At 43.6% G+C, this 72,089-nt stretch overlaps 1 protein-coding gene and 1 long non-coding RNA gene across 2 annotated transcripts; one reads left to right on the top strand and one right to left on the bottom strand.

Moving 5' to 3' along the window:
* Positions 1-49,335: 49,335 nt before the first annotated feature.
* On the bottom strand, positions 49,336-50,373 carry LOC120939632. The gene is made up of 3 exons (XR_005749326.1): positions 50,309-50,373; positions 49,514-49,689; positions 49,336-49,419 (listed from the first exon to the last, which is right to left on the bottom strand). It is a non-coding gene; the product is annotated as an uncharacterized LOC120939632 (long non-coding RNA).
* Positions 50,374-64,612: 14,239 nt separating this feature from the next.
* LOC120940677 (mas-related G-protein coupled receptor member D-like) lies at positions 64,613-69,751 on the top strand. The gene is made up of 2 exons (XM_040353659.1): positions 64,613-64,741; positions 68,623-69,751. Exon 2 carries the CDS (start codon positions 68,672-68,674, stop codon positions 69,641-69,643), a length of 972 nt encoding a protein of 323 aa, XP_040209593.1. The 5' UTR covers positions 64,613-64,741; positions 68,623-68,671; the 3' UTR covers positions 69,644-69,751.
* The last annotated feature ends 2,338 nt before the right edge of the window (positions 69,752-72,089 follow it).

Here is a 72,089-nt window from a genome sequence, read left to right as displayed (position 1 = left end):
GGTGACGTGGCAGGTGACATGGCCAGTGGACAATCCACAACTTGTGGCAGGTGACGTGGCCAGGTGACGTGGCAGGTGATGTGGCCAGGTGACGTGGCAGGTGACGTGGCCAGGTGACATGGAAAGTGGACAATCCACCCATTTGTGGCAGGTGACGTGGCCAGGTGATTTGGCAAGTGCATAATCCACTTGTGGCAGGTGACGTGGCAATTGGACAATCCACAACTTGTGGCAGGTGTCGTGGTCAGGTGACGTGGCAAGTGGACAATCCACAACTTGTGGCAGGTGACGTGGCCAGTTGACGTGGCAGGTGACGTGGCCAGTGGACAATCCACAACTTGTGGCAGGTGATGTGGCCAGGTGACGTGGCAGGTGATGTGGCCAGGTGACGTGGCCAGGTGACATGGCAAGGACAATCCACAACTTGTGGCAGGTGACGTGGCCAGTTGACGTGGCAGGTGACGTGGCCAGTGGACAATCCACAACTTGTGGCAGGTGATGTGGCCAGGTGACGTGGCAGGTGATGTGGCCAGGTGACGTGGCCAGGTGACATGGCAAGTGGACAATGAACAACTTGTGGCAGGTGACGTGGCCAGGTGACATGGCAGGTGACGTGGCCAGTGGACAATCCACAACTTGTGGCAGGTGGCGCACTCGGCCAGCTCAGTGGCCTTTTTGCAGGACATTAGAGCAGCCCAGGGGGCAAATGCATTCTTGCAACCCAGCCCAGTCCGCCCCAAGGGCCTTGGTACACCTCTGGGTAGAAGTGACATGCGGGCCGCCGAGGGCCGCTGAGGGCCGTTCGCGGGCCGCGATCGGCCCGCGGGCCACCAAGGGCCATTCGTGGGCCGCTACCGGCCCGTGGGCCGCCGCGGCCCACCGGGCATGTGCCCGGTATGCCCTATGGCCAGTCCGGGCCTGCCGATGTAGCACTGCCCCTGAGGTAGCTGCTTGTTAATTGTCTCCTTCTGCTTCCAGAGGTAATCACTTATACAGACAGCACCTGAACTCACAAACCTACCTAGGATTTACAATGATTTTATTGGGAAAAGATGCCCCGAAAAGGTTTAGGCTGGGTTCACACTACTACACTACTTTGATCCTACTTTGCTCTGCTACATTGGTCCTACATTTATCCTACATTGGTCCTACATCCATCCTACTTTCATGAACAGGCTCCTACTTTGGTCCGACTTCAATGATATTCAATGGGCCTGAAGTAGGATCAATGTAGGACCAAAAGTAGTACAGGGAGCATTTTCAAAGTCGGACCGACTTGTGTAGGACCAATGTAGGACACTACAAGACGCTCTCATAGGGAAACATTGAACACCGAGCAAAGTAGGATGAAAGTAGTGTAGTAGTGTGAACCCAGCCTCAGGCTGGGTTCACACTACTACACTACTTTCATCCTACTTTGCTCTGCTACATTGGTCCTACATTTATCCTACATTGGTCCTACATCCATCCTACTTTCATGAACAGGATACTACTTTGGTCCGACTTCAATGATATTCAATGGGGCTGAAGTATGATCAATGTAGGACCAAAAGTAGTACAGGGAGCATTTTTAAAGTCGGACCGACTTGTGTAGGACGCTACAAGACGCTCTCATAGGGAAACATTGAACACAGAGCAAAGTAGGATGAAAGTAGTGTAGTAGTGTGAACCCAGCCTCAGACTAGGCAGACAATAATACACTGCAATAGGTTTACAATTTTGTTAAAAACAGAAATGTGATGGACACAGCTTAGAGAATCAACTGTACTGTAAATAAGCCCAACTGTTAAGAGAGTTTGCACTGCTGAAGGACTTAACTAATATCAAGAAGCCCATCTCTGAACCACTGGCCAGTGGATTCTGACACAGTTATATACAGAAGAAAGGTTGTTGTCCCGACTGAGAAACCAAGAGATGGTGACCCCTGGGACAACCGAGAGGCTACTAAGGCAGTGACGGACAGTCTGTGTAGTTAAAAATATATTTTGTTTAATAAATAGTAACAAGTTACATGGTATAATTAATACACCTGGGACAGTAGTACAAGTATAACACTATAGGAGCTAGAATAGCTTTAGTGACAACCTGTAATCATTGGCCGGCCAAAAAAAATGCACGTATGAAACTAGTTCATATAACGTGCAACAAACAGCACATAAAGGACACAGACAATGACAAACATGCAGGACAAAAATTACTATGGCAATCCGGGCGCCAGATGGATAACTTTTACTGTCAATTCTGGTCGGAAATCCGATGTAATATGTATGGCGGTTAGCCTAATATGAAGATGGAGAGAATTGGCAGCAAGAGTACCCCTGCAGTGGATAACTAAGGTTACCGGACCTGAGTTTAATAGGAGTCTTGGTCTTGCATATATGAACCTGATGGCAAGATCAAATATGGTTCATATATTTTGAGGCTTGGGCATATACTTTAAATGGATTGCAAAATGAAAAAAAGTTTTGAAAAAAATATAACTTGTGTGGGCTGCCCTGCCTGCAAGGAGGGTATGTAGTGCTGTTCCTATTTGGACTCCAGAGATTCCGGTGTGTGAAGCGGTTGGATGCAAGATTTGGTTAGAGAGTTTAATATGCTACCACCGAAGGTCTGTATTAAAGGCTTCCGTATTTTAGCAGAGCATATGGAAACAGGATAATGGAACGGTCTTACCAGTAAGGTTCATAAGTTCACAGAGATCCGGGATCCGTTGGCTACTGGCTGCCTCCTTGCTGTTGTGTAATCCAATCGCTGTAGTTGGCGTCTGTTGACTGTCAGATGCGCCAATATATATCAGCATACAGGGAGGATAATACAACCGTGCCGTCCGGTCATGTGATGCTGTTCCCAATGATCCGCTAAGCTGGCAGATCCAGCTATATGCTTCTGGAGGTAGTCTGTGTGTAACCTTGGTACGCACCGAGTGTTTAGTGCTCTCTAAAGTTCATCTGGAGCATCCCCTCGCTTCTTCTTACTCGCGTGTTCCCGCGAGTCACCGCTTCGGTTTCCCACTGCTATGGGGCATAGAGAGAGAGGCGTCCGGAGCCGTGATGACGTCAACGCGTTTCGTAGTGTTGATACGTAACTTCGTCTGGACGGTGGGAGAGAGGCGTGCGTCGCTCCTTTATATGCTATCGGCGCACGCCTGTCTCCCATTGATTTGAAAGATGAAAAAATACGGAGCTCTGCTTAATAGACTTGGGTGTCACTTTAGTGCTGAATGCCTCCATCCAATCTCACAAAACACATAAAGCCTGTCACATATAACAAGACATACATAAAAAAGCTATATAAGTATATAGGATGATATATAGGATGATAGAAAAATTTCTGCCCACGAGAAGGGGTGATTTTGACAGAATACTTCTCCAGAAGGAAAAGTGGTGGATCTTCACCCTTAAAACTCTCATGCCTCTTGGCATGAACACTGAATTAAGCATGCAACCCTTTCTGGACCAGTAGACTGTCAGCCTCCTTCTCCCGGTAAAATCTCTACTCTACTTTTATCTAATTTGGAGTATATTAATCCGGCCTTGTCCTTTGGCCTAACTTTATATTTGTCTTTTAAAGCAAGTATATACTGAGGCATACATACTGTGCGCCCCACGGGGCGGGGGCCCTGTCTCTGTCTTTACTCCTAGTGCTGCTGGGTGTGTGTGTGTGTTTATTCGCCACCCCTTTTTCCTTTTCTTTTTCTTTTTCTTTTTCCTTCCATGCACTCATATATTCATATAAGCTGAACCCAATTCTGTCTTTACATACTATATGTACACACATATTGGTACATGGGTTTTCGACTAATAGTATGAATATTAAGACTAATTCGCCTTGATACATGACATCATCAATATCTAGACCCGTTTATGTCTGTCCACCCGGGCTGACTTTTCGCATCAAGCAGGGGTAATCATAATATACTATTCCCCCTTTAAATTACACTATTGGGTTAAATCATACATATTTAGGGACCTTCGTTTGTAAGTCCTCTTGCCCAACTTTGATGCTCCTTGTGCACCCCGAGTAATTTAGTCGCCTATTTCTATTTATCATCCTATATACTTATATAGCTTTTTTATGTATGTCTTGTTATATGTGACAGGCTTTATGTGTTTTGTGAGATTGGATGGAGGCATTCAGCACTAAAGTGACACCCAAGTCTATTAAGCGGAGCTCCGTATTTTTTCATCTTTCAAATCAATGGGAGACAGGCGTGCGCCGATAGCATATAAAGGAGCGACGCACGCCTCTCTCCCACCGTCCAGACGAAGTTACGTATCAACACTACGAAACGCGTTGACGTCATCACGGCTCCGGACGCCTCTCTCTCTATGCCCCATAGCAGTGGGAAACCGAAGCGGTGACTCGCGGGAACACGCGAGTAAGAAGAAGCGAGGGGATGCTCCAGATGAACTTTAGAGAGCACTAAACACTCGGTGCGTACCAAGGTCACACACAGACTACCTCCAGAAGCATATAGCTGGATCTGCCAGCTTAGCGGATCATTGGGAACAGCATCACATGACCGGACGGCACGGTTGTATTATCCTCCCTGTATGCTGATATATATTGGCGCATCTGACAGTCAACAGACGCCAACTACAGCGATTGGATTACACAACAGCAAGGAGGCAGCCAGTAGCCAACGGATCCCGGATCTCTGTGAACTTATGAACCTTACTGGTAAGACCGTTCCATTATCCTGTTTCCATATGCTCTGCTAAAATACGGAAGCCTTTAATACAGACCTTCGGTGGTAGCATATTAAACTCTCTAACCAAATCTTGCATCCAACCGCTTCACACACCGGAATCTCTGGAGTCCAAATAGGAACAGCACTACATACCCTCCTTGCAGGCAGGGCAGCCCACACAAGTTATATTTTTTTCAAAACTTTTTTTCATTTTGCAATCCATTTAAAGTATATGCCCAAGCCTCAAAATATATGAACCATATTTGATCTTGCCATCAGGTTCATATATGCAAGACCAAGACTCCTATTAAACTCAGGTCCGGTAACCTTAGTTATCCACTGCAGGGGTACTCTTGCTGCCAATTCTCTCCATCTTCATATTAGGCTAACCGCCATACATATTACATCGGATTTCCGACCAGAATTGACAGTAAAAGTTATCCATCTGGCGCCCGGATTGCCATAGTAATTTTTGTCCTGCATGTTTGTCATTGTCTGTGTCCTTTATGTGCTGTTTGTTGCACGTTATATGAACTAGTTTCATATGTGCATTTTTTTTGGCCGGCCAATGATTACAGGTTGTCACTAAAGCTATTCTAGCTCCTATAGTGTTATACTTGTACTACTGTCCCAGGTGTATTAATTATACCATGTAACTTGTTACTATTTATTAAACAAAATATATTTTTAACTACACAGACTGTCCGTCACTGCCTTAGTAGCCTCTCGGTTGTCCCAGGGGTCACCACCTCTTGGTTTCTCAGTCGGGGCAACAACCTTTCTTCTGTATATGCCTGTTGTTGGCTACGGCGGTGTTCCCCTAATTAGAGGAAGGGATAACGTGTAAAAAACTGGGACACTTATAACCTTAACACAGTGTGGTAGAGGAGGCTTCGCTCATCCTTCTTTTTATATGCATTCTGACACAGTTAGCTGTCTTTGGGGACAGTGGATACTGAATCCGGTAACTGGCCTTGGGGACCTGTATTTTTTATTCACAAAGGGGTTATCAGTGTGTATCCCTTTTTTTTTTTAGGGGGGGGGGGTGTAATGAGAAACAGCCCTCCCCAAAACAGGGTATTATGCAAAACCTGTAGGTAAATAAAAGCACTAGAACCTTTGCTAAGTGCTAGAGTGGGTTTGATAATAATTGAGCAAAAGAGTCTGGTGGGCCGCACATCCGATAAAATCACCTTTATTTAGACAGAAAATTTACACTGTTATACAAACTGTACACTCACTACTTTACATTGTAGCAACGTGTAATTTCTTCAATGTTGTCACATTAAAAGATATAATAAGTCTCTCTTGTTAAAAAAAAAAAAAAAAGATATAATAACATTTTTACAAAAATGTGAGGGATATACTTTCCTTTGTCAGATACTGTATACAAAGACACAGATTTACTTTTTAATTCAATAGATTTTTATTGGTAGATTTTCATAGTTAACAAAAAGTACAAGAGAAGAGATATACACAGTAACCGATGTACATGTACAATTTCCATTAGTAGTGAAACATTAAAATCACAGGGTTCCTGAAAAAAGGAGTAAACTATCGATTGATCATAAAAGCTAAGGCCAAATAGACCAGCAGTAGTAAAATGCCTTACACTTTAAAGAATTAATAGCTATGAGACGTTCAAAGGTATAATTTCTATGAACCGCTACAATGATGCCAGAGATATTTGTGGCCTTATTGGATTTCCAATTGTGCAAAATCAGTAGGCGTGTCTCTAGAAGTATATGCATTATGACTGGCCTGAAGGTGTTTGGGTATTTGTCTATATGCAGGTGCAATAGCGCTAAGGCCGGGTCGGGGTGTACAATTATCCTTGTTAGGGAAGAAATCAGTTGGAAAACCTGATTCCAAAAACTTCGTTTGTTAGGGCAGTGCCAAAACATATGCAATAGTGCTATGTGCCCGCACCCCCTCAAGCATTTTGGTGACGTTCCTGGTAATTATGTGGCCAGTCGGAATGGAGTGTAGTGCCATCTGTTTGCCATTTTGATCATTAATTCCCAATGTTTAACACAGTGAGAGGATTTGTGTGTTTCTGTGAAGGCGCGTTGCCATTGTGTCTCCGAGAAAGTGGTACTTACATCTACCTCCCATTTTTGCATTGCTGTCGTTTTAGTGAACTTCATCCTGTCATGCAATGCATTGTAGAAAAAGGATATGCCTTTTGTATCTGTTGTTGCTGTGGAGTAGAATTGCCAAATTTTATTTGGTAAGACCACGGTTGGGGGAGTGTGATATTTTAGGAAGTGTGTGATCCTTAAACATTTGAAAATGTTAGTGTTTGAGAGATGGTATTGTACCATGATTTGCTCCGCAGTTTTGTGTTGTGGTCTCTCATAAAGATCTAAGATGTGGGAGATACCTTTGTTGGTCAGGTCTGTGACGTCCATCATTGGAATCTTGGACTCCAATAGGGTCAGGGGGAGTTTAAAGTCTATGGTCTGTAAGTCCTGGTGGGTTTGTCCTAGTAGGAATCTCCAGGCTCTCAATGAAGTCTGCATTGGGGGTGAAAGAGCGGTCATGTTCCAAGGGTCCCACCTGTCTCCTATGAGAAGTAGGGTGAGATCCTTTTGTTGGGGATATAGTTGTTTCTATATCTACCCAGAGAGGAGTGTTGGGCTTTTGAAACCAGAATTTGATATGGTCTAGGCACACCGCCCAGAGGTAGTCAAAGACGTCTACTAAGCCCACCCCCCCTGCCTTCCTGTGAGAAGTCAAGTTATTTCTTGAGCACCTAGCTTTCTTCCTGTTCCAGATGTATTTCCAGCTAAGATTTGTGATGCTTTTGAGATAATGATGAGGTATGTTTTTTGGCTAGGGTGCGGAACACATATAAGATTTGCGGTAAAATGAACATTTTGTACGCAGATATTTTACCTAACCAGGAAATTTCCTTCCTAGATATGTCCCTGAACTGGGTTTCCAGTCTGGCCACTAGCGGAGACATGTTGGCTTTAGCAAGAGCGGATGTTTTGCTAGTTAGTGAGATACCCAAGTAGGTAATGCTTCCCTTACTCCAGGTATAGGGTAAGTGTTCTTGTAGGTACTTTCTTTTTAATGTGGGGCTGTACTCCCAGGTCTAAGATTAAAGATTTTGTAAAATTAACCTTATAATATGAAACATCCCCAAATGCAGTGAGAATTGCATGTGCTTCTATTAAGGACTCAAGCGGGTTGGTTAAAAGCAGGATTACGTCATCCGCAAAGAGATTTATAGTGTGCATGTTATGGCCAAACTGAAAGCCTGAGATCGAGGGTTGCGTTCAGATTGCTTCGGCTAGGGGTTCTATCATTAGATTAAAAATGGTCGGAAACAGGGGGCAACCTTGTCTGGTCCCATTTGAGATATTAAAGGGCGTGGATAGGAAACCTGCAGAATTCACCTGGGCAGACGGGCATTAATAAAGAGACATAATAGCCTTCAGTATCGATCCATGGAATCCAAACTTCTCTAGAACCATTTCCATATAGGTCCAATGGACCCTGTTGAACGCCTTCTCTGCGTCAATAGAAAGCAGCAGAGAAGGCGTTCGAGTCTGTTCAGCATGATGTATCACATTTATTATTCTCCTGATAGTGTCAGAGGTCTCCCCTTCACAAAACCCATCTGGTCACGTTTAATGATTGATGGTATTATATTCGTTAGCCTTTTAGCAAGTAGTTTTGCATATATTTTGGTGTCTGTGTTAAGGAGGGATATGGGTCTAAAATTAGCCGGCGTATTGGGGTCCTTTCCTGGTTTTGGCAACGTAACTATGTGTACTTTCAACATCTCTTGCGGGAGTGACGCGGACTCTATGGTAAAGACTTTGGACATGTGGGGCAAAAGTGTGTGTTTAAATGTTTTAAAGTATTCATTGGAAAAGCTGTCGGGGCCAGTTGATTTCCCATTTAGCAAAGAGTGTATGATTTTTTCCACCTCTTGGGCTGTAATCAGGCCGTCTAATTCCTCCAGCTGCTCTTGGGATAGAGATTGGAGGTTTAGTTTGTGTAGGAACATTTGTATTTTTTCCGCCCTCGGTTGAGGGGTGTTGGAAAGCTTATGTAAGTTGTATAGCGAGCTATAGTATTCAGAAAATTGATTGGCTATATCTTGGGGGTTTGTAATTTTGTGTGGTGCAGAGGGGTGGTTTAAGTACTCTATTCTCATTTTGGTGCGCTCTGCCTTAAAACTGTTTGCCAGATAATTACCTGCTCTATTGGCATTAGCGTAGTGTGTTAGCTTTAGACGCCTAAGATGTTTATCAAATTGGTGTGTCAGGAGCGCTCTAATTTTTTCTCCAAGGGCATTTAATTTGTTAGTTAGGGGCGCTGATGGTGATTTCTTATTCTGAGATTCTAGAGCATGGGTCTTCAAACTATGGCCCTCCAGTTGTTCAGGAACTACAATTCCCATCATGCCTAGTCATGATTGTGAATGTCAGAGTTTTACAATGCCTCATGGTAAGTGTAGTTCTGCAACAGCTGGAGGGCCGTAGTTTGAGGATCCCTGTTCTAGAGTGTGTATTTCTGCGAGAATTGTGTTTAGTTTTTGGGCCTGTTTCCTTTTTTCTCTAGCACCAATTTGGATCAGAATACCTCTCATAAAGGTTTTATGTGCATTCCATATAACATATGGATCTGCAACAGATTCCACATTTTCTGAAAAATAGTTTGTTATGTGTTGGGTAAGAGAATTTTGGAGATGTGGTTCTTGTAGAATTTTGGTGTTACATCGCCAGACGGGAGTAGAAGAGGAGACACCCTTTTCCGCAATAGACATAGATATAGTCGCATGGTCTGACCATGTGATGTCATGTAAACTTGTTTTTTCTATGTTTTGTAATAGCCATTTGTCCGTTAAGAACATGTCTATGTGAGAATATGAGCTGTGCCTACTTGAGAAGAAGGTATAGGGGCTGATTTACAATGCCTTTGCGCCATGATTCATGGCGCATTACTAAAGAAATGCACCGACAATGCAGCACAATTCCTTATTTACTATAATGCCGAATGCGCCCAGGAGGGGCTCCCAGCTTCCGATAAGCCCCCCGCTCGCAGACCACGACAACCAATGGCCAGGGTTGTCGGGAAGAGTCCCTTGTCCCCATCGGGACAAAGCACCCACCCCCCCATGTTGAGGGCATGCGGCCTGGTACGGCTCGAGAGGGGGGGAGCGCTTGCTCGTCCCCACGCCCATTCCTGACCGGCCAGGCGGCGTGCTTGGATAAGGGTTTGGTATGGATTTTGGGGGAAAACCCACGCCGTTTTTTTGGCGTAGGTATTCCCCCTTACAATCTATACCAGACCTAAGAACCTGGTATGCTCCTGAAGAGGAACTCACAGAATTTTTTTTAATTTGGCGCAGAGTTCACCCTCATGATCAGCGTAACAAAAACCCATGCCGGTGTTTTATTTAACCACTTCCATACCACGCCTATTCTGGAACTTCTCTCCTTCATGTATAAATCAGCATTTTTTTACTAGAAAATTACTCAGAACCCCAAACATTATAACACCCTAGGGAATAAAGTGGCGGTCATTGCAACAATTTATCTCCAATGGTATTTGCGCAATAATTTTTCAAACGCAATAACTTTTCCGCCACTTGATCGTTCTTACAGGCGGCGGGGGGGATGTCCCCTCCCACCATCTGTAAGATCGATTAAGTGGCAGAACTGCATGATCGTTCTTATGGTGCGAAAAATCGCTGCCTGTAAAAAAGGATATCTGAATGATGCCTGTAGCTGCACCCATCATTCAGATATCCCCCACTGAAGTGCAGGACGTCATATGATATCCTACTGTACGGAATTGGTTAAAATTTGCCTTGGAGTTATGGCCAGGGCTACCAGTAAGCAGCCGCCTAGGGCACACTGGAGAGAGGCGGGGGCACTACCACCCAGGGTGCCCAGCCACCGGTGATCCTACTCCCTCTCAGCAACTAACTCAACAGGCAGCCGCTCCACTCTAGAGTCCCTCCGTACAGTGTTAGAGGCGCTGGCACAGCAGCGGTGGAGGAATGGAGGAAGGAAAGAAAACATCCCCTGTGCACCCCTGATCATCACAGTGCCACTGGCAGTGAGTGTGACCTGTCTGTGTACCTGCGGTCACATCGTTACCGTCCACCACCAGTCTGCCTCTGATGTACCGCTCCGCCTCCGCTATAGCCAGCCAGCTCTGCCTCTGAGCCTCTGCCTTTCTGCCCAGTGCTGCCTGTGCCCATACGTCGCATTCCCCCCCCCCCCACTCCATCATGGAGGCCGCTCTCTCTCTCTCCTGTGTTTTTCCTATTGCGGCAGCCAGCGCGAGATGTACAGTACCCTGTCGCCGAGAACCAGAGTGATGAGATCACGCTGAAAGTACAATAACGGCGGCAGGTACTGTATGTCCCTTAGGTGGGACCTGGGCCACCATACCCATTTTAGGGCCAAGAAGATAAGGCAGCCAAGTGGGGTCTAGCAAAATTAACAAGTCAATTACCATAGACTGCAATGGTATTTATGGTATAACTTTTGCCCATGTTAGGCTCTTTGTTTGCCCACCCAGACCAGGGGGTGTTTATCCCAACCTTAATTTTGTAGCATGCTGGATGATGTGATTCATTTTGGACAGGGCTTTGCCTTATTTTCTGCTAGCTGCATTTCTGTTGATCTAAGCATGCCCAAGGACTTAGATTTTTTGATGTTGCTTTTTGTGTGTGAACAGCACTTAAATGTTTCTGGTTATGCTCATAGAGCATGTTTTTTGGCTTAGTAATTTAAGGACATCCTTAACAGGTGTCCCCACTTTAAAGTTCAGTCTCTACATTGGGTGAACTTGCGTTTTGTGTGTTTCATGGGCTGTGCATGTGTTTTCAATTGCCCCATTAGCACACAAGCATATGTTATATAAAGCTTGCACATAGCAGTTGTTACCTTGCTCTGAAAAGAGGCAAGATTGTGTGTGTGTGTGGGGCCGGCCTGTAGCTGGCCAGCTAGAACCTGTCCTGGGTAGCTAATATAACCTACATGTATATACAGCTAAACCTGCTAATCACCTACATGTAATACACATGTTTATATGTGAGAGACAAAGCAAAGTTATTCACTGTGATTTTATGCTTGAATGTCATAAAATAGTTCTATGTTGTGTTCACAGAGGCAAAAGAAAAACAATGCCTTTAAGAATCCTTTATTTGTGTGACAGTGAAGGTGAGCTCAAATTACACAATAGATTTCATGCCAGAGAGCATAGAGTTAAGCTCTTGTGACTCATCAGTAGCCTTGGCCAATCACAGCTAATCTCACATTGAGCAGAGTCTTGACCTATCACAGACACCTTTGCATCCATTCTGTCTGGGAGGTTCCTAATACTGTAAATGTGCTGCATTCATTCCACATGGAGAAAGAGAGCAGACATACAGAGTTCAGTTTTATGGAAGCAAGAGGCCTAAAAAGGTAGCTTACACAGTTATATATATTCTTATTGTAAATAGTGTGATCAGAAACTGAGTACTGATCTAGTTGTGTGTTCACTTGTAGTTCCAGCGAACTAAGCCATCAAACAAAGTCATCTAACCGCCCTAACTGCATTCAGTCATTCGTTCCACCGAACTAAGTCACATACATCCATCCACTTTAACAAGCTAACCGAACTAAAGCAACCCTGCAAACCAAGTTGCAAACCACAATTATACCTTTCAGAGAAATCCAAGAATGCTTTGATAACTTACAGAGAGAGAGAGAGAGAGAGAGAGTATAAATACTGAAGAAAGAAATATATCCACCATTTTATGTTGAATGACAAGATTGAATATTTGAACCGCCATTTTGTGATACTTATTCAACACGTGTTTGTACGTGGACTGTCTGCTGCAAAGCAGCAGTGTTATCTATGAAGAAAAGTGAAGTTAATAAAGAAGTTATTTTAAGCATTTGGTGTGCTCTTTAAACCTACTGCTTCCATAGAACGGCACTGGAGGAATTTCAGAGTAATAGACAGTCTTGTTGGACTGAAAAGTCAGAGATATCACAATTCTTCTAATGCCACAGCGCATGAGGCACTTTATAGTGTTGTGCCTGCCACAGTGGAACTATTATTCCCTTTGAGGGAAAATCGCTAGCGCTCCTCAACTTGCACAGTAAAGAGCGCATTTGAGCAGCGGAGCGCCAGCTTATACCGCCGCGCAGCAACCGATCCCTGAGTGAGCAAGTAAAGACACCTCAGCAGAACTACCATAGAGGCCATAGAAGTGTGTTTACTCAAACTGCAATTGACTCTTAAAGTGTCAGAACGGCTAAGGCAAGATAGTCACGGAAAAAGCGCCAACCCTCCTGCGACCCCTAGAGAGAGAAAAAGACGCATGGTGGGAGACCAAAGTCCAGACCTAGAGTGCCTGCACCGCCACCCACGAAGAGGCCAAGTACTGCAGCCAGCTAGTTTTCCTGCCACTAGGCCCAAAGCCTGCAACAGAGCATCGCGACTCATCCCAGAGCATCGCAAGTCATCACAGAGCATCGCGACTCATCACAGAGCATCGCAAGACATCGCAAAGCATCGCAAGTCAGCGCAAGCTTTGCATCAAGAAAAGACAAGTCTCCTCTAAGACTGACATTTGTTCCAGCAACCTATAGATCACAGTATCCTGCTCTTCAGAATAAGGTCAGAGCTTTCCTTTTATTACTTATCATTGCACATAGGCTTTGGCATAAAGAGACATTTTCGTGTTCAGGAATAAAAGACTGTAAAGTAAAACAAAAGGACGGTTTGTAGTATACAGACTCTAAAGTATTTAAAGTGAAAGTCATTTATTGCCTGCATCTGTTGCCATTGCATTTAAAGTGAAAGTCATTTATTGCCTGCATCTATTGCCATTGCATTTAAAGTGAAAGTCATTTATTGCCTGCATCTATTGTTATAGCATTTACAGTAAAATGTCTAAACCTAGTATTACCATGCCACTGTTAGAGGATACAAAGATAGATAGGATAGAGGGTGAAGAGCAAGTGAACCTGTCTGAGGTAGAAGAGTCTGATGCAGCATTAGCCTTGCCCCAAACAAGTGAGCTAAGATGCTCAGAGCGTATAAGAAAACCAACCCAAAAAATGCAGGAAAATTTGGAGCAAGAAGCAGCATTAAAAGGAAAAAGGTTCACCAGAATGTATATTAAGTGGAAATTATACATTAAAGATGTTTGTAGAAAGCTAAAGCAAGATAGTATAAAAGAAAACTTGAGTGATCTGGTAGAGACGATAGAAGAATCTGAATCGGAGCTTATGGCAGTGTATGTCAATCTGCGGTCATCCACGACACCTTCCCAGGATATTGGGAGGAACATGGACACATGTACTGCAGTCACTAAAGATTTAGTAAAGCACATGAGTGAATTATCACCCGAAGCTAACTATGATGAAGTTAAGGCGAGGAAGAGAATGAACAAACTCTTCACGAGAGACTATGCTAGGTCCTTAGGGGGAACCACAATCTCAAGTGGGACTTCCTTCACTAGCAGAAGTGCCAGTTATACATCAGAGCCCTCAAGTACTCTAGCCAAAAGAAAGGAACTTGTTGAACAACTTGCTGTCAAGAAAGCAGAAATCGAGATGGAACCAGCCATTGAGGCGCAGCGCCATCAAATGGAGGCACAGCGCCATCAAATGGAAAGTCTGGAAAGGCTGAAAGAAGTTAAGATTATTGAAGCCAGACTAAGAGTGCACGATGAGGACATGAATGGTAGTCATAGGTCCAAATCTGTACTAAGTGATGAATCAGACTCCTACTTACCTTCATACATCCAGGAAAATGAAAGGAAACCTTCAGTACGTAGGGAAGAAAAAAGTCATTGCCATTCCATCCCTGCTCAGAAAGACGAAAAGAGAGACTCACTTAATTTAGAACTAAGTGAGAAAATAAAACAGGATAATTATACTCCTAGATGTCACTGCAATGATCAGGAGAAATTTGTGACTATTGTCCCAGCAGCACGACAGAGAACAGTCCCAGCAAGTCTTCCCATTCCAGAACCTTCTGTATTTTCAAGGGACATACTGAAGTTCATAGAGTGGAAGGCAAGTTTTGAAATGATCATTGAGCATCATTGTTCCAGATCAGTTGACAAGTTATTCTACCTTCAGAGATATGTTGGTGGAGAAGCAAAGAAAGCTATTGAAGGTAACTTCTATAGAACAGACGAAGAAGCCTACAAGTAAGCTTGGGAAAAGTTAAATGCGAGATATGGTCATCCTTTCTTAGTACTAAGAGCTTTTAGGGAGAAATTGAATAACTGGCCTAAAATAGGTCCCAAGGAACACTTCAAACTCCAAGAGTATGGTGATTTCCTGTAAGCATGCCATCCCACATGTACGAGGACTAGAAGTACTGAACGACTATCTAGAAAATCACAGGATTCTAGCTAAGCTACCTGAAGAAGTGGCTTCTAGATGGAATCGCTATGTGACTGAACAGTTAGATCTAAATAAGGACTTCCCAAGTTTTGAAAAGTTCTCTGAGTTCGTTAATAGGGAAGCACGAAAAGCAAGTAATCCAGTAACAGCATCTTACACCTTAAAATCCTTAGAAGAAAGGCCTGCAAGAGATACAAGATGTGCAAGAGCAACTAGCTTTGCAATCAACACAGCAGCTAAAGGTCTAGATACCCGCGAAAGCAAGTTTAAAGTCACTACTGGGTTGAGTAAAGAGACAGAACCGACAAATCCTCAGACTACCTTTAAGTGTATGTTCTGTAGAGAGAACCACTCCATACACAAGTGCCAACAATTGAAAGAGAAGTCCTCAAATGAAAAGGAGAAATTTGTACTTGATAACCAACTGTGTTTTGGATGCTTAAGAAAAGGCCATGTTACTAAGGAGTGTAAGAAAAAGGCTACATGCAGCGTCTGCAAAGGACACCATCCTACGCCACATGAAGAACGTCCAAAGAAGGATGAATCCTCAATACCTAAAGATTCTGAGGAAGAAAAGACGGTAACAGTATTCTCTTGCAGAGTAAGGGAAGGAGAAAGCAACGGCACATCAATGGTTGTACCAGTGTGCATTTCAAATCCTAAAAAGAGGAACAAGAAGGTATACGCCTATGCACTACTGGATGCCCAAAGCGACGTCACCTTCATTGATCAAGAAATCTGCAAGAAATTACAAGTGGCTACAGAACCAGTGAAGCTCAAGCTCACCACAATGACGGGGAGAGACACATTAGTGAACAGTCAAAAGGTTAAAGGACTGAGAGTTAGATGACTTCATTCAAACCTCACATTAAATCTGCCTCCATCTTATACGAAAGACGACATATCTCTAGATTGATATTGCATACCTACGTGTGAAACAGCCAATAAATGGGAGCACCTATCTATCATATCTCATGAGATGTCCCCGCTGAAGGAATTTGGTGTTTGACTGTTGATAGGCTACGATTGTCCCGAAGCTTTGGTACCACGAGAGGTAATCTCAGGAGGAAAGGGTGAACCCTACGCTGTTCAAACTGATCTAGGATGGGGTGTTGTTGGAGGAAAACAGCAGATTGCAAACTCAAGACAGGTGACAGGATTGTGTCATCGAATATCTGTCCAAGAGCTACCAACTGTAAGTTCAGCAAAGGTAATCAAGATCCTTGAATCTGACTTTGCAGACATAAGTTCTGAAGAAAAGAGTGTATCCCAGGAAGACATAAAGTGTGTACACACTCTAGAAAAGAGTATTCAGCAGAATCAACAAGGTTATCTCGAAATGCCCCCACGCTTCAGAGAACGACCTCGTCTGCCAAATAACAGAAATCTTGCCCTAGCAAGATTGAAATGCTTGAAGAAAAAGATGGGAAGAGATCTCAAATTCAAGCAGGATTATTTGAAATTCATGGAAGGCATCCTTAAAGAAGAAGGACATGCAGAGAAGGTGAGTAACCAACCTAAAGAAGGAGAAGTGTGGTACATCCCACATCAAGGTGTTTACCACCCAAAGAAACCGGATAAAATTAGAGTAGTATTTGATTGCTCAGCAAAATATGATGGTGTTGCATTAAATGATCATCTACTGAAAGGACCAGATCTTACAAACACTCTGCCTGGAGTACTCTGTAGATTCAGAAAGTATCCCATAGCGGTCATGTGTGACGTTGAAAAAATGTTCCACCAGTTCCATGTGAAGAATGAAGATAGAGACTTCCTGAGGTTCCTATGGTGGGAGGACAGAGATACAGATATAGAGCCAGCAGAATACAGAATGAAAGTACATTTATTTGGAGCAGCATCGTCTCCAGGTTGTGCCAATTATGGTATGAAGTACTTGGCTGATAAAAATGAAAAGGATTGTCCATCAGCAGCAAATTTTCTTAAGAAAAACTTCTATGTAGACGATGGTCTTATAAGTCTAGAGTCCACAGAATCTGCAATCAAATTAGTAAAGGAAAGCCAAGAATTATGCACAAGAGGAAACCTGCGCCTTCACAAATTCATCTCAAACAACAGAGAAGTACTGGAATCCATCAGTGACTCTGAACGTGCATCAACAATGAAGAATGTAGATCTCAATTATGATCATCTTCCAGTTCAGAATGTACTTGGCTGGGGATGGAATGTAGAGAATGACAAGTTCTTCTTTGAGATATCCTTTGAAGAGAAAGTTGCAACCAGACGTACCATTCTTTCCGCAGTGGCTTCTATATATGATCCACTGGGATTCTTGGCCCCAGTAATCCTCAAAGCAAAAGAATTACTGCAAGAATTATGCAGACGGAAGTTGGGATGGGATGAACCCATACCTGAAGATTTGAGGCCAAGGTGGGAGACTTGGATAAGAGACTTGCAAAATTTGAAAGAAGTTCGGATACCCAGATGTTTTGTACCTCATGACTTCGGAGAGTACAAGAGAATAGAACTTCATCACTTCTCAGACGCCAGTAGTTATGGCTATGGTCAGTGCTCCTACATCAGAGTGATAGGAGAAGGAAAAATACATTGTGCCCTGGTTATGGGAAAAACCAGAGTTGCACCTACCAGTATTCAGACAATACCAAGACTTGAACTGACAGCAGCTGTTGTTTCAGCATCAGTAAGAAAATTTCTAAGAGAAGAATTAGAGTTAAAAATAGATAAAGAATATTTCTGGACGACTCACGAGTTGTCCTAGGATACATAAACAACGAAGCTCCAAGATTCCATATCTTTGTCGCCAACAGAGTTCAGAAAATTTGGGAAATTACAAATCCGGAACATCGGCATCACGTTGATACAAAGCATAACTCGGCAGATCATGCTTCAAGAGGTCTGAATGTAACAGAATTAAAAAATTCAAATTGGTTCACCGGTCCAGAGTTCCTTTGGGAAAAGGAGATCATACCCAGTGAAGGTTACACAGAATTATCTATGGGTGATCCAGAAGTAAAGGTTGTACAAACATTGAGCACTGCTGCCAAGTGTCAAGATGACATACTTGAAAGACTAGCCAGATGTTCAAAATGGAATACAGTCATAAACGTAGTAGCTCGAATTCAACGTTTGGCAAAGGGAATCAGAAAGAAGGAATCATTGAATGTAGAGGAAAGAATGAAAGCTGAAGAAACAGTCATAAGACTCATTCAACAGAGATTCTATAGTGAAGAGTGCAAGAGACTTAGTCAAGAACCTAAAAGGATTCCCAACAACCACCCACTGTACAAGCTCAATCTTGTTCTACAGGATGGTATACTGAAGGTGGGAGGGAGACTGGAAAATGCATCGTTACCCAGTAGAGTGAAGCATCCAGCAATTCTACCCAAAAATTCTACTTTCACAAGATCGATTATTGATCACTACCACAACAAATCCTTGCATCAAGGAAGAAGCTTTACCCAGAACTGTTTGAGAGAAGGTGGTTACTGGATAGTGAAAGGAAGCAAAGTTATAGCGAAGTATATAAATACATGCCTAACCTGTAGAAAGGCACCTGCCAAAGAACAAAGAATGGCAGATTTACCAGTAGATCGTGTGAACCCATCATCACCATTTCTTTATAGTGGAATGGATTGCTTCGGCCCATTCATCACCAAGCAAAACCGCAAGGAATACAAGAGATGTAGGGCTAGATTCACGTACCTCTGCGCATCTTTACGCGGTCGTCGCGCATCGAAGATACACTACGCTTGCAAAACTTTGAGAGGCAAACAGCATATTCAGAAAGAAAATGCGCGCCGCGATGCGCCGGCGTAACTTAAATTAGACGGCGTAAGCTGACGTAATTCGAAGTGGGAAGGAAGTGGGCGTGATCCATTTAAATGAATCGTGACCCCATGCAAATGAAGGGCCGAACGAACGGCGCATGCGCCGTCACGTGATTGCAGGTCCCGCGTCCCACTGCGCATGCGCACAACTCCGCCTATCGTATCCCCCGAGATAAGCCGGCCCACCGTTTACGCCCCAGGGTATAAATACGCCCAGACATGCACCCGTCAAGCGCAAAAGTACACCAGCAGCTTTGTTTGGTTTGGTGTGGCTACTTTTGTCTTGTATTTATTTAAACATTTCTGTAGCAGCAGTGCCTAAGGAAAGGAGGCAAAAACACTTTACAAAAGAGGAGAAGGCAATAATCATTGATGGCATGTCAAGGTACAACAAGTACCTCCACGGATCGGAGAGTGGCACAACAAGCAAGGTCCGTAAAGAGGAGATCTTGGCAGAGATAGCAACACAGGTCAGTGCCCTTGGCCATGCGGAACAGACCCCAGACAAGATTGCCAAGAAAATAAATGACCTGCGGCGTCTCGTGAAGGAGAAGGTGGCCAAGATGAACAGGCACAGAAGGGGCACCGGAGGTGGACCAGCCCTGAACATCACCCTGACACCTGATGAGCAGGTCATAGCCAGGTGCTTGGAGAGGGAGCAGGTGGAGGGCCTGGAGGGATTTGAGTCTGTTGATCAGCCCTTGAGGACAGGTGAGTGTGTTTTATCTCTTATCTGGTGTGTAGCATGTGTCCCTATGGAGGTGGAGGTATGGGAGGGTCCTGGGATGGTGGTCTCGTCCCCCAGGTGAATTCCATCCTCAAGGTCCCCGTGCTCCTCCTCTACTTCCTCTAAAGGAGATGTGTGGACACTGTCCTCATGGGATGGGGTTGGTTGTGGCTTGATGAAACAAAATTAGAACGGTTTGGGCCCATGGATCAACGCTATGTTTGGAGGAGGAAGAACAAGGCCTATGATGAAAAGAACACCTTGCCTACTGTGAAGCATGGCGGGGGGTCAATCATGCTTTGGGGCTGTTTTGCTTCTGCAGGTACAGGGAAGCTTCAGCGTGTGCAAGGTACCATGAATTCTCTTCAGTACCAGGAGATTTTGGATGACAATGTGATGCAGTCCGTCACAAACCTGAGGCTTGGGAGAGACGTTGGACCTTTCAACAGGACAATGATCCCAAGCATACCTCCAAGTCCACTAGAGCATGGTTGCATATTAAAGGCTGGAACATTTTGGAGTGGCCATCGCAGTCACCAGACTTAAATCCGATTGAGAACCTCTGGTGGGACTTAAAGAAAGCAGTTGCAGTGCGGAAACCTAAGAATGTGACTGAAGGTGGAAGCGGCGGTGGAGGAGGAGGAGGTAGCCAACACAGCAGGTTTTGGTTTTTAATTGATTTATTTTTTTAATTAGGGTAAACCCCAAAATAGTGAGACAGATCTAGGGTTGCTACCTCATCCCTAAACCTGAACACAGAGTAATTACACAGGTTCTGGGGCTAATTTATTGTCGATAAGGCACCAAGTGAGTTTAATTAGCAGCACCTTAATCAGCCAGAGAACCTGTGTAATTAATATGTTTTTGCTGTGAAAGGGATGAGATGGCAACCCTAGAAAGATCAGAAAAAAAAACAATGGCTGGGTAAGGCCGGCCCGGTGTCTATTCTGCACAAGGTACGGACAAGTCCTCTGGGATCCATGCCTGGTTCATTTTAATGAACGTGAGCTTGTCCACATTGGCTCTGGACAGGCGACTGCGCTTGTCTGTGATAACGCCCCCTGCCGTGCTAAATACACGTTCAGACAATACACTGGCCGCAGGGCAGGCCAGCACCTCCAAGGCGTAAAGGGCAAGCTCAGGCCATGTGCCCAATTTGGAGACCCATAAGTTTAAGGGGGCATAGCCGTCATTCAGTACGTGTAGGCGTGTGCACACATACTGCTCCACCATGTTGCTGAAATGCTGCCTCCTGCTAAAACTTTCCATATCAGCTGGTGGTGCTGTTTGTTGTGGCGTGCTGACAAAGCTTTTCCACATTTCGGCCATGTTAGCCCTGCCTTCTGAGGTGCTGGCGGTGCCCCTGCTGTGTTGGCGACCTCTTCCTCCTCCTCTGCCTTCTGCTTCCACTGTGCCCCCGCTGCCAGATGGGAATTGCACCAGCAGCGCGTCTACCAGCGTGCGCTTGTACTCGCGCATCTTGCGTTCACACTCCAGTGAGGGGATTAAGGACGGTACATTGTCCTTGTAACGGGGATCCAGCAGCGTGGCCACCCAGTAATCAGCACCTGTCATAATGTGCGAAACATGCCGGTCGTTGCGGAGACACTGCAGCATGTAATTGCTCATGTGTGCCAGGCTGCCCAGAGGCAACGAAAAGCTGTCCACTGTGGGAGGTGTATCATCTGTGTCCTCTGTATCCCCCCAGCCACGCACCAGTAATGGCCATGAGCTTGTCTGGATGCCATCCTGCTGTGAACATGGTTCCTCCTCCTCCATGTCTTCCTCCTCCTCATACTCCACCGCGTCATCCTCCAGAACTGTGCCCTTGCTGGACAATTGTGTACCTGGCCTCTGTTGGTGCACGGGCCTGGCTTGAGGCTCACTGACGCCAACCACTCATCGGTCTGTTGTTCCATGTCCCTCCACAACTCCTGCGCGGTGTGTGGTTTTTCCCCCAAATAGGAAAGTTTTAAAACTGCCTGCTGGCGTTTACCCATGGCTGTGCTGAAGTTGGTGGTGAATTTGTTACGCTGACTGGATGAGGAGGCGGTAGAGGATGAGGAAGCGGAGTAGAAGGAGTTAGGAACAGGAGGCAAACTGAAGCACCCTGCAATCCTCGGTAGTGGAAGGACATGCGCCAAACTGCTATCCGCCTCAGGCCCAGCCACCACTACATTTACCCAGTGCGCTGTTAGGGAGATATAACGTCCCTGACCGTGCTTAGTGGTCCACGTATCCGTAGTTAGGTGGACCTTGGCACAGATGGCGTTGCGCAGTGCACACCTGATTTTGTCCCCCACTTGGTTGTGCAGGGAAGGGATGGCTCCCCTGGAAAAGTAGTGACGGCTGGGCACGACATACTGTGGGACAGCCAATGCCATCAGGCTTTTAAAACTCTGCATCTCCACCAGACGGAATGACAGCATTTCAAAGGCCAGTAATTTTAAAATGCTGGCATTTAGGGCCAGGGATCGCGGGTGGGTAGAGGGGTACTTCCTCTTATGCTCCAGTGTTTGGGAGATGGAGAGCTGAATGCTTCCATGGGACATTGTGGAGATGTTTGGTGACCCAGGTGGTAGTGTTGCATGCCGGTCCTCTAATTGAGGGGTGGCAGGTGGCACTGTCACTACGGAGGTGGATGAAGAGGCAGAGAAACCAGAGACTGATGCAGAAGAGGAAGCAAGAGGAGCCAGAGACCTTTCTTGGTTTTTGCGGTGTCTACTCCACTGCAGTTCGTGCTTTGCACTTAGATGCCTGGTCATGCAGGTTGTGCTCAGGTTGAGAACGTTTATGCCTCGCTCAGGCTCTGATTGCACAACGTGCAAACCACGCGTGTCTTGTCATCAGCACATTGTGTGAAGAACTGCCACGCTAGGGAACTCCTTGGACCTGGCTTTGGTGTGCTCGGTCCCTTGCTGCGTTGGGCAGTAGCAGGCGTACTGTCTAGGGGACGGACGCTCTGCTTTGGCACCCTGCTCCCTCTTCTGCTGTGCTGGTGGCTCTGTGCGACCACCGCCTCTTCCTCCGAACTACATGGGTCACCTGCATGAGGTTGATTCCATGTCGAGTCGAGGACCTCATCATCCTCCACATCATCTTCCACCCAGTCTTCACCACTGGCCTCCTTGTCGGTCTGCACAATTGCAAAAGCACCAGAAGTTGGCAACTGTGCTTCATCATCATCATGCAAGACGTGCTGTGATGGTCCCCCCATGAACTCATCCTGAAATATAAGTGGTTGGGCATCGGTGCACTCAATCTCTTCCCCTTCTGGGGCTGGGCTAGGTGGATGGCCCTGGGAACACATGCTAACAGACTCATCAAAAAGAAGAAGAGACTGCTGCATGCTTTGGGGCTCAGACTGCTTGGCTGATTTGCAAGGGGGTGAGGTGAAAGACTCATGGTGGACATTGGCTGCCAACTCTGAACTTTCAGCACAAGACTGGTTGGAAAATGATGTGAAGGAACTGGAGGCACTGTCAGCAACCCAATCTACTACCGCCTGTTCTGCTCCTGGCCTCAACATTCGTAGAGCTGTATTAGGCCCAACCAAATACCGCTGCAGGCTCTGTCGGCTACTCGCACCTGAGAAAGGTGTTTCACTTGTGCTTGTAGCTGGCACAGATCGACCACGTCCTCTCCCTGTAACAGGAGCTCCACCAGCAGCACCACGACCGCGGCCACGTCCCTTATTTGAGGTTTTCCTCATATTTCTCAAATTTAGGGTCTTGCCCTAATTTTGAGAAATTTTAACCACTTTCCCACCGGAACATTTGTCAGCCTTAAGACCAGAGGTGTTTTTACAATTTTCCACTGCGCTGCTTTAACTGGTAATTGCGCGGCCATACAATGTTGTACCCAAACAAAATTTGCGTCCTTTTTTTCCCACAAATAGAGCTTTCTTTTGATGGTATTTGATTGCCTCTGCGATTTTTAATGTTTGCGATATAAACGGAAAAAGAGCGAAAATTTTGAGAAAAAATGATATTTTCTACTTTTTGTTATAAGAAAAATCGAACAAACTCAATTTTAGTCATACATTTTGGCCAAAATGTATTCAGCCACATGTCTTTAGTAAAAAAAATGCCAATAAGCGTATATTTATTGGTTTGCGCAAAAGTTATAGCATCTACAAACTAGGGTACATTTTCTGGAATTTACACAGCTTTTATTTTATGACTGCCTATCTCAATTCTTGAGGTGCTAAAATAGCAGGGAAGTACAAAACCCCCCCAAATGACCCCATTTTGGAAAGTAGACACCCCAAGGAACCTGCTGAAAGGCATGTTGAGTCCATTGAATATTTTTTTTTTTTGTAACAAGTGATTGAATAATGACAAAAAAAAAAAGGAAATTACAAAAAGTTGTCACTAAATGATATATTGCTCACACATGCCATAGTTATATGTGGAATTGCACCCCAAAATACATTCTCCTGCTTCTCCTGAGTACGGGGATACCACATGTGTGAGACTTTTTGGGAGCCCAACCACGTACGGGGCCCCGAAAATCAAGCACCGCCTTCAGGATTTCTAAGGGCGCAAATTTTTGATTTCACTTCTCACTACCTAAGACAGTTTTGAAGGCCATAAAATGCCCAAATAGCACAAAATCCCCCCAAATGACCCCATTTTGGAAAGTAGACACCCCAAGGAATCTGCTGAGGGGCATATTGAGCCCACTGAATATTTTTTTTTTTTGTACCAAGTGATTGAATAATGACAAAAAAAAAAAAAGAAAAAAGAAATGACAAAAAGTTGTAACTAAATGATATATTGCTCATACATGCCATGGTTATATGTGGAATTGCACCCCAAAATACATTCTGCTGCTTCTCCTGAGTACGGGGATACCACATGTGTGGGACTTTTTGCGAGTCTAGCCGCGTACGGGACCCCGAAAACCAAGCATCGCCTTCAGGATTTCTAATGGCGCAATTTTTTTATTTCACTCCTCACTACCTATCACAGTTTTGAAGGCCATAAAATGCCCAAATAGCACAAACCCCCCCCAAATGACCCCATTTTGGAAAGTAGACACCCCAAGCTATTTTCTGAGAGGCATTTTGAGTTCATGGAATATTTTATATCTTGCCACCAGTTGCTGGAATATGACAAACTTTTTTTTTTTTTTTTTTTTTTTTGCACAAAGTTGTCACTAAATGATATATTGCTCACACATGCCATGGTTATATGTGGAATTGCACCCCAAAATACATTCTGCTGCTTCTCCTGAGTACGGGGATACCACATGTGTGGGACTTTTCGGGAGCCTAGCCGCGTACGGGGCCCCGAAAACCAAGCACCGCCTTCAGGATTTCTAAGGGCGCAAATTTTTGATTTCACTCCTCGCTGCCTATCACAGTTTCGGAGGCCATGGAATTCCCAGATGGCACACAACCCCCCCAAATGACCCCATTTTGGAAAGTAGACACCCCAAGCTATTTGCTGAGAGGCATGGTGAGTATTTTACAGCGCTCATTTATTTTTGAAAATGAAGAAAGATATATATATTTTTTTTTTTCTTTTTTCAATTTTCAAATCTTTGTGACAAAAAGCAAGATCTGCAAAATACTCAACATACCTCTCAGCAAATAGCTTGGGGTGTCTACTTTCCAAAATGGGGTCATTTGGGGGGGTTTTGTGCCATCTGGGCATTCCATGGCCTCCGAAACTGTGATAGGTAGTGAGGAGTGAAATCAAAAATTTACACCCTTAGAAAGCCTGAAGGTGGTGATTGGTTTTTGGGGTCCCGTACGTGGCTAGGCTCCCAAAAAGTCTCACACATGTGGTATCCCCGTACTCAGGAGAAGCAGCAGAATGTATTTTGGGGTGTAATTCCACATATGCCCATGGCATGTTTGAGCAATATATCATTTAGTGACAACTTTGTGCAAAAAAAATAAAATAAAATAATAATAATTCTCTTTCCTACAACTTGTGTCAAAATATAAAATATTCCATGGACTCGAGATGCCTCTCAGCAAATAGCTTGGGGTGTCTACTTTCCAAAATGGGGTCATTTGGGGGGGTTTTGAACTGTCCTGGCATTTTATGAACAACATTTAGAAGCTTATGTCACACATTACCCACTCTTCTAACCACTTGAAGAAAAAGCCCTTTCTGACACTGTTTGTTTACATAAAAACATATTATTTTTTTGCAAGAAAGTTAAGTTGAACCCCCAAACATTATATATTATTTTAAAGCAAAGGCCCTACAGATTAAAATGGTGGGTGTTGCATTTTTTTTTACCACGCAGTATTTGCGCAGCGATTTTTCAAATGCATTTTTTTGGGCAAAAATACATATTTTTTTATTTTAATGCACTAAAACACACTATATTGCCCAAATGTTTGATGAAATAAAAAAGATGATCTTAGGCCGAGTACATAGATACCAAACACGACATGCTTTAAAATTGCGCACAAATGCGCAGTGGCGACAGACTACATACATTTTTAAAAGCCTTTAAAAGCCTCTACGGGTTACCACATTAGATTTACAGAGGAGGTCTACTGCTAAAATTACTGCCCTCGATCTGACCTTCGCGGTGATACCTCACATGCATGGTACAATTGCTGTTTACATATGACGCCAAACCGACGCTTGCGTTCGCCTTTGCGCAAGAGCAGGGGGGGACAGGGGTGCTTTTTTTTTATTTTTATTTTTTTATTATTATTTAATTTGCTTTTTTAATTTTATTTTAAACTGTTCCTTACTTTTTTTTATTATTTTTATAATTTTTATTGCCATCTTAGGGCATGTAAATATCCCCTATGATAGCAATAGTTAGTGACAGGTACTCTTTTTTGAAAAAATTGGGGTCTATTAGACCCTAGATCTCTCCTCTGCCCTTAAAGCATCTGACCACACCAAGATCGGTGTGATAAAATGTTTTCCCACTTTCCCAATGGCGCAGTTTATATCCGGGGAGGGGACATACCCTCCCACTGCTTGTAAAAGCAGTTTAGAGGCTAATTAGCCGCTAGGACTGCTTTTACATGAAAGCCGACCGCTGGCTGAAAAGAATGATACCAAGATGATGCCTAAACCCGCAGGCATCATTCTGGTATAACCATTCAAAGTCCAGCAACATACCAGTACGTTGATGGTTCTTGTTGGACATGTATTGTAATCTTTTTTTTTTTTCATGCAGCCTGTTGGCTGAACGAAAAAAAGATTGATCGGTGGGTATGCCCACCATTAGAATACCTCCCTTCATCCACCCACTTCTAATGATGGGCATACATGCACCATTTATATATGCCAAAGCATGGGGGCATCCTCCCGCAAAAAAGTTATGCCGCTCACACACGTATGTACGCCGCATAAAAAGTTATGGCGCATACACACGGTCGGACTTTTCCACGGGCAAGCTTCCGACGGAATTTCGACCGTATGTACGCGGCATTAGGAGCAAAATCGCTCCTCCGCCCCTAATGCCCCCATGCTTCGGCATATATGCTCTTTTTTTAACTGTGGTGGTGAAATCACCTCCCACAGTGTTGGAGTCGCGGCTTTATGTATCGTGGGAGCAAACGCTGTTGCTGTCACGCTAAATAAATCCGCGCTGCAACTGAATGGCGTACCTGCTAAGCAAATGATGGTTAACATTATAACAAAGTAACATTACATTTTAACAGTAAGATCTTACCATACCATACCTGCAAAGCAAATATCAAAAACAAAACAAAACATTTTTTAACGCAACCTGTGCCTAAAAAATATATATGCCGAAGCATGGGGGCATCCTCCCGCAAAAAAAGTTATGCCGCGTACACACGGTCGAACTTTTCCACGGGCAAGCCTCCGTCGGAATTTCGACCGTATGTACGCGGCATTAGGAGCAAAATCGCTCCTCCGCCCCTAATGCCCCCATGCTTCGGCATATATGCTCTTTTTTTAACTGTGGTGGTGAAATCACCTCCTACAGCGTTGGAGTCGCGGCTTTATATATCGTGGGAGCAAACGCTGTTGCTGTCACGCTAAATAAATCCGCGATGCAACTGAATAGCGTACCTGCTAAGCAAATGATGGTTAACAATAAAACAAACATTACAGTATAACATACCATACCTGCAAAGCAAATACAATAAAACATTGTAAAAATAGAGAGAATAGATATAGAACAATAGTGAGTGGACAGTAGAGAGTGAACATAAGAGAACAATAAAGAGAGGAGAAAAATACAACCACAACTATTTTTGGATTTTTTATTTTATATTTTTTTTGTGTTTTTGTGTGTTTTTTTATTTTTTTTCTACTTTTTTTCACTTTTATGAAAACTATAAACTGAACGTTGCAGATTATGGTCTCTCAAAATGTGATGGCCATCACATATTCCGAGACCCTGTGTTGGTGTGCCTAGGACTGTGTGGTGCTGTACCCTACGCTAAAACTGAACTAGTGTGTGGTAGCGTTTGAAACATACACCAATGCAGAGACCAGGTTGGTCAGGACAGTCGGGACAATAAAAGCGGGTGTCACGCCTAAATCCGAGTTTGCTGCAGACACGACATCTTTTTTGGCGGGTTCTTTGGGTAGGGGTACCAGCGAGGACAAAAGGAAAATGCCTCTCATACAGCCGGCTCACTGCATTTGCGTTGGGAAGGTGGGGCACAGCACCATCTGGAAACAGAAGGGCTTCGACGATCTCTTCCTGGAATTTTAGGAAGGATCCAGTCCGTCCTGAAGCTCTGTATAGCACATGAGCGTTCAGCAAAGCCAATTGAAACAAATACACTGATACTTTTTTGTACCAGCGTTTGGACCTCCGGGCAATTAGGTACGGCGCCAACAACTGGTCATTGAGGTCCACCCCTCCCATGTTAAGGTTGTACTCGTGGATACAGAGGGGTTTCTCCACAACACCAGTCGCCGTAGGAATTTGGACTGCCGTGTCTGCGTGAAGCGAGGACAGAACAAAAACATTCCGTGAATCCCTCCACTTCACTGCTAACAAATTATTACACCGTAAGCAGGCTCTCTCCCCCCGACTAAGACGGGATTCTACAAGCCGTTGGGGGATGCCCCGGCGATTAGGTCGCACGGTGCCACATGCGCCAATTCCATAATCAAAAAGGTGACTAAAAAGTGGCACGCTTGTGTAATAATTGTCCACGTACAAGTGGTACCCCTTTCCGAATAAGGGTGACACCAATTCCCACACTATCCTACCAGCGCTCCCTATGTAATCAGGGCAATTCTCCGGCTCTACGTGACTGTCTTTTCCCTCGTAAACCATAAAGCTAGATGTATAGCCTGTTGCCCTGTCACAGAGCTTATACAACTTGACCCCGTATCTGGCACGCTTGCTGGGAAGGTATTGTTTGAATGACAAGCGGCCAGAAAACTTAATCAGGGACTCATCAACGCAGACAACTTGTTGGGGATTATACAAGGCTGCAAACCGTTCGTTGAAGTGGTTTACGAGGGGCCGAATTTTGTAGAGCCGATCGAATTCAGGGTCTCCCCGAGGACGACAGAGTTCATTGTCACTAAAATGCATGAACCGCAAGATCTGCTCGTATCGTGTCCTGGCCATGGAGGCAGAGAAAATGGGCATATGGTGAACTGGGTGCGTGGACCAATATAACCGCAGCTCACTCTTTTTAGTAATGCCCATATTGAGGGAAAGGCCCAGAAAGATCTTAAATTCGGAAACCGTAATTGGCTTCCAATCTCTGGCAAGGGACAGCTGGGGATTAGCGGCGAAGAATTGACCAGCGTACAAATTGCTTTGGTCCACAATAGATCTATAGAGATCTTCGGTGAAATACAGCGAATAAAAATCCAGTGACGTAAAATCAACTGTATTCACCTGAATTCCGGGTTGGCCAGTGAATGGGGGAAGTATGGGTGCTGCAGAAGTGGTGGGTACCCAATCAGGATTGGCGAATGCAGCAGGAAGGACACTATGGGGATGGGCCTGTCTTTGTCGTCTTCTTCTTCTTGGTGGCAGCGGGACACTACTAGTGCTTGCCACCTCTCCAGCTTGAACTGCACTTATGGGACTCGCCACGTCACCAAGTGTTACTGCAGTGCTGGATATATGACCAGGATGTACTAGGCCGCTGGTGCTTGCCAGTTCACCAGAAGGAATAGCGGCGCTAGTACTTCTCTCCTCCATACGAGAGCCCTGCGGTTCTTGCACCTCAGCGACAGCAGAAGATCGGGGTCTGGTACGCCTGACCCTAGCAGGGACCACTCCGTCGTCAGAGCTATCTGTCAGGGAGCCACTGTCGTCTACAGGATCGTATTCTGAGCAAGAATTTGACAGATGCGTGACCTCCTCATCACTATCTGACAGGCTCATAAACAAGTAGGCCTCTTCATCACTGTACCATCGATTTGCCATTTTGGGCTCTAAATTTAGGGGTACAGTGGTGAGATTCACAGGCAAAAAAGCACCTGACCTGTTAGCGACTGAGTCAAGCGCTACCAAAAAAACTGTTAGCGATCGCAGAGATCAGGCCTGACTCTGCGAACGCTGCAGTTATGTGTTTTTGTGTTTTGTGTCAGTGATCGATCGATCAATACTGCACTTCGGTGGGTTGGGCTGGGCGAAGGGGCTAAACGCAGGTGCTAGCAGGTATCTGGGCTGATCCCGCTAACAATGCGTTTTTGGGAACCCTAAACTGCAGGGGACGCTAGTATAGATCTGATCAGATCAGGTATCGATCCGATCAGATACTATACCACTAAAGGGAGGCGTATGGTGCGTGCGTGGGTGTTAGCGCTACTGGCACTAATCTGACGCTGCCTGGGGCGACGCAGACCCTATCTGGCGCTAAAACCAAACTTTTATCACACGCCGGGCGATCAGGGGGTTAAAACTTTATTTCAAAAAATATGGCGGGTGCCCTGATGCTATAGAAAATAAACAAACTAAACTGCGTCACCTGTGACACTTATACTGTGATCACTGGTGACAGGGGGTAATGAAGGGGTTAAACCTTTATTGGGGGGGGTTAGGGGGGGTCCCTAGACTTTTTATGGCCTAAGACTGATTACCTAAACACTTATTTTTGTCACTAATGACACTAGTACAGCGATCAAAAAAAAATCTGATTGCTGTACTGGGTGACACAGTGACAGGCAGTGAATGGGTTAATTTGGGGGGTGATCAGGGGGTGATCAGGGGGTTAAATGTGTGCCTATGTGACCTGGTGTTAGAGTAGTGTTGTGCAACTCACGTTTCAGATGCTCTCTCCCTCTCGGTCTGGAACGGAAAGACCGACACGAGGGAGAGAGCAGTACTTCCCCTGCCAATGTTTACAAAACATTGCCAGGGGAAGACAACCATTGGTTAGTGTGATCACCAGGTCCAGGCCAGATTTTATTGGCCTGGACCTGGTGATTGATCAGTTCTGAAACGAATCTGATCATCGGGAACGGCGGGGGGGCGCGCGCGCCCCATCGCCGTTCACGCGCAGGACGTATAGCTACGGGCTCTCGCCTGGGAGAGCCGACCTGCCGCCGTATTATGACGGTGCGCGGTCGGCAAGTAGTTAAATACAAAAATAGTGTAAGCTGGTGAAATAGGCAGAGATTCAGCTATATATTTCTCTACCTATAGCAAGAGGCAGGAACACAGCCCTAAACAATGTACTGGCGGAGTGCTGGTGAAATGGGCAGAGATTCACCTATATATTTCTCAAATTTAGGGTCTTGCCCTAAGTTTGACAAATTTTAAATACAAAAATAGTGTAAGCTGGTTAAATAGGCAGAGATTCACCTATATATTTCTCTACCTATAGCAAGAAGCAGGAACCCAGCCCTAAACAATTTACTGCACAGACAGTATATCACAGGGGAGAGGTGCAGTGCTGTTGAAATATTCAGAGTCACCTATAGATTTCTGACTGCCCCTATAGGAAAATTGCAGGAACCTGTCCCTGAACTATGTACTTGACAGAAAAACACAGTATAACACAGGTGAACAGGTGAAGTGCTGTTGAAATATTCAGAGTCACCTATAGATTTCTTACTGCCCCTATAGGAAAATTGCAGGAACCTGTCCCTGAACTATGTACTTGACAGAAAAACACAGTATATCACAGGTGCACAGGTGCAGTGCTGTTGAAATATTCAGAGTCACCTATAGATTTCTGACTGCCCCTATAGGAAAATTTCAGGAACCTGTCCCTGAACTATGTACTTTATAGAAAAACACAGTATATCACAGGTGCACAGGTGGTGGCAGGTGCAGTGCTGTTGAAATATTCAGAGTCACCTATAGAACCTGTCACTGAACTATGTACTTTATAGAAAAACACAGTATAGCACAGGTGCACAGGTGGTGGCAGGTGCAGTGCTGTTGAAATATTCAGAGTCACCTATAAAACCTGTCACTGAACTATGTACTTTATAGAAAAACACAGTATATCACAGGTGCACAGGTGGTGGCAGGTGCAGTGCTGTTGAAATATTCAGAGTCACCTATAGAACCTGTCACTGAACTATGTACTTTACAGAAAAACCCACTATATCACAGGTGCACAGGTGGTGGCAGGTGCAGTGCTGTTGAAATATTCAGAGTCACCTATAGAACCTGTCACTGAACTATGTACTTTATAGAAAAACACAGTATATCACAGGTGCACAGGTGGTGGCAGGTGCAGTGCTGTTGAAATATTCAGAGTCACCTATAGAACCTGTCACTGAACTATGTACTTTACAGAAAAACCCACTATATCACAGGTGCACAGGTGGTGGCAGGTGCAGTGCTGTTGAAATATTCAGAGTCACCTATAGAACCTGTCACTGAACTATGTACTTTATAGAAAAACACAGTATATCACAAGTGCACAGGTGGTGGCAGGTGCAGTGCTGTTGAAATATTCAGAGTCACCTATAGAACCTGTCACTGAACGATGTACTTTATCGAAAAACACACTATATCACAGGTGCACAGGTGGTGGCAGGTGCAGTGCTGTTGAAATATTCAGAGTCACCTATAGAACCTGTCACTGAACTATGTACTTTATAGTAAAACACAGTATATCACAGGTGCAGTGCTGTTGAAATATTTCCCTATCGTAAGTGAAGCACAGTCAGTGACAGGGAGCCAGATAGCATTAGATGATGCAGATATAAAAAAAAATAAAGTGTGTTTCTTGAGATTTCTGGAGCCAGCAGAGTACACCTAAAACTGTCCCTGGACGCCAAATGCAGTCTTTCCCTATCGTAAGTGAAGCACAGTGACAGCGAGTCAGAAAGCATTAGATGATGTAGATATCAAAAAAATAAAGTTTGTTTCTTGAGATTTCTGGAGCACAGAACACCTAACACTGTCCCTGAATGCCGAATGCAGCCTTTCCCTATCTAGAGTGAAGCAGAGTGACGATCTGTGCTGTGTGCCTCTATCTAATATAGAGGCACGTCACATGATAGGTCACATGCTACACTGGCCAATCACAGCCATGCCATAAGCAGGCATGGCTGTGATCAGTTCCCAGTCACAGTTGTAAAACGAATGGCGATTGGCTGCCGTGCAGCGCGCCAAAACATACCCGAACTCCGAACCCGAACCCGGACTTTTGGCAATTATTCGGGTTCGGGAAAAACCCAAAGTCCGTACCGAACTCGAACTTTACAGTTCGGGTTCGCTCAACCCTAATCATGGTGGGCCAGATTCATGTAGCACTTACACCGTTTTTTTGGGAGATGCGTGGCGTAAGTGCAGATTTGCGCCGGCGGATCGCTGCGCCGTACCCAGAGAACCAGATTACGCCTCCAAATAGACTTCATCGCCTCGGTGTAACATTTCCACGCCGGCGTTGGCGCAGATTTACGCTGGTAGGATCTGGCGCGGCCATGTTTTTTGTGTTTTAAATATGCAAATGAGGTTGTTGGGCCGATTCATCAACTTAAGCTTGACCGGCGCAGGCTACTCCCGGTGCGCAGAACTGAAAATTCCGGCGCCAAGTTACCCCTCATAAAAGCAGGGGTAACTTTGCACCAGACTTGCACAGGTCAGCTGGAGAGCAGCTAAAGCAGCAGCGTTACAGACGAGCTGAGCAACAACACTTGCTGGACAACACATCTGTGTGCCAACATGCCAGGGGCAGCCATGGTCCTTGCACTATTGCGTCGACGGGCACGTAGGAGGGCACGGGAGAGGATATTCCGCACGCGCATTGACGTCTTTGCCATGGGGGAATTGGAGGTGTATCGCACCTACAGATTCAGCCGTGAAGTCATCCTGGAATTAACCAGAATCCTGCAGGATGACATCACCAGCCCAACACACCGCACACATGCAGTGCAGCCACTGGTGAAGGTCCTGGCAACCCTGCATTTCCTGGCCACTGGATCTTTTCAAAGAACAAGTGGATTGTCGGCTGGGATGTCACAATCCACCATGAGCAGATGTGTGCACCAGGTTATCCCTGCAATCCTGAGACGCATGGCCAACCAAATCATAAAACCCACCCAGGAGGTCCAGCGGCTGAAGACAATGAGAGATTTCTACCAAATTGACAGATTCCCACGCACCGTGGGGGCCATTGATTGCACCCATGTGGCACTACAGCCCCCCCGTGACATGGAGCACATATACTGCAATTGCAAGCATTGGCATTCAATCAATGTACAGGTGATTGCCGATGCCCAATGCCTCATATGGCATGTCCGTGCCAAACACCCCGGGTCCTGTTATGACAGCTTCATATACCGTCAAATCGGCATCCCTACAGAATTTGAACAGAACGTGTACAGGAACAGCTGGCTGGTTGGTGAGTGACATGGGTGTCAGGTATGACTGCCCCCCCCCATGATGCAGACAGCACATGCATGACTAACATCCTCCTGTCTTTTCCCTTCCAGGTGACGCGGCATATGCACTGGGACCCCATATGATGACTCCATTCCGGAACCCCCAGACCCCAGGAGAGAGAAGATACAATGAAGCACACGCACGTACGTACGTACGTACGTACGTACGTACGCGTGGAGTGGTGGAACGCACATTTGGCCTCCTAAAGTCCCGTTTCCGGTGCCTGGATAAGTCTGGGGGTACCCTGTTGTATTCCCCAAACTTTGTGTGCCAGATCATTGGGGCATGTTGCATGCTGCACAACTTCGCCATGAGAAGAGGCCTGGAGATTGACATACGTGATGACCTGACCCCCGAACCACATAATCCCCCCCTGCCAGAGGCTACCCCGTCTGCTGATGGAAGAGCAGTCAGGACACGCCTCGTGGAAGGCTTCTTTTCACGTTAAACACCCACATTAATCATGGCATAATGATAATGCACGCATGTACACCACTGTGGTCCCTAGCACATACACCCCACATCCACATTGAATTGGATTAGACCGAAGTACCCCCCATGGTACTAGGGAGCAGCAACGCCGCGCCAAGGCTCCAATTATGTTGCTGTACATTCATACACCTTTCACACGGGTTGTGGGGATCACTTCTCCCCAACGACTGAGGGTGACAAACCTTAATGGCAGGAGTGTCACCCCCCCCCCACATTCACACACCATTCACACTGAAGCCTGCACTACTCCCCGTATGCAGGGGAAAAAAAAGACTCATAACCTGAGTATACAATAAATAAAAAAGACTCATAACCTGAGTATAAAATAAATAAAAAAGACTCATAACCTGAGTAAAAAATAAATAGTCCAAAAAATCAACGGCCCTGGCGTGGGCTCTTTCTTGTCCCTAGGGTTTTGGGGCGCTGTTGCCTGGTGCGAGCCGGGGCTGGGGGGGCTGGTGGGGCAGGTGGAGCTGGGGGGGCTGGTGGTGGAACCTCCCCCAGTCTCTCCATAGCTGCCTGCCTGCCCTCCATTGGAGGTACCTATTGGTGGCAGCCTGCATCCGCAGCCGGCGGGTGGTAGTGCTACGCTGCTGGCGCCGTGTCAGCCTCCCCTCCTCTCTGACAGCACCTGCCAGGCTCCGGACCTCAGCAACCAGCTCAGATGTGGTGTCCTGCAGGTCCCCCAGACAGGACAGAAGGGCTGCCCCGTTCCCCACAACGTCCTGCAGGCTCTCATTGATGTGCCGACTCTGCCCAGCCTGCTGCATAACAGCCTCCTTCACTGCCACAGTGCAGGCAGCCTGGCTCTCGGCAGAGGACGCCAGGCTAGCTGCGACCCGTGTCAGATCCCCCGCAAGAGTCCCAATGTGGCGGGTCTGCCTGGTTTGGTCCCTTGCAAGATTTAACTCCAGCTGATTAGGGACTCCCCTCGTTTTTTTTAAAGCCTTCCTCGGGGCAGGAGCGGCTTGAGGCCGGGTGGAGGGGCTGGCCCTGGAGGGGCTGGGGTCCCGTGAGGGGCTGGCCCTGGAGGGGCTGAGGTCCCGTGAGGGGCTGGCCCTGGAGGGGCTGAGGTCCCGTGAGGGGGAATCCCTGATAGGGATTGAGAGCCCTGAGGGGGAAACTCTCATGAGGGGGGAGGTTTGGGAGGGGGAAGGAATGGGGGTCTCCAACAATAAATAAAGAGTCTCCTCCTCTACCTCTACCACGACCTGCTCCTCCTCCACTTCCTCCATCACAGACGTAGGGGCAGTCTCCACCCTGGATGTGGAGGGTTACCCTGCAGCCGATGATGGCCCAGCTCCATCCTGCACATCTGTGGAGGACACAAAACATTCAGATGTTGGTGGACCCACACACTTGACACTTCTTCCCCCCCCCCCACACACCGGGGCTGAAATTGGTCATCCGCCCACCTGAGGATTCCTCATCAGCCATAACTGCCCCACCACACTGCAAACGACCTAGCTTGGAAAAAAAAGCTTCAGTACATTTGCACCTGCAGGGCGGAAGTCTGGGCTGATTTATGGACTGGGCATTGGTAGTGGGCCGGCGTAGCTCAGGGGTCACGCCGGGGCGCAGTTCTGAGCATGTGCAGATTGGGGCATTTACCCCTGGATGTCACTGCGCATGCGCGGTCTAAGATGCGCCCCGGCGTGACCCCTGCGCCACGGTCGGCACTTCATTAGCATAGGTTGACTCCCATTTGGCCTTACCCCGCCTTACGCCGTCTAAAATCTGCCCCGCTGGCCCATCTTACACAGAAAATTTTCGGTGAATCACCTAACTGCCTCTCCGCGCTGGACCGGCGTAGTCTAAAAATGATGCGCTACGCCGGTCCAAATCTGCGCCATTGTACATGAATCTGGCCCGATATCTTTTTTTTTTAATTATCAAAATTTGTATTAATTTTTCAAACTTTCCGTTTAACAATATATTACAATGTATCACACCATTATACAATAAACACCCCTATCTGTATCCCATACCCCCCCCCCCCCGGGGAAAGAAAAGAAAAGAAAAAGAGAAGAAGAGAAAAAAAAAGAGAAAAATCGCCCCCCTCCACCCTCACTTATTCCCCGCGGCTCTCTCCCCCCCCCCCCTATAATAAAAAATTTAAATATACTGTATATATATATATATATATATATATATATATATATATATATATATATATATATATATATATATACCATATTTTTCGCCGTATAAGACGCACCTGACCATAAGACGCACCTAGGTTTTAGAGGAGAAAAACAAAAAAATAAAATATTCTGAACCAAATGGTGTACTAAAATATTTTATATTATACTACTACTATAGGTGGGTGGTGGACACACAGCAATACCACCCCACCTATCAAATCAGCTCAGCTACACTATATCTGGTGGTGGTGGTGGACACAGCAACCTCCCCCCCTTCCTAGATCAGCTCAGGGTGGCAGGGCAGACACAAACACAACTTAAGCCTCTATCACATTAGCTCAGGTGATGAGCAATGGATACCATGCCAGCTCACACCTCCCACCCCCTTATCAACAGCTCACCTCAGGCAGTGGAAGACACTGCCATTATAATCCCCTCTGGCTGGCTGGCTGGCTGGCTGGCTGGCTGGCTGGCTGGCTGGCTGGCTGGCTGGCTGGCTGGCTCTCAGATGTAACCAGGAAGCAGCTAGGAATTAGTTGTGGTGACATATTCAGAGCACAGCAGCTGCGGGGGAAGGAGCAGGAAGTCAGACAGGACTAGACCACGGCCCTGAAAGGGAGGGGGGGTTCGGCTGAAAATAAAAACCAGCAAAGGCTCTCACTGCCTTCAGGATGGTGTCACCTCTGGCGGGTGACACCCGATCTGGGTGCAGAGCGCACCCCAATTGCACTGCTACTGACATCCCCCATGTTTTGACACCCGGGTGCAAAACGTCTCCCCCACTCCCTCTTGGTATGCCCCTGCTAGGAATGCATCACATGTCCTCTCCTCTCTCCTATGAGAGAGGGATTCTGACGGTCAGTGACTGTCAGCATTCACAATATAAGACGCAGGGACATTTCACTCCATTTTTTGGAGTATTAAAACTGCGTCTTATATGGTGAAAAATACGATATATATATATATATATATATATATATATATATATATATATATATATATATATATTTGGTGACCCCTTACATATGAGGCTTCTAAAAAGCCATTAACCCCTCTAAAACTCATCATTCATTATTCCTTATAACCCCATTACCTTCCCCTTAAAACACTTTTGCCAAGTGTTCAAAATCTGAGGCCTCTAAAAAGCCGTAAAACCACTAATAACTTACCCCCCCCCCCTTTTATATCCTCCCCTTTCTCCCATCCCCATTACACACTCATAAGCCCCCCAAAAAAATTAAATTTATTTTCCTCTTTTTTTCCTTTTTCTTTCCCTTCTCCCCTTCCCCCCATAATAAATCCCCACCCTCAGTGCCCCCTCTCTTAAACCTATACAGGTGGGGGTTAGTGGCAGTGCCGCACTGGAATTCACATTAAGATAAGAGCTAAGAGAGAATAAAAAAAACTGACAAAAACTCACAAACAAATTAGTCTCCCACCCCCCCCCCCTCCCCCACAGGCTTTCCACTTACATTTTCCTGCAGCTCCTTAAAGCGGTTGTAAACCGCATAAACTTTTTTTTTTTTTTTTTTAAACCTGCAAGGCAAAAGGCATAATCGGCTAGTATGCACCGCATACTAGCCGATTATGAAATACTTACCTCGGAACGAGGTGAACACCACTTACCTGGTCCACGCCGAGCAGGATGTCATCTTGCTTCGGCGTGTCTTCCGGGTATCGCCGCTCCAGCGCTGTGATTGGCTGGAGCGGCGATGACGTCACTCCCGCGCGTGCATGCGGGAGATTTAAAATCGTCAGGGTCCGGCGGATGCCGGTCCTTTCGCCGTGGATTCCCCCTGCGCATGCGCCGCCCGCATTGCGAGGGGAATATCTCCTAAACCGTACAGGTTTAGGAGATATTCTTTATACCTACAGGTAAGCCTTGTTATAGGCTTACCTGTAGGTAAAAGTGAAAAAGTGGGTTTACAACCACTTTAAATTATTCAATCTCTAGCGAGCGTTGTTCCCATTCTGACCATATTTCTCCAAACTTTTCCTTCCTATCTTTAACCCTGGAGATCCATCTCTCTGCCTCCATAATTAAATTCACTTCTCTCTTCCATTCAAGAATAGTTGGCCTTTTATCCTGTTTCCATAATCTAGGTATTAATAATTTTGCCGCATTTAATAAGTGGGGCGTAATACTCTCCTTATATAATCCCATGGACCTTGCTGACCCATGAAATAAAAAGTTTAGAGGTGTCAATTCTATTTCTTCGGGAGATAGCCTTCCAACCCAAGGGGCAATCTCTTGCCAAAATCCTCTGATCTTTGGGCATGACCACCACAGGTGGAGTAGGGTACCCTCCTGTCCACATCCCCTCCCAACACCTATTGTCCGCATTCCTATACATCTGTGCCAGTCTTACTGGGGTTCTATACCACCTTGATAAAAATGTATAAGACATCTCTTGAATCTGTGAACTTACAGATGTATAGTGTGCGGAATCAATAAGTTTTTTAATTTGTAGCGTGGTAACCTGTGGTTTAGCAATCCTTCCCATTCTCTAATATAGTAAGGTGTTGTTTTTATCCGTGTCCCTAGGATTAATCTGTACATTTGAGACAGTAAGTGTTTGGCCTTTATTATCTTTGCACATCTAGTTTCAAATATGGTAAGCGAATTAAGAGGCCTTATCCTAGTTTTCCACTTTTGAAAAAAACACCTTAATTGATGATACCTCCATTCCGCCATTGGGACTGTTCCCAGGCTCCGCCTCAATTCTAGTAAGGAAGTCAGAGTTCCACATGGGGCAAATTTGCCGCATGTGGTGTCCCCATCCCTCCCCCAGGCCTTCATTGATCCTACTTCCTCTCCTGGGGGGAACCACGGGAATCCCTCCAGGGGAGCCAAGGGGGATATCCCCGGGGAATAGTCTCCTGATTGATTTATTTTATCCCATATCCTTAATGTATTATCAGTTAAAGGTGACATCCATTTTGAGAGCCCTCTTTCTAACTTCGGAATCCAAGGTGCTCCTGCTAGGTTTCTTCCTGCCATTGTTTGCTCTAATTTTACCCATATTTTATTTGAGTGGTCGTGATTCCAATTTAGTATACGTACTAGTGCCATTGCCCTATAATATGATATTACATCTGGCAACCCCACTCCACCCTCTGACTTTTCTCTACACAAAATTTAATAGGCTAATCTGGGGCGTTTATCGTTCCAAACAAAGGATACAAAAGCCTTCCGTATGCCCTTAAAAAAACTCTGTGGGAGGGAAATTGGCACTGTATCTAAGACTATATATATAAATTATTTTAGGTAGTATGTTCATTTTTATTGCATTCACCCTTCCGAACCACGTTAAAAACTGCCCCTTCCATTTCTGAAGGTCCTCTCTTACCCCTTTCATTAAGGCACCATAATTCAGATCGTATAGAAGTTTTGGGTCAGGCGTTATATGCGTCCCTAAGTAGACTAGTGATTTTTTATTCCATACGAAGCGATATGCTTCTTGTAGAGTGTTTGCCATACTAAAAGGTTCATGGCTAGGAAATAACATAGACTTCTCCAAATTAATTTTAAAGTTGGATAAAACCCCAAACCTAGATCAGAACCTTCCATCAGAGCAGGTAATGAAGTCTGTGGTGTGAATAAATAGAACAACAGGTCATCGGCATATGCCGATACCTTATGTTCGTCCAGCCCTATACGCGTTCCCATAATTCCGTTATTTTTTCTTATTTTACAGAGAAAGGGTTCCAATATCATCGCAAATAGTAAGGGAGACAGCGGACACCCTTGTCTCGTACCATTGAATATTTGGAAATAGTCTGACAAGGTGCCATTCACCTTTACTCTTGCTTTCGGGGACGCATACAACGCCATTACCCAGCCCATCACATGATCTCCCACTTTCATCCACCTCAGGACCTCGGTCATAAACGTCCAATTAACCCTGTCGAAAGCTTTTTCAGCATCCATAGATAATATTATTCTAGGGGCTCTGTCCGGGCCATATTGCATCCAGTGGAGGACATTTAATGCTCTTATGGTGTTATCTCTAGCTTCACGGCCCTTCATAAAGCCTGTTTGATCTGGGTGAACTAGCTTTACTAAATGATCCTGTAGTCTAAGTGCCAAGATTTTTGATAATAACTTAGGCCCAGATTCACGTAGAATCGCGGCGGCGTAACGTATCGTAGATACGTTACACCGCCGCAAGTTTTCATCGCAAGTGCCTGATTCTCAAAGCACTTGCATCAAAACTTACGCTGGTGGCCTCCGGCGTAAGCCCGCGTAATTCAAAGGGGCGTGTGCCATTTAAATTAGGCGCGCTCCCGCGCCGGACCTACTGCGCATGCTCTGTTTTGAAATTCCCGCCGTGCTTTGCGCGAAGTGACGTAATTTTTTCGAACGGCGACGTGCGTAGCGTACTTTCGTATTCCCGGACGTCTTATGCAAGAACAAAAAAATTTCAAATTTCGACGCGGGAACGACGGCCATACTTTATACAGCCCATACGTGGGCTGTGTAAAGTTAGGGCAGCAAAAACGATGACTAACTTTGCGACGGGAAACTAGACTAGCGAACGCGAAAAACCATCGTGGATCGCCGTAACTACTAATTTGCATACCCGACGCTGGTTTACGACGCGAACTCCCCCCAGCGGCGGCTGAGGTATTGCATCCTAAGATCCGACAGTGTAATTCAATTACACCTGTCGGATCTTAGGGCTAACTATGCGTAACTGATTCTATGAATCAGTCGCATAGTTAGGAAGACCCTAAAACAGAGATACGACGGCGTATCAGGAGATACACCGTCGTATCTCTTTTGTGAATCTGGGCCTTAGTGTCAGAGTTTAACAGAGATATTGGTCTATAATTGGCGCAGTTTTGGGGGTCTTTTCCTGGTTTTAGAAGGACTGTGATGTGTGCCAATAATGCTTCTGGAGAGAATGGATTCAGAATGTTAATCGAATTGAAGTAATCACATATTGGGGCGCCCAGGTTTTTATAATTTTTTTTATAATATAAATTCGTAAAGCCATCTGGCCCTGGGCTTTTTCCTACTGTTAAATTTGCTATTACTCCCTTCACTTCCTCCACTGTTATGGGCCTATTTATCATCTCCGTAGCTTCAGGGGGCAGCGAAGGTAATGCTGAGTCCGCAATATAATCCCTGATCTCCCCCACTCGATATTCATTAGAATACGCAATCATGATATCTAATGGAGTGGACTGGGACCATAGGGCTGTTCTGGCAGATGTAGGAGGAAGATATTTGTTTATTAAAGGAACAATCAAAGGGATCAGAATGACATTAGCAACTTGTTATGCCCCGAATGTGAAAAAATATATATTTTTTAAGACAATGCTGGGTAGACTTATGGAATTTACAGAGGGGCAGTTAATACTAGGGGGGATGCAAATGTCCCATTAACCTAGTGAAGACACTTCAGTGGGGACGTCATCAGTACCGCCTAAAGTAAGGAAGGGGATTTCAAGGGCAATGATAGAAGCAAAAGTAGTGGATATATGCCAATTATTACATCCAAAGGAAAAAGACTTCTCCTATTTTTCTAATCCCCATAGGTTGTACATATTGATATCTTCTTAATCCCACATAAACAACTATATTCAGTTAAAGAAACCACCATTGCCATAATTACTTGGTCCGATCACGCACCAATCTTTTTAAAATTTAAATTAGCAGAGAAAAATTATTCAACTCCAATGGCATGGAAACTAAATGAGAGTCTCCTTCAGGACCCGGTGGTGATGGAGATTGTTTGGAAAGAAGTAGATTTTTTTTAAATAAATGACAATTTAGATACAGTACAGTGGGGACAATTTGGGAAATGCATAAAGCTGTAATACGAGGAGTATTGATCAAAAATGGGTCAAGGATTAAGAAGGAGAGGGAGGCTAAATTATCAGGGCTATTAGCAAAGATTCACATCCTAGAGGCGCGACACAAGCATGCTCAGACAATAGAAGTAGAGCGTAAACTATTTAAAATACGGAGACAAGTGACGGAACTACTACAATATAGGGCAAAAATGGCATTGCAGAGGGGGGCGTAAATGTAGTTACGAATCAGGGAACAAATGTGGTAGACAGTTGGCAAGAGCTCTACAGGAAACACAGGCAAGGACTTATATACCCTCAATTATGAAAAAGGATGGATCAGAGGTACATATGCCTGGACAAATAGTAGAAGCATTTGGAGATTTCTATTCCTCACTTTATAACTTAGATCTGAGGGAACCAGATCAAGTTGACATGGAAGAATATTTAAGAGCAAGTGGAATGCCGTGCCTACCTACAGTTGTGGGTGAGGAATTGGAACTACCAATAACGTTAGAAGAAGTCAAGAATGCAATAAATTTAGAGAAAAGTGGGAAAGCACCAAGCCCAGATGGATTTACGGCCAAGTACTATAAGTCACTCAGTGCAGAGCTGGGTCCTTTTATGGTTAAAATGTTTAATGAGATGGGGGATAAATCATTTTTTCATTCTGAAACAGTGAAGGCAACAATTGCGGTGATTTTGAAAGAGGGCTAAGACCCAAAGCAATGCTGTAGCTATAGGCCAATCTCACTGCTGAATACGGATCTAAAAATATTTAGTAAGATATTGGCCCTTAGATTACAGCAACAACTCCCCTTTTTGGTCCATCAAGACCAAGTGGGATTTATCCCAACGAGAGAGGCAAGGGACGGCACTATTAGGGCTATGAATCTGATGCATATAGCTAATTCGAATAAGACACCATGCGTTTTTCTAGGGACCGATGCAGAAAAGGCCTTCGATCGTGTGGGAAGGGGGTTTATGTTCTCGGTCCTGCGACATATAAAATTAGGTGAGAAAATGACTAGATGGATCGCTAGTATGTATGAAGGACCTACAGCCCAAGTGAAAGCAAATGGAGTGATCTCCCCTCCTTTTAAGATAGCAAATGGGACAAGACAAGGCTGCCCACTTTCGCCTTTGATATTTTCTCTGACCCTGGAACCCTTCCTATGTAGAGTACGGAGTAATAAAGATATTAAGGGAATTGAAATAGGCGAAACACAACATAAAATTGCAGCATATGCAGATGATGTGCTTTTTGCAATAACAAATCCGATAGTGTCATTACCTAATTTGATTAAAGAAATGGAGGTGTATGGTAGACTCTCGTACTTTAAAATAAACTGCAGCAAATCAGAGGCCTTGATGGTATCGATTCCGAAGGAAATGTCGAAATCAATACGTTTAAGCTATAAATTCAAATGGGCAGACCAAAGTTTGAAATATTTAGGGACATAACTCGCAGTAAGTTCCTCGAAAATGTATGAGTTAAATTTTTTGCCGTTGTTAAATAAAATACGTGGACTTCTAGAGAGATCGAATAAGGGAATGTTCTCCTGGTTTGGAAGGAGTAACATAATTAAAATTAACATAATACCAAAGATTCTATATCTCCTCCAGGCAGTCCCGATTACAGTACCTAGACTTTTTTTTTCGAAATATACAAACGTTATTCACAAAATTTATATGGGCAGGTAAACAACCAAGAATAAGAAGGACGCTGCTATCCCTACCAAAACAATATGGAGGACTGGCTGTTCCAGATATATTTAAATATTATCAGGCAGTCCACTTACTGGATTGGTGCCGGCATAGGAATACGAAAATATGGCCAAATTTAGAGCAAGCACAGTGCAAGGAATTATTGAGTAGAGCCCCTTGGTGCTACAGAGAAGTTACAACTGATATAAAAAAACATCCAATAATAGGAACTACACTGCGGGTATGTTATAACCTTTTTTCAAGGGAGCATATATCTACCTATGACTCACCCTTGTCGCCTATACTGGGTAACCCGAGATTTATTCCTGGTATACAGAAAGGGCCCTTTGCGACATTAATTGAGAGAGGAATATATCAGATGTCGCATTTTAGAGAACAGGGTACCTGGCCGACAATGCAGAATCTGATGAATAAAAATGGCCTTTTTCAATTAGAGTTCTGGCAAGCAGCACAATTAATGTAATTTGAATTATTTGGAACGGAAGCTGACATCATTTGAGAAATATTGTATGGAAAAAGAGCCAAGTATGCATACAATATCTAAAATGTATTTGCTACTGAGTAAACCATCAGAGAACTACCAGTTGCCTTTTTTTCAGAAATGGGAAATTGATTTAGGGAGGACCTTTGGAGAAAATCAAAAAATTTAAATGATACAAGCTATATTTAAGACAGCCACATGAACTAAAATGCATTAAATTAACTACAAAATAATCTATGGTATAGAACTCCAGAAAGGTTACATAAGTATTTCCCAAACATAAAGAGGGAATGTTGGAGATGTCAAGCAGAGCATGGTACGGTGGTACATATTTTCTGGGACTGTCCCAGAATTAAGGGATTCTGGAAGAAAGTTCATGAGATTATTCAAAAGTTTACTGAGGTTTCAATACCGGAGGACCCAGCTTTCTTCCTCCTGCACCTGTCAGATATACCAGGGGGAACATATAGGAACTCCATTATATGTCACTTAGTGAATGCTGCCAAGGCTTGTATACCGCTTAAATGGAAGCAAATACAACCCCCTACTGCGAGTATGTGGATTAGAAAGGTTGAAGAAGTAAATAGGATGGAGGACCTAGTTTGGACAAATAGAAAAAAAAGAAATATATTTAAAAATCTGGACACCTTGGAATGATTTTATCTACTCAGAGGAGGGCGGGAGACTGGTGGGTGGGGACTAGGGGGGAGAGGGAAGAAAGGAGTTTGAACCCTTTTTTTAATTTTTTACTTTTTCCCTTTTTTTTGGGGGGGGGGGGGGGGGGGGGGGGGGGGATGGGAACACAGGAAGGTATCGAATTACATAAGGGATCACATGCATTGGGGTGAGGAAGAGGAACCGGGTAAGTTAATAATATGTAAGATCATGGGAGAGCGTCATCCCATGACCGGACATTGAGAGAGGGGGCGAGAGGGAGAGAGTGGGAAGTAATTATTTGCTGACCACTGCTCCCCTTTTTCTTGCCCCATGGGGGAATTAAAGGTCTTAAAGTCTTGTTTCCTTTTCTCCCTCTTGCGCTGGTTCATATATAAAATGAGAGGTTATGTAGAGATTATGGCCCGGATTCACGTAGCACTTACACCGACGTATCTCGAGATACGCCGCGTAAGTGTAAATGTGCGCCGTCGTATCTGTGCGCCGTGCCCACAGAACTAGATACGCCTGAAAATAGGCTTCCTACGACCGACGTAAGTTTCCTACGCCGTCGTATCATGGGCGCATATTTACGCTGGCCGCAAGGGGCGCTGCCATTGATTTACGATTTGAATATGCAAATGAGTGAGATACGCCGATTCACGAACGTACTTGCGCCCGACGCAATTAATATACGCGGTTTACGTAAGGCTTACGTCCGGCGTATAGTTATTCCCCATCTATGAGGCACAACTCATGCAAAGGTATGGACCAGGGAACAGCCGTCGTATTTTACGTCGTTTACATAGTAGTACATGAATAGGGATGGGCGTAGGTTACGTTCACGTCGTAGGCAGTGATTCGACGTATTTTAGGCGTTCAATCTAACGTGATTCTAAGCATGCGCACTGGGATACATCCATGGGCCGGCGCATGCGCGTCCGTTAATCATATCTTGATGGCGCTCGGCCCATCATTTAAATGGGGTCACGCCTCATTAGCATGGCTCACGCCCACTGCCACTTACGACGAGTTACGCTGAGGGAACCCAGCGTAGATTTGGGGGAAAGTGCTTTGTGAATACTGTGCTTGCCGCTCCGCGCTACGTCGGCATAGCGTATATTCGATACGCTACGCTGGCATAACTATGCGCCAAGGTATTGTCCATTATGACTTTGTGTTATGATCCATGTTATACCTTTGTGTTCTTGAAAATTTGAAAAATAAAGAAATTGTAAAAAAAAAGAAATGTTCCCTGTGCCACTGGCTGCAATACAACCCCAAAGCATGATTGATCCACCCCCATGCGTAACAGTTGGACAGAGGTTCTTTTCATTAAATTCTGTGCCCTTTCTTCTCCAAACGTACCTTTGCTCATTCCGGCCAAAAAGTTATATTTTAACCTCATCGGTCCACAGAACTTGTTTCCAAAATGCATCAGGCTTGCCTATATGTTCATTTGAAAAGTTCAAACGCTGATTTTTGTGGTGTGGACGTAGAAGAGGTTTTCTTCTGATGACTCTTCCATGAAGACCATATTTGTACAAGTATCTCTTTATAGCGGAATAGTGTACCACAACTCCAGTGTCTGCCAGATCTTTCTGGAGGGATCGTGCAGTTAAACGTGCATTTTGAATTGCTTTTCTCACAATCCTGCGAGCTGTTCTGTCTGATATTTTTCTTGGTCTTCCAGATCTTGCTTTAACTTCCACTGTTCCTGATGACTGCCATTTCTTAATTACATTCCGAACAGAGGATATTGACATCTGAAAACGCTTTGCTATCTTCTTATAGCCTTCTCCAGCTTTGTGAGCGTCAACTATTTTCAGTTTCAGTTTTCTAGACAACTGCTTAGAAGAACCCATGGTGCTGATTGTTGTGGCAAGGTCAGATGAGTCTGGGCATTTAAAACCTTTGAGATTGACATCACCTGGTCTTCCTAGACAATGATTGGGAACAATCCATGACACGGGCAGGTCTCAGCTTTGCAAAGGGGGCAGTGCATATTATAAATTCTGCAGGGTGCCCAAACTTTTGCAGACACCATTTTTTTGTTTTCTGTAATTTTTAAAGTGTAAATGATGGAAATAAAATCTAACTTTTTTTGACATATTATAAGAATGTCTAATCTGTAATTTGATACCTTTTGGAGATTTTTCCATCTTTCCTTGGCTTCGTTATGCACATTAATACAAATTTGTACCTGGAGTGCCCAAACTTTTGATCCCCACTGTACATGTTGATCATATCTCCCCTTAATCTCCTTCTCAAGAGAGAATACATTAAGTTCCTCTAATTTAAAAAAATGAAATCTCTCTCTCTGAGTCCATATCTCTCTTAATACAAGAAAGGACTTTGCTCGCTTTGGAAACCGCAACTTGGAATTGCATGCTATTATTGAGCTTGTGATCTAACAAAACTCCCAGATCCTTCTCCACTATGTCTTCCCCCAGTTGTACTCCCCCTAGTATGTATGATGCATGCATATTCTTAGTCCCCAAGTGCATAACTTTACATATATCAACATTAAACTTAATTTCCCACTTAGTTGCCCAATTAGTCAGAGCATTGAGGTCAGCTTGTAAATTGGAGACATCCTGTAAGGACGTTATTCAACTGCATAGCTTAGTGTCATATGCAAAGACAGAAATGTTACTTTCGATCTCCGACCCTATATCATTTATAAAGATATTAAACCTTGGGGTACACCGCTGATAACCTTAGACCATTAAGGTACCTTAGAGTAATAATCATTAACCACTACTCTCTGAATTTTGTCTTTTAGACATTTTTCAATCCATTTACAAATTGATCTTTCCAAGCCTGTAGACTAGGGGTGGCAGCCCCCACACATTGTAAAATATGGGAAACATTGTTCGGTTCTCTAACTTTGCTATTGTTGCGATCGTCAGCTTTTGTGATGGGGAAGAGATTGGGTGCAGTTCTGCTAGGGGAGGTGGTCCCTGTTTCCAGTAGGAGGAGGACTGTCATTGGCCACTGCTAAAGCCAATCACAGTCATTTAAGCCCTGTCCACCATCTGTAGGAAGATCTGGCTTGGTTGCCACTACCATTCTCAGAAAGAAGGGATTTCACTGTGATTGAAAAAAACACAATCAGGTGACAGTTTGTGGAATGAATGTTGAGCTTCGGGGGAACTTTGTTGAAATTATTCCTGAACCTTTGCATCACTTACTACTGAACCCCTTTAAGCCAGAGCCGGTATTTAGCGCAATGAATATCACACCCAGCTTTTGCTGCGCCACATTTTTCTCAGCTGCAAGGGCCAAACTTATGATCCTGCACACAGGCCCACTGCTTTCAGAACATACCCCTGACCTGAAACAAGGAAAAACGCATATGTGGAGTCTGTGTGCCGCGCACCCCGAAAATGCAAAAACAAAAACAAAAATGGGAAGGTCCCCCAGTGGGGTTTTTTAGCGGCATGATGTTCTCAATAAATAAGAGTGGTTGGATGATATTGAAGTTAAAATCTTTACTTGGTTTCAACATTAAATTACAATAAAATGTACAACATGGTTGGAGCATTTGTAAAATAATGTAGATAATATACATATAGTACACTCTGATTATACATGAAAATAAAAATAACAGTGGCAAAAATCAACAACAATACAATACAAGTTACATCATGATTCAATTGTTTCCATATGAGTACCCCGACGTGTTTCGACCTAAACTGTCACGGTCTTCTTCAGGGGAATTGTACTCTGATAGATATAATTAGAAAAATTATTAAAGTTACATCCCTCTAACAAAAATGTTTAGCATCTGCTGAGAGAATATTGTTGAAATTATATTTACCACTCAAGGGTTAATGAATTAATATGTAATCAGAGATGGTTGCTGAGAAGTAAAAATGATCCGAAGACCCCCATAGCAAGAGAAACCCCCGTTCCGCTTGACGGGAACCCACCAAACCGGGCTTACAAGGAGTCACAAGTGTGGACCATAGGGGGGAGGAGACGACCGGAAGACACCTGTATTGATTGAATATTTAGTTTAATTTAATATAAGTAATAATGTGAGTACTAATAATATTGCATAAGCATAGATAACATCCATTCGGCTATGACCCCGACCACATGTAACGATCTAATAGGATCATAAACATGGGCATATGTAGGAGGTAAGTATTGAAATGGAATATATTAGTAAATCTTAATACACCAATGCTAGTATTGCAAAGGTGTAGATGGAAGTATACCAAAACCAAAGGTTTTGTACTGGTACAATGAACATCATACTGGTGTCAGTGTGATGTGAATGAGGGGGGGGGGGGAGGCTTAAGAAAAATGTGTGAGAGTGTGGTGAACAAATAGATGTGAGTGTATATGTCAATAGAAATGTGTGAAAGGGGCAAAAAAGGGGATAAAAGAAAAAGTGAGTGTGTGCCAGAAAAAATGTGATTGCAAGTGAAGGGAGGGAGTATAAATGGTGAATGAAAGTGTGTGTGAGGAAGTGATTAGCAGTGCCGAGTACATGTCCCAGTGTTGGTTGGTAGCATTGAATAATAATATCAAGGAATTATGAAGTATACCATGGGGGTGTAGCAACAAGGGGGGGATAAATGGAAGTATGCTCAGTAATAGTACTTACATAGGCTCCATCCTAATGTATGTATGGAGGGAGCTGTCCCAGGATCACATCCAGATCCAAGGAAGGTGAGAAACTTAAATAGAGTCTAGATCAATTAGTATCAGGTGTCATCGTCTCCCTCCCGGGGGGGGGGGGAGGAGACAACCAGGAGGACACCTGTATTGATTAAATATTTAGTTTAATTAAATATGAGTAATAATGTGAGTACTAATACTGTTGCATAAGCATAGATAACATCCATTGGGCTATGACCCCGACCACATGTGACGATCTAATAGGATCATAAACATGGGCATATGTAGGAGGTAAGTATTAAAGTAGACTGTGTAGCTAAGTCTTGATACACCAATGCTGGTATTGCAAAGGTGTGGATGGAAATATACCAAAACCAAAGGTTTTGTACTGGTAAAATGAACATCATACTGGTGTCAGTGTGATGTGAATGAGGGGGGAAAAAAGGGTTAAGAGAAATGTGTGAGAGTGTGGTGAACAAATAAATGTGAGTGTGTATGTCGATGAAATGTGTGAAAGGGGCAAAAGAGGATAAAAATAAAAAGTGAGAGTGTGTGCCAGAATAAATGTGATTGTAAGTGAAAGGGGGTGAATATAAATGGTAAATAAAAATGTGTGTGAGGAAGTGAATGACAGTGCTGAGTGCATGTCCCAGTGTTGGTAGGTAGCATTGAATAATAATATAAAAAGATTAAAAATGTACCATGGGGGTAATAGCAAAAAGGGGGGGATAAATGGAAATATGCCAAGTAGTAGTACTCACATAGGCTCCATCCTAATGTATATGTGGAGGGAGCTGTCCCAGGATCACAATGAGATCCAAGGAAGATAAGAAGCTTAAATAGAGTCTAAATCAATGGGTATCAGGTGTCATCATTTCTCTCCCCACTGTTGTTCCAATTGCCGTTGGGCAAGCACTCAGCAGCTCCCTCGGCAATTGGAACAACGGTGGGGAGAGAAATGATGACACCTGATACCCATTGATTTAGACTCTATTTAAGCTTCTTATGCCGCTAAAAAACCCCACTGGGGGACCTTCCCATTTTCATACCCCTGACCTGAGCTCATCATTGCACATCCATTTCAGATGCTTGTGTGTGACATCACATATATCAAATACAAGCACTTGGGCTGGATGTGAGAGGTGAATCAACGGGGATGAGTGTGGCAGGACAGGTAGATGTGTCTCATCTCTGCTTCCTTTCACCACTCTGCAAATCACACATTGCATATCATAAATGAGAAGAGGGTACAGCAGTGGAGAAAATGAGCAGGAGGGGTTCAGGGGTGGGACAGAAGAGCAGGAGGGTACAGCAGTGTGGCAGATGTGCAGGGAGATACAGTGGTGGAAGAGATGAGACAGAAGAGCAGGGGGGTTACAGTGGTCAAACAGATGAGCATGGGGGTTCAGTGTTGGGGCAGATGAGAAGGGGGTTCAGGGGTGGGACAGAAAAGCAAGGGGGTAGAGCAGTGGGGCAGATGTGAAAGGAGATGTATTTGTGGGACAGATGAGCAGGGGGTTACAGTGGTGGGGCAGATGAGCAAGGGGTAAAGAGGTGAGACAGATATGCAGGAGGTGGGGTAGATGAGCAGATGGGTTCAGTGTTATACAAGATGAGAAGGTCATTCAGTAGTCAGACAGAAAAGCATGGGGATACGGCTGTGGGGCAGATGTGCAGGGAGGTACAGTGGTGGGGCAGATGAGAAAAGGGGTACATTGATGGGGCAGATGAGCAGGGGGGTTACAGTGGTGGGACAGAAGAGCAAGGGGGTACAGTGGTGGGCCAGATGTGCAGTCGGTACAGTGATGGGAGGGATCAGAAGGGGGTTCAGCGGTGGGACAGAAAAGCAGGGGGGTTCAGTGATGGGGCAGATGATCAGGGGGTTACAGTGGTGGGACAGAAGAGCAGGGGGTATTGCAGTCTAACTGACACTTCCCTGCGCTGCTCTGCTGATGGGGAGAGAGTCAAGTGCCAGCAAAAGAGGCTTTGCATGCCGGGGGTTGCCTACCCCTAATCTAAACCATAAGATTGTAGCTCTAGCTGTATGTTTAAGGTCATTGTCCCGCTGGAAGGTGAACCAGTCTCAAGTCTTTTGCAGATGCTAATTCCGTTCAAGCTGTCTTGCATACACACGGACACACCATATTCCGACGTCAAAAATGCGGTGACGTACAACACTACGACAAGCCTAGAATAATGAAGTTCAATGCTTCCGAGCATGCGTCAAATTGTTTCCGAGCATGCGTGTTTTTTTCTCCGTCGGAGTTCCATACAAACAAACAGAATTTCCGATAGAATTTTTTTCTATCGGAAAAAAAGAGAACATGTTCTCTTTCCAACTCCGTCGGAATTTCCGACTGAAAAAGTCAGATGGGGCATACACACGGTCGGACTATCCGATGAAAAAATTCCGTCTGACTTTTTCCATTAAAATTCCGATCGTGTGTACGAGGCATTACAGGTTTTCTTCTAGGATTGTCCTGTATTTGGCTCCATTCATCTTCCCATCAACTCTGACCAGCTTCCCTGTCCCAACTGAAGAAAAGCATCCCCACAACATGATGCTGCCACTATTATGTTTCATATTGATGGTGTGTTCAGGATGACGAGTAGTGTTAGTTTTTCACCACACATAACGTTTTGCTTTTATGCCAAAAAGTTTAATTTTGGTCTCATCTGACCAGAGAACCTTCTTGCACGTGTTTGCTGTGTCCCCCACATGGCTTCTTACAAACGGCAAACAGGACATCTTATGACTTTCTTCCAACAATGGCTTTTCTTCTTTCCACTCTATCATAAAGTCCAGATTTGTGGAGTGCACGATTAATAGTTGTCCTGTGGACAGATTCTCCCACCTGAGCTGTGGATCTCTGCAGCTCCTCCAGAGTTACCATGGGTCTCGTGGTGACTTCTCTGATTAATGCTCTCCTTGCCCAGCCCGTCAGTTTAGGGGGACGGCCATGTCTTGGTAGGTTTGCAGTTGTGCCATACTCTTTCCATTTTGGATGATGGAATGAACAGTACTTTGTGAGATGTTCAAAGCATGGGATATGTTTTAATAACCTAACCCTGCTTTAAACTTCTGCACAACTTTATCCCTGACCTGTCTGGTGGGTTCCTTGGCCTTCATGATGCTGGATGTTCACTAAGTTTCTCAAAAAAATGTCTGACGGCTTCACAGAACAGCTGTATTTATACTGAGATTAAATTACACACAGGTGCACTCTATTTACTAATTAGCTGACTTCTGAAGGCTCTGAAGGTTCTACTAGACTTTAGTTAGGGGTAACAGAGTAAAGGGGACTGAATACAAATGCAAACCGCACTCCAGATATTTATTTGTAAAAAAAAAAAATTGAAAATCATGTATCATTTTCCTTCCACTTCACAATTATGTGCCATTTTGTGTTGGTCTATCAAATAGAAACTCAATAAATTACATTTACGTTTTTGCTTGTAACAGACAATGGAAAATTTCAAAGGGTTTGAATACTTTTTCTTTTTTTGTACTTTATATGTTTGTTTTTTTATTTTCTTTACATAAAACAGCATATGGAAAGGCACAGGGCAAATACACTGCCAAAAACAAACATGAATACAATCCTCTTGACAAAAAAAAATACATACATATTCGCTCTGGACCCTCCCATAAACTCCCTCACTAAATCTTCCCACTCTAACCCTTTTCTTAGTCCTCACTCTCTCTCACAGAGAGACAAGTGATGCATCCGCCCTTTCCCAGCTCCCCCCCCCCCCCCAAAAGGAGAGAGAGAAAAAAAAGAGAAAAATAAATAAATAAAATGAAAAAAAGAAAAAAGAGGGGGAGAGAGAAGGGGAACACCATCCTCTCCCTCCCTTAAACCACAAATCATAACAGGAAAGTCGGTTTATCCTTCATATTATATTTTACATTATAATTCCCTGCGCGTATCCGATTCTTCATTAATCAGGTTCAGTCATTAATCTTTTCCCCTCATCTGAATTTTTAAATAAATTCCAGCTCTTCCATGTTTCTTTGTATTGTTTAATTTTACCCTTAGCTGAGAGAACTAGATCTTCCATAGCTTCTATATCTCTAACTCTATTTATCCACTCTAAAACTGTTGGTGACGTAGTATCCCTCCACCGTAGGGGTATACCTGCTTTAGCTGCATTCACCAAATGGCACAGTACAGAGTTCCGATACGTCTGAACTGGGATCTCGGATAGGTGAAGTAGGAAAAAAGCGGGATCATTGGGTATTTTTAACTCAGAAATTTTTTGCAAGATTCTCATAATTGACAACCAATAAACTCTTATTTTTTTACAAAACCAAAATATATGAATCAATGTCCCGCTTTCTTCTCCACATCTCCAACATCTGTCAGAATTTTCATTGCAGAATTTTTTGAGTCGTACTGGAGTATGGTACCACTGCATTAAGATTTTATAGTTTAATTCTTGAGTTCGTATACAGGTTGAAGAGTTTAGAGTCAAAAAGATAATCTGTTTACATTGTAATGCAGAGAAGGTCCTATCTAGGTCCTTCTCCCATTTGTTAAGGCCTGATATCTCCTGATCCTCCCTAAGTTTATTTAATAGTCCATACATTTTAGAGATCCCTCGGGCTAGTGGTTCTAAATCATTACAGTACGACTCAAAGATTGTTAACGGACGATGAAAATTACTTCCCGGGCCTAATGATCTAAAAAAATGACTTAATTGCAACGCCTGCCAGATATTGACTTCAAAAGGACCTCCTATTTGTGTTAATGTTTTAATCGATGGCCAGTTTTCTGATATAATAAAATGTGAGGCCTGATATACTCCTTTCTCTATTAACCACTTGAGACCTGCGCTATTGACAAAAGACGTCAACAGCGCGGCTCTCAGGTGCCAAGTGGACGTCTTTGGACGTCTTTTAAAGTGCATTACCCGTGCGCACCTCTGGGGGGGGCGCGCAGTGGGTAAACACTGTCCCAGCGCATCGCTGGGAAGCCGATGCGTGTACCTGGCGGCCGCGATGTCCCCTGGGTACACGCGATCGTCGGTAACACAGCAGGGACGTGGAGCTCTGTGTGTAAACACAGAGCTCCACGTGCTGTCAGAGGAGAGGAGACCGATCTGTGTCCCTTGTACATAGGGACACAGCATCGGTCACCTCCCCCAGTCACCCTCCTCCCCCCACACAGTTAGAACACACCCAGGATACACATTTAACCCCTTCCTCACCCCCTAGTGTTAACCCCTTCACTGCCAATCACATTTATACAGTAATTAGTGCATTTTTATAGCACTGAGCGCTGTATAAATGTGAATGGTCCCAAATTTGTGTCAAAAGTGTCCGATACGTCCGCCGCAATATCACAGTCCCAATAAAAATCGCAGATCGCCGCCATTACTAGTAAAAAAAAAATAATAAAAAGAAAACATAATTCTGTTCCCCATTTTGTAGGCGCTATAACTTTTTCGCAAACCAGTCGCTTATTGCGATTTTTTTTTTTTACAAAAATACGTCGAAAAATACGTATCGGCCTTAACTGAGAAAAAAAATGTTTTTTTAAAAAAAAAAAATGGGATATTTATTATAGCAAGTAAAAAATATATATATTTTTTTTAAATTGTCGCTCTTTTTTTGTTTATAGCGCAAAAAATAAAAACCGCAGAGGTGATCAAATACCACCAAAATAAAGCTCTATTTGTGGGGAAAAAAGGACATCAATTTTGTTTGGGAGCCACGTCGCATGACCGCGCAAATGTCAGTTAAAGCGACGCAGTGCCGGAAGCTGAAATTTTGCCTGGGAACGAAGGGGGTTTATGTGCCCAGTAAGCAAGTGGTAAATAACCGGAAAGATCCTCTTTCATTACCCGGACTAAAACTTGGGTTCCCCAATATGGGAAACAAAGGTGATCGCACTGTGGAAAAGTTCCCGTTTTGATATATACGTGCAGTAATTTTTAGTGTTGTGCCAATTATAGGGTGATTTTTAAGAGGAGCCGGTAATACTGTATAGCACCAAGGTGCTCTACCTAAAGGAACTGTGCTCAGCTGCTGTTCTATGTCAACCCACCTCTTAGATCTAATATGTCTACATCAGTCCACTAATCTAGATAGATGTACTGCATAATAATACTTAAATATATCTGGGACCCCAATTCCACCAAGATTCTTAGGCATAGTCAACAGATCTCTTTTAATCCTAGGACGTTTCCCGGCCCAGATAAAATTCATAAATAAACTACGTATCTGACGCACAAAAGTCACTGGAATACTAATTGGTAGCGCCTGAAGTAAATACAAAATTTTCGGAAGAACGGACATTTTAGTTATACTAATGCGGCCAAACCAAGAATGGGAACAAAGTCGCCATTTGTCAAGTAGGGCTCATAATAGATTATACATTGGTAAAAAATTAATTTAAAAAATTTCCTTTTCTTTTGATGGAATATTTGTGCCCAAGTATCTAAGCATTGGACTCCATTTAAAACAAAAATTTGCCCGAATGGAATCCCGGGAAAGAGGGGATAGTGACATTCTCATGGCCTCAGATTTAGTCTGATTTATTTTTAAATTAGAGAGAGTGCCATATTTCTCAATCTCACCCAGCAAAGTAGGGAGAGAAATATGAGGCTCGGTTACTGAAAAAAGCATATCATCCGCATAGGCAGAAACCTTGTGGATTCCTTCCCCAACCCTAATACCCCGTATATCCGGATTCAGGCGAATTCTGTTCAACAATGGTTCCAAAGAGAGAACGAAGAGAAGGGGTGAGAGGGGACAGCCCTGGTGAGTACCATTCGAGATGCTGAAGGGTTCAGAAAGGACCCCACTTGCCTTTACAACAGCTTGAGGGTTCGTATAAACACTTTTAATCCAGCTAATCATTCGTTCTCCCATTCCTATTTGTTTCAGCACCTCAAATAAGAACCGCCAGTCTACCCTATCAAACGCCTTCTCCGCGTCTGTATTCAAAAATACACACGGTATTTTTTTATCGTTTACCTGATTAATCAAATTAAGAACTTTTGTTGTGTTATCTCTACCTTCTCTCGAGGGGACAAACCCTACTTGGTCTAAATCTATTATTTGGGGGATCCATGATTGTATTCTGGTTGCTAATATTTTCGTAAATATTTTTAAATCTGTGTTCAGTAACGAGATGGGTCTGTAACCTCCACAATCCGCCGGGTCCTTCCCCTCTTTTGGAATTAACGTAATATGTGCTCTCAGGGTATCCATAGGGAATGTGGAAGTCAGACCCACCGCATTAAAGACTTTTGTCATTTGTTTACTTAGCAACTCAGAAAATTCTCTGTAGTAACTTATAGTAAAGCCATCCGGACCAGGAGATTTTCAAGATTTAAATGATTTTAATATTTCAGTCACTTCTTTTACCGTAATAGGAGTGTCCAGACTATAACGGGCTGGTGAGGGTAATCTCGTCATACCTGTCGAGGTTAGATATTCTGCTATCCTAGACTGAGGGGAAGTAGCGTGAGGCAAATTATACAAAGTAGCATAATACTTCCCAAATGTCTGGGCAATATCTTTAGGTATCTGTTTTAAATGTCCCTCTTTATCTTTTATTTGTGATATATAAGTTGACCTATTATTTTCTTTAATTTTCCCTGCTAACAATCTGCCACATTTATCTCCTATTTCATAATCTATTTGTTTCCCTCGTTGGATTAGGGCTTTTGCTTTAAACCGTAAAAACTCTGACAGTTGTCTTCTCAGATGTCCCAGCTCCCTACCTACTGATGCTGTCTGTATCTTTTTATGCTGTGTTTCTAAGGCCTGGATCTCATCTAATAATTCTTTGGTCTGTTTTTCCCTTTTCTTTTTCAAAATTGCTCCATGTTTGATTAAAATTCCTCTGATCACGGCCTTGTGTGCCTCCCAAATCATACCTGGGTCACTTTCAGGAATGTCGTTTATCTGAAAATATGCTATCATTTCTTTAGATACATCGTCTCTTACTTCAGGATTTTGAAGAAGGCTTTCATTCAATCGCCAGCATCCCTTATGTGGAGTGGCCAGGTTAGACAGGGAGAGACACAACGAAACCGGAGCATGGTCCGACCATGTTATATTTCCGATGAGGGTTTCTGTAACATATGAAATTAAATAGTGTGGGATCAAAAAACATGTCAATACGCGAGTACACTTGTAGGTTGGAAAGGTTGTGGGTTGGAAAAAAAAGTATAATCTCGTTCTTCTGTATGTAAAGTCCTCCAGGCATCTACCACTTGCATTTCATGCATTTTTTGTAGTATACTTCTTCTGACCCGACAGGGGACAGCTGAAGTTCCTGAGGAGGTGTCGATTCTAGGATCTAGGGGGATGTTGAAGTCTCCTCCCAGAATCAATCTCCCCTCTATAAAATCCCTTAGTTCTGAAATAATTTTTTTAACAAACTGGTCCTGCTGTTTATTTGGTACATAGATTGTTGCTAATGTTACCTTAATGTTTCCAATGCTTCCTTTAAGGAAAATAAATCTCCCATTAGGGTCTACCCGTTTGTCCACTAAGCACCATGGCACTCGATTAGATATTAATATTGAGACCCCCTTAGATTTATCCTGTTGATTTGGAGCATGATACACACAAGGGAAAAATCTATTTTGAAGAAGAGGGAGTCTACCTACCTTAAAGTGTGTTTCCTGAATATAGGCTACATCTGTCCCGGATCGCCTCAAATCGTTCAGCAACATTTTCCTTTTCTCTGGGACATTAAGATATTTAACATTCAAGGAGGTAATCTTCACCGCTTCCATTTTTCAGACAACACTGACAAGAAAAAAAAAAAGGAAAAAAAAGAGAAAAAATAAATGTTTAAAAAAAAAATACAAAAAAGAAAAGGGGGGGGGGCACCCCACTCAAACCTACCTATACGCCCCTTCCTAACCCCTTCCAATTTTCCCCGCCCCTCTAGGCCCAATCGGGCGCGCACCCAAAACTGAGCCACCTGACTGTGACTTCAGTGGGTAAAACCTAATTGGGGGTTTTGGCACAAGATGACCGGGGGGCTCAGACCTAACCTCTTTTCCACCCCGGCTCTGAGTTTACTACGTTTACTATCTGTAGTCAATCTTCTATAATGTATATATCCACTTTATATTTAAGCCAATCGCCTTATTACTTTTTATTTAGGTAAAAAAAAAAAACGCTCATCAACACTACCCTATTTCCTTCTTCCTACTCCATCTCTCGTAGGATCCGGACAATCCACTAAAACTCTAACAAAACATATATCTATCTTCTAATCATTGCACATTCATGTTCCTCCGCTCTCTCCCCGGCGGTCACATCTTCCTTACTTCTTCTTCAATTCCCGAAAACAAATCTTTAACGTTTAAAGCAAAGATTCTCTATCAAAATATAAATTTTATTCCGCAAATATAATATCTCATATGGCCCCCAAAAATACCAGACGGTCTTTGAAAATTAGATTTAAACTGGGAGTACCGCCAGAAGCGTGTTTTGATGTATAATAGCCAAAGTTAGGTAGAGGAACACAAATCTGCCCATCAGTAAGTCTATACAGTATCATTAAAATATCAATTGTCCGATCCCCTATAAACAAAGCACACTTCCTTGATAAAAATATTATGCCCTATGTTCCCAAAAAAAAAAAAAAGGGGAGGGGGGGCCAGAAACCGCCAAAATAATATCCAGTTATCCTTCACCTAAATTCATCCCCACTTAATATTACTGTCCCCTCCCTTTCTTTTACCATTTCTTCCCTTTCCCTTCCTCTTTTTCTCTTCCCTTAACCCTTGCTTCTTCCCTCTAACCGCCCCTTAAACAACATATAAATGGTCCTTAATGGACATTTTTTTCACAAATAGAGGGATTGGGAAGGGACATATAAATCCAACTTTTATTTAAAAGGTTTAAAAAAAAAATCTAAAAGTCCCTCCTGAAAAAAAGGTTGGGACATTTTTTTTTTTTTAAAAGGAAAAAGGGGGCAGAAACCACCAAAATAATATCCAGTTATGCTTCACCTAAATTCATCACCATTTACTGTTCCCTCACTTTCTTTTCCCATTTCTTCCCTTTCCCTTCCCCCCTTTTCTCTTCCCTTAACCCTTCCTTCTTCCCTCTCACTGCCCCTTAAACAACATATAAATGGTCCTTAATGGACATTTTTTCACAAATAGAGGGATTGGGAAGGGACATAAAAATCCAACTTTTATTTAAATGATTTAAAAAAAAATCCCTCCTGAAAAAAGGTTGGGAAATAAAAAATAAAAGATAAATAAAAAACGATTTTATATCAGGGGTATTCTACATATTCTCTATCTCACTTCAGATGGACCCAGGTTTTTTTATTTATAGCCACATTTTTTATTCGTTTAGAAAAATTAGGAATACACTGTAGCCAGTCTGGCACTTCCACAGAATCTACTTCCAAAAATGTAAACAATTCTGGTAAGTCTGTGGGTTGTTTAGGAGGGAAAGATTGCTGATTTTTCTTAATTGCTAAAGAAAGCGGGTATCCCCAGAGGTACGTCCCACCACATTTTTTAATGATATCTAATAAGGGGCGTAGCATTGCTCTCCGCTGAAGGGTAGCCCGTGAGAGATCAGGCATAATTTTTATTTGAGACCCCTTGTATCTTATCTCTCCCGCCTCCCAGGATGCCCGGCTAATAGCCTCTTTATCTGAATATCGGTGGAAACAGCAAATCACATCCCTAGGCCTATCTGCATTTACTGAGCATGGACCCAGTGATCTGTGAACTTGTTCGAATTCAAATGTTTGGGATGGGGGAGTAACAATTATTTGAAGACAGATTGAATAAATAGTCTCTTGCAGTTGCTCTCTTTCAATGGTTTCTGGGATCCCCCTGAACCTCAAATTTTTGCGACGGCTACGGTCCTCAATTTCTTCCAGCTTTAACTGTATGTCATTACACGTAGGTGTTTGTGTCTGCTCTAAATGTGTAAACCGATTTTCTAGGACACTCAACCGACTTTCATTAATTTCTAATTTATCCGAAAGTGTTTTTATGTCTCCTCGTACTGCTTCCAAATCTCTCCGGTGTGTCTCCTCAACTCTGGCGACCAAAGCTTCTATATCTTCCTCCACTCTAGAGACAAATTGCTCCATATCAGCACGTGTTGGCAATGTTTGTAAATCTGCCCTGGTTGGGAGAGCCAAAAGCAAAGTCCTGATATTAATCTCCTCATCTCCATGTTTCTGCTGTATTATATCTGGGCTCGGATTTACAATTGAGCTTTGACTAGAACTAGGGGAAACATAATCTTCTCCCCCCTCCATTAACCCACTGATTACTGTTGATGTCAATATATTTCTGTCCGGTGCTTTTACTACAGTATCTGCAGTTTCAATGATCTCAGGCAATATCTCTATGGGTTTGGGGATCTCTAGTGATAAATCTGTATATTGCAGTGTCTTTCCCTGTTTGCCAAGCACCACCACCTCGTACCTCTCCTGTATCTCCTGTGTCATGCACAGAGTATCGTACCGCCCACAGCGCTCCTCCGGCTCCCCGGACCTCACAGGCTGTGATGGCTCCGATGACACTGAAGATCCCTGCCCACACCCGCGCTCCTGCACGGCGACGGCAGCAGCAGTGGCGGTGTCCTCTGTTGCAGAAGTTGCAGCGGCAGCCGCTGCGACTGCACGGGTCAAAGGAAAAAACCTTTGGATCTCTGGCTGTTCCACACCTCTCTGCACTCTGACACTGCAGGGTCCAGTCTCCCTCCTCCTCATTCCAGGAATCCAGCAAAGGTAACAGTAACGGTAAACGCAGCACTAAAAGCCGCCACACATCCACTTCATTGAGTCCCATTAAAGTCCTGTTGATGGTTATGGCTTTTGTTTTTTAACTGTGACCGGTATGCAGAGTATGAAAGATATGTGAGTTGTACGAGGTATACGAGGTATGCACTGCAGAACACACTGAATATGCAGAGTATACAGGGTATGCACAGTATACAATGAATGTTTCTGCACAAACCCTCTGTCCGCCAGCCAGCAAGTCTCTCATCAGTCTTCTCATCAATCAGTCAGTGTCATCAACTTCTCCAGTTTAGCCAGGTGGTTAAAATGTAATTATTGTAATGCACTAGGTTAGTTTGCACTCTCTATTGTTGTTTTCTAGTTTGCCTAAGGATACCCACAGTCCTGAGAGGGCAGCAAGACAATTGCGTGCTAAACCTATTGGATTCGCCAAGAGGAGAGTCTTTTTAATTTCTTAACACCAGGATGTTACATTTTTAACACACACAATTTTTGACAAGTCCTTAAATAGAAAATAAAAAAATAATTGTTAATCACGTCAATCATACAGCAATGTAGATCCACTGCAATCACGCTGTCTGGCACCCGTCAACCTGTCAAAAGAGAAAAATGCCACCAGCCAACATGATCTTACCCTGATGACTGCTCACTCACATTGGACTGCTTTGGCCAGATAACAGCTTAAATAAATACTGTCATGTGATGTAATGATGAGTTGAAATCAACCCTTAATGCTATACAGTGAAAAAAGATGAAAACAAAATATATATAGAAAAATGGCTATATCCATGAACCTAAATATATAGGTACTGAGTGTCGTATTTAAGTGGTCGGGTGAAGCATTGTGGAAGGAAGATTGTACTACAGGAGATCACCATTATTTCTGACCTAGTTCCAGGGCTCAAGTCCTGCGGGAACGCGTGGGAACGGAGTTTCTGCATTTTTTTCACAGCAGGAATGCAGTTCCCTTTGCAAGACGAGAGCAGCCGAGCCGATTCTTCACTAAGCGGCGATGCCCAGCTCGAGTCACTGTCAGGGGCAGGCAAACCTTAGTAATGCTTTATGTTACTGGCCGCTTCCTGTATATGGATTCATCAGGTAGTGTGCGGATATTCTGTCACTTCCTCGATGCCGCAATGTCTCCTGGGAGCTTTTGTCATTGTTCCCAGGAGACATTGCTTCTTTCTAAATCCCGCGATAACCCGCGGCAGACCTCTGCAATGAAGAAAAAAAAACATGCGGTTTAGTAATTATGCATATGAACGTATCATTTTTTTTTTTTGGTGGGGGAGTGGATCTTGGGTGGGAGTTCCCAAACTTTTTTCCCCAGGACTTGACCCCTGCCTAGTTCAGATAATTGGACTATGATTTGCATATTGTTGCTTTTATCACTTATTGGCACGTAATTTTATGCACTTTTGTCACAGCTCACTCAGCACCTATAAATTTAGGTTCATGGATATAGCCATTTTTCTATATATATATTTTTTTTTCATCTTTTTTCACTGTATAGCATTGAGGGTTGATTTCAGTGCATCATTACATCACACCGCAGTCTTTATTAGTATAGTACACTATTTTATGTATGCAGCTTTAATTATTTGGTTATCTTTGTTGTTGTTTTTTCTTTTGAATTTACCACATTAGGCTGTAGTATCACCTTTTCAGCTTAAATACATAAAAATGTGGGGTCTCCTGGGTGACATTATTGATCATATTTGAATATGGCCATATTTGGTCAATGATAACCCTGGTTGCCAGAGGCCAGAATCTGACAACAGCAAACACCAAAGTGTTTGGCAACCCTCCCTGTACTGTGCCATCCTGATATATCCTTCTTAGTGTTTACCCCAAGCCTTACCCAAGTACAGGGTACTATGTAAGAATAGTAGTGCTTGAGATTAACTTTATATATGCAATTTGCAGCCAAAGTTTGGGGTATACACTGAGTCATGTTTGGGGTTAAAGTCTAAAGTGATGAACTGTAAAGGTTTTTTAATAGGTAAATTATTTACAATTTCGGATATCACTTTTAAATCTCTCCATTGTACATGATTTTGAGGTTAGATGAATTTGGTATTTATTACACTCAGCAGTCCCATCTTCAATAAACGTTTTGTGGTTACATGCACAATAAGTTTTTGTTTATTTTTTTACTGAAAATATAGACTTCATAAACATTTGCACAACTAATATGTGCCCTATAAAATCAGGTCTACCATAATTTTATTGTATAGGTCCTCTGCTTTTAGAAAATATAATGTGTGTGGGGTCTTTGATATGAATTCAAAACCATATGTGCATTTTCCTAGGTGCATTTTCCTAGGTGTATGCAGAACAAAAAACTGGTCCGGTAGCGTACATATCACTGGTATGTAAATCTTACATATTACTTCCTTGTATTTCCCAATAATTACAGGCTAAGGTGTTATAGGGAAGCTGACGTACCTCAATTTCTAAATTTGGTGCCTAATTATGACCAGATGCATGTCCACCTCTGTACTTTTTATGACTCCATCTCTTAAACACAGCTGCCTATTTAAGTAATTTCTCTCATATCGATGCATCTATTACAAAGACAGCAGTTTATGGATGAGAGTCCTGGAATGGTGTAACTAGATTCAGTATTTGTAGTTACCTGGAAACATAAAAACAACATATTACAGGTGAGATCTACTATTTTAGGCTTGTATCATTTATAAATCGTATACCTTTTTTTTTAAATCGCTGTTATCTTACATTTCTAAACTAAATAATTGTTGATCAGAACTGTATAAGATGTACAGAATATGAACTTTGCAGACCTATATTAATGCGGGACATTTCTAAAGAAATAAACTATTTGTGAGTTCTTAAAGGCTTTAATTGGATAAGAATGGAAACTTTAGAAAATAGATGTATTTAGTCTGTTTTGTATTTATAGTAGTGATTAAGACCCCAGTGCTGGGGTCTTAAAAATTCAGTTATGCAGAAGATATACAGACGCTGCAGTAACACAATAAAACATTTACAGTAAACCTGCCAATATTATAACTCCACTTTTGCTGAAAAAATACTCCCCTGGTAACATACATAAATATAGAGGATTGATCAGGGAGTGATCAGTTTTGCCACGTACACACGGTCGGAATTTCCGATGGAAAAAGTTAGATGGAATTTTTTCATCGGATAGTCCGACCGTGTGTATGCCCCATCAGACTTTCTCCGTCGGAAATTCCGACGGACTTAGAAAGAGAACATGCTCTCTTTTTTTCAGACAGAAAACATTTCTATCGGAAATTCCGTTCGTCTGTATGGAATTCCGACGAAAAAAAAACATGCATGCTTGGAAACAATTCGATTCATGCTTGGAAGCATTGAACTTCATTATTCTAGGCTCGTCATAGTGATGTACGTCACCGCGTTTTCGGTGGTCGGAATTTGGTGTGTCCATGTGTATGCAAGACAGCTTGAGCGGAATTCCGTCGGAAAAACCCGTCAGAGTTTATTCCAACGGGAAATCCGATCGTGTGTAAATTAGTCAGTTCTCAGCCTTAGAGCCGGTGGGGGGACAGATGCAGCATCCACCTAGGTAAGTATGATTTAAAAAAACTGACATCTCCTCTTTCATGCTATCACACATGACTGGCTTGTAGCTGATAACTCATAGCTGATTGGTTGTCATGCACAGCTGTTCCAGATTCTGACTGCACCAATTTTGATAAATTACCCTCACTGTGTTTTACATTTCTTACTCCCGACTACTGCATTCTAAGTACAAAACATGCTTTGTTAAAGTGGTTGATGCATTCTATAAATGCAGGTGAAAAAAGCTTCTCTGTGCAGCAGTCCCCCCAGCCCCACCTAATACTTACCTGAGCCCCCCCCCCAATCCAGCAATGTCCACGAGAGCCTTGGCTCTCCAAGAACTCACACTCATAATTGGCTTTTGGTAGTAGCGTGAGCCATTTGCTCCCACTGCTGTCAATGAAAGCAAGTAAGCCAATTAGGAGACAGAGTTGGAGGGAGTGTGCTTGCATAGATGCCCCCATAGCAACTTGCTTTCTGTGGGGGCATCCAGAAGGAGGGAGGGGCTAGGGGTGCCAGCGAGGGACCAGAGAAGAGGATGATCAGGGCTGCTCTGTGCAAAACCATTACACATAGCAAGTAAGTATTACATGTTTGTTACTTAACCACTTAAGGATCAGCTACTGCAGTTATACTGTGGCAGGTTGGCTCCCCTGGGAAAATTGGCATAATTGTACGTTGGCCGCTTTAAGAGCTGTAGGAGGAGCGTGTGTGATGTCGGAGCCGATGCGTGTGGTCAGCCGGATCGCTCCTGACAGAGACAGACTTTACAATCACTTTAAATTAAAGTGTTAGTTTACCTTTTGGGAAAAAAAAACACTCTATGGAGTCACTACACAAAATAGCATAAGCTAATAATATTTTAAAACTCTCTTCATACAAAACATTCTTTGTCCATTCAATTACTTTACCAATGTCATTTGAAAGTAATTCAAAATTCTGTTTGCTTTTAACAATTGATTTTTAGAACAAATGGACTTTCCCAAATGAAAACCACATATACTGCTAGAAATTAGTTTGTTCAAGAAAAAATTTACATCCGTCTCCTCTGAATTTTCTCATCACTGAAAAAAAGGATATCGATTTGACCCACCTAATGATTAGAAAATTAAACTAACGATCTTGAGACAAAAAAGTTCAAACTAAACTCCACTAGTGTATGGCCAGCCTAAAGCGGTTGTAAACCCGCATCAAAAAATTTTTTTTTTTTCTCCTGCAAGGCAAAAGTCATAATGAGCTAATATGCACCGCATATTAGCTCATTATGAAATACTTACCTCGGAACGAGGTGTGTAGAACTTACCTGGTCCACGCCGAGCGAGATATCATCTTGACTCGGCGTGTCTTCCGGGTATCGCCGCTCCAGCGCTGTGATTGGCGGCGATGACGTCACTCCCGCGCATGAGCGCGGGAGATTTAAATCCGGCAAGGTCCGGCGGCGGCCGGTCCTTTCGCCGTAGATCCCCCCTGTGCATGCGCCGCTGCAATCAGCGGCGCATTGCGAGGGGAATATCTCCTAAACCGTGCAGGTTTAGGAGATATTCTTTATACCTACAGGTAAGCCTTATTATAGGCTTACCTGTAGGTAAAAGTAAAAAAAGTGGGTTTACAACCATTTATTGCTGTATACCAACAGTGTACACAACATCCCTATACAAATAAGACATGCTTGATTTTTTTTTTTTTTTACAGATTTAAAAAAACATAGTTGGTTGCCGAATGAAATAAAAGAGTGTTTTTTCAACACTAAATTATAAAAATAGCAAATATACAGTATATGGTACATCATTTTTTTTTTTAAACAAACGTGGCTTTACCACTCATATTTTAGTTTAAGGTAGATGCCCTCTGATTGACTCACCTCTATCTTTCTGGTACTTCGGCAACACGATTTCTATATTCACGTTTACATCTGCCTACTTGATCATGAGCAGGGCCTGTAGGCATTAAAAGACAATCTCATGATCCAGCTGTTGTCATCTAGATCAGATTATTGTCTACTCTCTATGATAAACCTGCAAATGCAATATGGCAAAACTCATAAGTACAACTGCTATTGAATAGGTAAGAAAAGCTTGTCACTTTATATACTTTGTTTCTCCTGCAGATAAGTTGGCAATGGAGATGTCATAAAAGGTTTTAATACTATTCAGTTTCAGTATTCTTACAGATTCTACCTGTACCCAGGGCTGGATTTTACCCTAGGCTACATAGGCTGTGGCCTAAAACATCACAGCTACTAGGGGCAGTGTTTTGTTGATCAAGCTGGATTGCAACCTTCTGGGAAGTATAATTTGGGCACCACCACTGATACTAGCTCATGCACTAGGGTGCAAACGCTCTCTCCTTCCCTTGTCAGCTCCCCCCCCCCCCCCCGATGTCATAGCCTTTTCCACCGATTTGCTGCTTTAAATTTTAACCAATGCTTGCCCCATCACTACACCCTTTGTTACAGTGTGAGAGATTGCCAGTAGACTTGATTATGTCTTGCCTCAGACTGAATTCAGGCAAGATCTAAAAGAGTAGAGAAACTGGAAGTGAATAGTTTGAGACTTTTAAGATTGGTGGATTAAATTATAAAGGGGGCATATTAGTCAAGCTTTAGCCTCTCCTAAGCTCCCTTCACTCAAAACATTTTAGATGGTGTTCGAAAGTTTACATTTAAGTTAAGGTAGTAACGTGCATACTTATCAATTGATTGTAAGCACCACTGCCATTTATCTTTTGTATGCACTCATGTGCCCAAATTTGTCAAGGGGTAGGCAATTGCCAGAAAGCAGTTAGTTCCTTTGTGCTGTACATAGCCTTTATTAACTGAACCTCTGGGATATAAAAAAAAATGTAGCCTACATACTTTATAACATTATATAAAGAAATATGAAAAAAATTAACTGAAAATAAAGTTGCAAACACACTATCTATCTTCAGATATTGACTTCTGATTTACTAATAATCATTTTTGTTAATGTATTTAAAACAGACGGAAAAAGAAGATACGTTGGAATATTTATACCAATACTAAAGAAAACATGAATGTAACCAGCATGAATGGCACCCAGGATGAACCCTCTAGTAGCTATTCGGAATATTCATACATACATTTCACCATAGTGGCTGTTGTAGCACTATGTCTTTGTATCGTTGGCCTAGTTGGAAATGTTATTGTGTTTTGGTACCTGTGCTTCAAGATCCAGAGAAACAAATACGAAGTTTATATTATGAATCTGTCAGTAGCTGACGCCCTGTTTATTGTATTTACTACCTTGCTTTTGATGATCCATATAAATACAATCATTGGTACAGATCCTGATTTTATAGGGAAGGAGAGTTTATATATTTTCATAGAAATATTTTATGATATTATGCAGTATTCCGGAATGTATATTCTTACAGCTGTCAGCATGGAACGATGTAGCTCTGTTTTGTTCCCCTTTTGGTACCAACGCCATCGCCCGAGGAACTTGTCCACTATTATGTGCATTGCTCTTTGGATCCTTGGCTCTTTGGAAAGTCTCCTTGAGAACCTTGTGTGTACAGCAGATGCTTACTTGGAACAAACCTCACAATGTTCAGCAGTTCAAATAATAGTTTTTATTTTAGCCATTGGCATCTGCCTACCAATTATGATAATTTCCAGCTTCACCTTCCTCATTAAAGTGAAGAGGTCATTAAAGCAGCAATACACACATAATCTGCACATCATCATCCTTATTGCAGTTCTTGTATTCATCCTATCAGTTCTTCCATTTACTTTTTTGTCTTTTTTAATATATTTCAAATTAACACCAACAGATTTGGTAACTGTTAGTTTTTTCTATGTAACAATTTATTGCACAGTGCTTAACTGCACCATCAACCCCTACATTTACTGTATTGTTGGAAGGAACTGGAAACAAAAGACCCCTCACTCGATCCAGGAAGCCCTCCAAAGAGCCTTTAGGGAGGAAGATGATGAGAATGATGACTCAAACAGCAACAAAACAATTAACACATCAAGCTAAACTAAGCTTACAGTTGCCTTCTAGATTTTCTTTCAAGAGCAAGCACACCAACAGTTATCTAGTTTAACAAGGAGATATGATTCACTCAGGAATTTCAGAATATGATTCTTAAAGCGGAGGTTCACCCATGGAGAACACATTTTCCCCATAGCTGGATGCTCGTTTTGTCTAGGGGAATCGGCTATTTGTTTTAAAATATGATCCGTACTTACCCGTTTACGAGATGCATCTTCTCCGTCGCTTCCAGGTATGGGCTGCGGGACTGGGCGTTCCTTCTTGATTGACAGTCTTCCGAGAGGCTTCCGACGGTCGCATCCATCGCGTCACGATTTTCCGAAAGAAGCCGAACGTCGGTGCGCAGGCGCAGTATAGAGCCGCACCGACGTTCGGCTTCTTTCGGAAAATCGTGACGCGATGGATGCGACAGTCGGAAGCCTCTCGGAAGACTGTCAATCAAGAAGGAACGCCCGCTCCCGAAGACCCATACCCGGAAGCGACGGAGAAGATGCATCTCGAAAACGGGTAAGTACAGATCATATTTTAAAACAAATAGCCGATTCCCCTAGAAAAAACGAGCATCCAGCTATGGGGAAAAGAGAAAAAAAAAATACAAATGGGTGAACTCCCGCTTTAAAGTAGGATCTTTATCAAGTGGGAGTCAAATTTCTTCTGTGAAGGGCAAAGACTGGAAATGCTAATGTATTGCCTTTCATTTAATATACCTCCAACTGGTTGGCGTTCTTAAAGTGAACCTGTTTAGCTGGAGAAAGTGCTGCTTAATGTAGCTGTAAACATTAAAAAAATGCAAAAACAAACATGTTATATATACCTGCTCTGTGCAACAGTTTTGCACAAAGCAGCCCCGATTCCCCTCTTTTGGGGTCCTCCAACAGTGCTCCTGGCTCCTCCCCCCTACTAAGTGCTGCCTCCTCAATGGCTGTGATTGACAGCAGTGGGGGCCAATGAGGAGGGAGAGAGCAGAGAGAGCCTGTGCCCTTGTGCACTGCACTGAATCATGATTGGGGTTAGTATTTTTACCTTAATTCAGAGTGCCTTCAGGCTTTAGAACCACTTTAAACCAAGTTCTTTTTCATTACCTAAACCTGTCCTTCATTTGCACATGGCTGCTAAAAAAATATATAAGGTTGTTTAAGAGTTTGAGGTGCTTTAAATCAGGTTCCATCACATGCCTTCTTACCCTTTTTTATTTAAAAAAATAAAGCAGTTGTACAGTTTTGAATTGAAATCTTTTAATAAAGATGAGCTCTGGGTATGTGCTGACTTTGTGATATGTGTATTCTCCAATATATTAGCTCCTGTTCCAAAAAATCTGTGATATGTAAAGCAAAACCTGAAGTGTAATTGTGCATAAATATCTGCAGCTCACATTGAGTTCAAATGTAATTGTTTGTAATAAAACTGAGTATAACTTATGTCTGCTTTGGTGTTGTTCTTCCTAGGGCCCATTCACACCAAACTTCATGTGTATGTATTGATGCATGTGTGTTGGTACACTGCAGTGCCATTCATTGTAAATGGCACCCCAACACACTTAACGTGGTTGTAAACCCTCGGGGAGAAGTTACACCTACAGGTAAGCCTAGATTAAGGCTTACCTGTAGGTGCTTGAAATATCCCAGAGACCTACACGGTCTCAGAGATATTTGCAATTTCCCCGAGTGACGCCTTCAAAGGCCATTTCAAGCCAGGGTCATGCCGTTGTGCAGGAGTGACGTTACGCAACTCCGGCTTGTCACAGAGCCGGAGTTCACGCCCCCCGGAAGAAGAGGGGTGAAGACAGACGCTCGCTGCCATGGAGGAAGACGGTGACATCGTGGGCTTCTCCTGCAGGTAAGTGTCACATAATGGTCTATTATGCGATGCATAGTAGCCTATTATGCTTTACCTTTGCAGGGAAACATAGAGGAAGTAAACCCCATCAGGGGCCAAATAACGATATCATTCCTCTGTTCAAGTGATAAAATGCCCCGTTTAATATGTTGTGAATCCCTGATCTTCTTGACACAAAGGAAATCCAAATCGCTACATACCATGGCCCGGATTCAGAAAGAAGATACGACGGCGTATCTCCTGATACGCCGTCGTATCTCTGAGTCCGGCCGTCGTATCTATGCGCCTGATTCATAGAATCAATTTACGCATAGATCTCCCTAAGATCCGACAGGTGTAAGTGACTTACACCGTCGGATCTTAGGCTGCAATCTCACGATGGCCGCTAGGTGGCGCTTCCGTTTGTATACGCGAGGAATATGCAAATGAGGAATTACGCAGATTCAGAAACGAACGAACGACCGCCCGGCGCTTTTTTTTATGTCGTTTGCATTCGGCTTTTTCCGGCGTATAGTTACCCCTGCTGAATGCGGCGTATCCTATGTTAAGTATGGCCGTCGTTCCCGGGTCGAATTTTGAATTTTTTACGTCGTTT

The sequence above is a fragment of the Rana temporaria genome, chromosome 5 (genome assembly GCF_905171775.1).
Source record: "Rana temporaria chromosome 5, aRanTem1.1, whole genome shotgun sequence".
Classification (NCBI taxonomy): domain Eukaryota; kingdom Metazoa; phylum Chordata; class Amphibia; order Anura; family Ranidae; genus Rana; species Rana temporaria.
The sequence above is the reverse complement of the archived record's forward strand: the minus strand, read 5'-3'. Positions and strand labels throughout refer to the sequence as shown.

Bases quoted from the DNA above. Each gene is read 5' to 3' on its own strand.
- LOC120940677 (XM_040353659.1), top strand. From the start codon at position 68,672: ATGAATGTAACCAGCATGAATGGCACCCAGGATGAACCCTCTAGTAGC.